The sequence below is a fragment of the Aquila chrysaetos genome, chromosome 11, assembly GCF_900496995.4.
Source record: "Aquila chrysaetos chrysaetos chromosome 11, bAquChr1.4, whole genome shotgun sequence".
NCBI lineage: Eukaryota > Metazoa > Chordata > Aves > Accipitriformes > Accipitridae > Aquila > Aquila chrysaetos.
Window position 1 is genome coordinate 38,158,607 of NC_044014.1, and position 72,089 is coordinate 38,230,695.

The window sequence follows — 72,089 nt, forward strand, 5'->3', positions numbered from 1 at the left end:
CTTGTACTTTCTTTTTTTAGGTACTTCTTTCCCCCATCTCATTTTACCATTAATCACAAATCCAAGAAATGATTGTAATTATCCAAAACAATTGATTTTTTAGATAGTCTTTTCCTGGGGACACAGCACAAAGCTACTAATCATTTGAGTAGAAAAACAAACCCCTGAAGCATCTGGGAAAGTTTTGAGAAACAGAAAGCACATGTTCATACATAAAAGCAAATGACCACATCCCCTTGGATAGTGAATCTTAATTGTGGGCACAAATGTTGTTTACTGGGCTGGCAAAGCGTGAGCCTGAGAAAATGAGCCCACCAGAAACCCAGAGCACTGTGAAGTACAGTGCAGACACTCCCGCTTTCTCTTCATGCTGTTTCTGAGCTTCATACTATCCAGGTTTTATTTATTATCAGTGATTTTGAATTTTCCCCTATGATAGAGGAGTGCAGCCAGTCCCCAAAGAGCAACCAAGCAGCTTTTCAGAAACTTCAGACAGACTGAAAACAAAAACAGAGGATCAACAACAGAGCTCAAAATGAAGCTATTCTCTAGCTTGATGACTGTAAAATTATATAAGCAATTTCTTTTTATAATGCAATGTAGTTACTAACAAATAACTAATTTACTAACTTGCAAAGCTCTAAGAAAACAGCATCAAACAGATGGCATTTTCATTACCAACCTTAACTTTGGATTTCCTGACCTTGAGTACCACAGCCTTCTGTTGCTATTCTGCATGGTCTTACGTCCTATAGATTAGATCTAAGTGAATCTTTTTCAGTGAAAAGTAGTCTGCCACAAATGTGGTTTTTATCATCACAAAACTATGTGAAAACCTGTGTTAAACTTGGTTCAAGACTTTGGCTGGGGGAAACAAAAACAGAGTGAAAGTAGCAGGTGACTTTACCCTCCTATTCAGTGGCTAGCATGCTTACGCGGGTTGTGGAAGACTTGAATGTCATGTCTTTTTCTGCCCAAAATGGCAGAAGAATGGCTTAGCTATGTGCCTAGAGGGTTTCCCAGCCAGGAAGATCAACAATTCTGTTGAGGCATAATTAAGCACTGCAAAATTAAACAGTTGCTACCACCGGGAGGGAAGCCCACACACCCCAGCAAGTAGGCTGCAGCATCCTTGCTGTCTGTATATGCAAGTAAGCCGTGCCACACGGACCGCTCCAGCAGCGTGGACTGAGGGACACACGTGGTGACAAGGAAGTTCATCTGAAAAGTAGGACTTTGATTCACTTCTCTGCCTGAAGTCCAGCCGTTACAAGACTTTCACCTTTAGAGGAACAGTCGGTCAATCATGAAGGAGATCAGTCCTCTGGCTGAAACTACTTTGTTTTCTATCAAGCAGATAAATATCCCTTAGAAAGAAGTTGGGCCCAGAGTCTAAAAATTTATTTCATAAACATCAGGTCTGTATTTTTTGCTAAACCCTATCTCTGTTCAAATAACATTAAAATAATAACACAAGAACTTCTTGTTCAATAAATTACAACATTGGAAGAGTAAGGAAAAACAGCCCCCACTGATGAATAGGGGAAGGTAAATACGCTGTGACTGCCTCCAAATTTTACGGTGTCCCCATAAACATGATGCACAACAGTAATAAAGTCAGACTAATATGATATGAAAAGGACAGTTACAACAATACAAAGTGGTCAATCATGTACCTGGTCTGACAATTTTATTACTGCAATGGGTCATTATTACAACGGGACATTTTAGCTCACATAAGATATTCAAGGGAGAAAGATGACTACAGGACAAGGTACGGTACTAACACAATAATTACATCCCACAGTTGTATTTCACCAAAAGGAAAAGACAATAACATGTCATAAGCCAGAGTGACATCCAAACCTTTCTTCTGAATCACAATAAGCCTTTTGTTATAATATTACAGGAAGCCTTTTGTTTCTCCTAATTCCCTGTCACAAAATTTGACTCTACCTAATGAATGTACCTATGCAGAAAATGATACCTTTATTTGCCTGGAACGGAAAGAGTTTTTCTGTGATCCTTTTCTTACAGATAATTGTTTGCATGTCTACACAGCTTAGACAACTCATTGCCCACTTTTTAAACTGTTTATTATTCCTCCCAATCTGTTATGCACTGTTACTCTTCACGACAGCACTTTCAAGGTGGAAAAAACCCAGAACTTCAGAAGTAGATAAAGAAGAAACCCAGAACCCACATGAAGATCGTCTGTATGACTAGACCTCCAAAATCTGGCCTTCTCAGAAGAGTCCACTCCTCCTTCCCTCCCTCTCCCATCATGTGATTTTGAGTTTTCTGAAGTTTTTCTGTGAGTCAACACATATTATGGAAAAAAATTTTATTCTGACTTGTCCTATTAATCTAATGCTCTGTGTTTTCCTGATTACTTCAATGGTCACTGAACCAAAAAGACTGAAGAGTCTTTTTCTCATGATTCCGCAGACCTTCTCAAGACATAATTTTATCCTAAACCAGGGGACCATATATTTATACATAGCTGCATACCACAAAAGGAAAGAAAAATTTTGCAGTCTACTGGCAGGCGTTCCACAGCCAACAGCACCTACTTGCCATACAGCCATGCTGAATTAGTATTGTATACTGCTATACACAAGGGATAAGAAAAGATGGGATGAAGGAAAGGGTAGAAAAGAGTAAGTGAGGAACACTGAAATTCATCCTTGAATCATTCAGTTGAAGTCAACAGAAAGATTTCAGAACGAATTTGATCCTCTGTAAGTGCTTATCACTCCTCCAGGCAAACAATAACTTTTTTTCTTGAGAAAAAGTAGACACCTGTTTTTCAGTGTGACAAACCAGAAACATGCTACTAGATTCTCAGATACTCTGCATCCTCTTCTGAAGTGGTCAGAGCTTCATCTCAGGCAACCAAAGGGAGCAAATATTCACTGCACAGTTCCTTCTAGAAGGTAATATCTCAAGGTGCATGAACACACATCCTCACGCAGTATTTCCCATACAAGGGTTTAATTGAATGATATCCTGCATAAGTTCTAAGAAGTTACTGATTTATTAAAAAAAAACTGGAAAAAACCACATTTTATTAGTATTTTTATAGCTTTGTCTTTAATAGAGAAAGATAAAGCAGTGTAAAGATAATGTGCCTGTGAAAAAATTACAATGGTTGGTTAAAAAAATGGATGGCTGTTTATATGGCATGAATGTGAAAATATATTGAGACTGTATCAGATGACGTTTATGATGTGCCTCTGAAAACAGTCTTTTTTTTGCCATGTTCCTGAAAGCCTTTTTGAGTGTACTTAGCTTTCACATGCATAACAGTTCAACTTACTTCACAAGCATCAGAGGCCACCCTCCTCCAAAAAAACCCTAAACCACCTATTATGGGCTTCAAGGCCACAGGGTAGATGTTCTCCGGACTGAACTCTCCTTACTGGGGAATCCTTCCATGGCTTGGAGTCACCTCATTGTGCCTTGCTACGGCAGCAGTTGCAGCTGCAGCTCATTCATCCTGGTCTCTTCTGGGTACATCAATAACCTCAAGCCAAGCAGAACCATGAGGGTTGGGGCTAGGCTGGCACACACGTGCCCACTTTCTAGAGACTTTGCGGCCTTTTTTTCACTGCGCGCTGATAGCCCGCATGCTATATGGATGCATGACTGGGACAATCCTATCAGCCTCTGCCTAACACTTCCCTTCCCAGGGCAGCACCTTGAGACAACCAGAACAGAGCATGGGTGTTCCTCGACATGGAGGTGAGTGGGGTGATTGGCAGAACCAGCAATGAGCGTGCAGCTGGGAGCGGGCAAACATGATGCACAGGCCCACTGACTAGGTGCGTGGGCATCCCCTCCTAGGCTGCATGGCTCAGGGTGGGAAGTCATAAGCCTTGAATCCAGTGCTTTTGCACCCAGACACTCCCCCCAGAACTGAACCTAACATAAGCCCACACAAATGAAAACAAAAACAAGTCGAAAGAATGACCAGCTACAAATGAAACGGGAGAAATGCTGTCTTTCAAGTAAAGCTCTAAAAAGGGACAGATTTAGCAATTTGCTAAAATGTGTGTGTTTTTATTCTCACAGAATGACAACTGCTCGACTCTTTTAGTCCAAGAGGCATCAATGACAAAATTCCTGATGACTTCAAGGGCTGAAGTATTCACCATATAAAGTGAAACTGCTTGGAGTCTGCACTCCAGAAGACTCTTCCTACAACTCCTCATTGTCCAGCTTAATTGCTTGGATGGGTAACAAACAGATATCAGTACGTTAGTTCTGCCCTACACAGTGACAAGAATCTTCTGCCCTGTTACTCTAAGAAGGACATGAAGGTAATGGCCACTCCCTTGGAGACATATGGGATTTCATAGCAACAGAACAGAAAACTAAGCAAAAAAGAAAAATATTCCTGTGCTAAGATACTGCTGGACATGAACCAAAAATCCTCCCTTGAACTAACCTTACATTGTTTCAATACCCAACTACATCATTCTTTACAGCATTAGGAGCTATTATACAATATAGCAATGCTTCTGATTTTTGAAGTCTGTAGATGATGTTTCAGACTATATAAACTATAAAAGGAATACACAGGGATAACAAGAGTGAATAAATTACATCCTGGTAGACGCAATGTCCACAAATTCTTGGTAGTGAGTCCTGTTTCCCCTAAGTAAAGCCAACAGCTGGATGCAAACTATAATCTCACAAATCTCTGTAATGAATATTTCAGAATCAGGCAACAAAGTGCCACAAACCTGTAAACTCAGAAATGGAGAGAGTCCTTAGCTTGAAACAATGTAAAATAAATTATATCTATTAAATGCTTCATTATGCCATGTCTAGTACCTTTAAGTATATTCTCCATCATAGACACAAGAATGTGCAGTAATAAAACTGATTCAAAAATAATTACAAAATCATCTGTTTTCATCCTTTTAAAAAATCCAGATAAATTGCAAGCAAATTTACCACCTTCAGCAGTTTTCCATATATTCCCCTTCAGTGGAAATCTTCTAATCACAACATGTAGATCAACTTACTTTTAAGTTCATTTACAAAAATGGCAGACAGGCTCTATAAAAGCATCAGTCAAAGCAACAACACATATCTTTTAATTAACGGGTATATCATAAAGCAAAAGGCTGTTATCACTTTGCAAGAGTCAAAACACATTCCTGCAGGGCTAAATTCAGCGTCAGAGTATACGAGAAAAATGCTTCCAAATGGTTTTATGTTTCTAAGACGGTTAGATGAGCCTTCACTTAAAATTCCTTCAGGAAAGCCTCCGTGCTATCCCAGAGCATACACTAAAAGACTATTTTATGTTTTCCAGTCTAATGGGCACAGCGTTGACTTCTTAATCATGTCTCTAGCATGTGCTGGCAGTGAAACATGAAAACATACCATAGTTAATTTTACTTTGTGCCTAAAGAAGGCAGATTTTTCTCACCATGAAAACAACCACTTCAGCACTACCCATGATTCTGCAACACTGGGCAGAAAAATGTCGGTGGGGTTTTTTTAGGTGAACCCTAGGTATATGCTGCTGGAAGAAAGAGAATTCAGAGTGACTCAGATCTTACCATAAAGCTGATGGAGGATCTCGTATTTATTTGGAGCTGCAGCAATCCATTATAAAAAGAATTACACACATTAGTTTCTCCAAGGAGCAGTATGTATTTGTTAACTAAGAAGCATCTGATATGAAACATCACTGCAAGGAAAAGGAGACAGACATAGTTGCCATCATCTTATCTTTTTTCCTACATTAAACAGATTAAATTAGTTATACCTAATTTGCAGTGCTTTATCTTGAGCAATCAACTCCACAAATAGATGAGGCCAGCAGGCCTTTTATTTGGGATTCTTTGTTCCATGCTGGGAAAGCACAACAGTCATAAACTCAACTTAAGCATCAATGGCTGCTTTATGCAGCACAAGTGATAAAAATCACTTGGAGCTTATCAGTCAATATGTACCTCAATTTATTAGAGGGTAATTTATTCTAGTTGCTAACATAAGTGACTGGAAATCAGAAATCTTTAGTTGGTTTCCTCCTGCATATCAGCTTCCCCAATTGAAATGCTTTTGTTCACATATTGTTGCAAAGTTTATTTACAATTTCATAACTGTTTGAGAAATCTTTGTGGGGAAACTGCAGTAAACTGGATATATTTGTTCAAGATGGTGAATTATCTTATATTGTGCAAAGATTTTTACTCTGTATTAACTTTGAAAATGACCTTTGTTTTATGCTGTAGTCACCACATTGAAATAAGACTGCCAGGTTGTGAACTCACCTTGAAAATGAGCTAGTGCTGAGAGATGGTTCTGCTCAAGCCAGCTGCCAAGATGCACTGGGCTACATCAGAGTGGGGTAGTTGTTGGTCAGCCAGCAAGCACTGGTGATGCCAAATGACTCCTGAAACCAACAGTTTTCTTTGTGTAAATTGAAAGGCACCTTACCAAAATGGATCTCTCAGCAGCAAACACTCTTGAGATACTCCAGGCTTCAGAGAGAGCATGATCTCCAAGGAGATGTAGCTTTAGAGACCCAAAACCTGAAAGAATGTAGTATCCCGCATGTGGGATCTTGTTATGGAAATGCACAAGAATGCCACTAATGGGAAAAATCAGTCCATCAGTTATTACTCCAAAAGGGCTCAAAAATACACTCGGTTCAAATTTAAATACACTGAAACAAACAGACAACTCTTCCAGTAAGAAGATGAAGCCATGATGCAGTAGAAGATGGTTTCTAAATTAATGAAAAATGAAGCACTGCTGGTGCCTCTTTTGCTATTTCCCAGAGAAACCATCATGTAAAATTTCTAACGGAAGACAGTTGAGGAATGAACTCATTTACACTCCATTTAAATATGTTGGGCTGGAAAGCTTTTGCAAAAATCTAACAAGGATGGCTAGCATATAGTATAAAAAAATACCTATTTTTCCACTGCTAGTTTATGAATTAACTTCATAATTTCATATAAATCCATTTTGTTTTGGCATTCTGAATATACATATTTTTAAAAAACATTAGCAAAGGCACATTTCTGCATATAGTCACTATCAAAGCTACATTGATTTATGAACTGTTACTCAAAAATTCAGAAACCTTAAAATATTGCCCCAAAAATACTTGGTTTTCAGTTTGTAATGGAAAGAGCAAACATGGAATTTCATCAGGGTTTATATTTACTTAGGAATATGCCACCTCAACTACTTGTGCAAATTAGGATATTTTTCTTACATTAAGCAGATTTGCCTTGACACAAATATCATCATAAATATATCGGAATGTATAAATCCAGTAGCTATAAAATATTTGAATATCATTCTAAAAATGAGTTTGCATTTGAAAGCTCAGAAAACTGCATCTTTTATTCCAATTCTTCAGAAAATCATAAATTGGAAATTAATCAGGAGCTATATTCACCAAAAATAGTTGAACAACATGCAAACAGTTATGCTGCTTGCTTCAACATTGCTGCCATATATTGCTGCAAAAATAGTAACTTTTAGCCTGTTGTACAGCCACTATAAATAGGAAAAATAAAATGTATTTTTGAATAACTATGACCTTTCATATCTTTTTCAGATCACAAACATCGAGACATTTTTAAAAACAAGATCAATAAAGCTGGATTGTAGAACATCTTCTCTCTCTTTCCTGGCTAAAATTATAAGTCTCAAATATGAAGTGAGCTCCGAATACACTGAGACAAATCAATATGGGTGCCACCAGAGCACAGATAACTTCTCTGAGAGGCAGCACAACTCATACCACAGAGACCCCCAACAGAGGAAGGCAGCTGGGCCCGTAGCAAAGGCAGAGGAATCCTGGGAGAAGGCTTTAGCCTCAGCAAGTTGGAAAAGATATGGATTCACTCTTTTCCATTTCACACTTTTTCCCAGCAGAGCTCTGGTGCAAATTAAATCTCTGGTTTGTGCGGCAGTGGGAGAAGATCGAAGTAATTTAGTAGAAGTAGTCCCAAAAAGCCTCCTTTCAGATATGAATCCCAGACAGATCAATTTCACTTGTTCCTTGCAAGTGCAAAATGCAAACTCCTGTCTAATCACTGTGAACATTAAAAATGCTGCAAAATAAACTACTTCATGAAATAAAAAGCTTTGAGCACAAATATGTACCCTTGGATTCACGAAAACGGCCTGGCCACCGGGAAAATTGCCAGGCATACCGATGGCAGACAGACACAGGATTACAAAAAATCTGTTAAAATCTCTCCTGGCAGCTTCACAGCATATCGGGTCTCTTTATCAGTAGCTGAACAATAGCTTCTCACACCTCGGCTTTTATTGTGGTCTTCTCAGACATGCCTTTCTCCTACATAAGCTTTCAGACAGTTTCTAGATAGAACAACTGAATGACTAAATCATAAAAAGGTTTTAAAACAGGGATAACTGCATAACTTCTGACTCAGTGTGTCTGACAAGATCTCAGCTATATATGAACACTTTTACCTACACGACTGATCTGGCACTGTTCAACCTGCAGAACTCAGCACAGAGACGCGGTGATTCTCCAGGCCTATTTTGGAAGTTACCTTCTTGGCAGGTCAATAACTTGAGTTGCAGCTTCCGTTATGGGGTGACATTATGATTCTCTGAGCAAAGACAGCGAAAGCCTCTTTTAAGTTTCTTGCACATGTCCAATCATGCTGTAATAGGACTTGGAGAAGCGGGAGCAACCAGGCCTTCCTCAATTTTTATGCCACACATCTCAAATGGTGGGAGAGAGATTTGGAATAGCTATTTTCCACCAAAAATTGGTCAGTCAGCATGGTGGATCACTCTAATAACATCTCCTCAACACTAACCTATATCCCATTACTGCCCAAGCTGCACCTCCTGCCTTTATTGATGGTTTTTAGGAGGTTAGCCAGAGGGGTAAGCACCCGAAGGCAGTCACTAGCAATCTGCCTTTTATCAAACAAGCTCAGACCATCTCCATAGACATGCTAGCACGGCTGCACCTTCACAGGGCGTAGGTTTTTGGAAGGCAAAACGAGGGCAGTGAGACACTATCAAGCACGTTATTCCCCTCTGCAGTGTCATTCTGCTTTCTAGGGGACTGCAAAGAACAATCGGGAGGGCAGAGCTTTTCACTAGTGGTGTATAAATAAATAATTTGGCAATGAATGACAAGGCATAACAAGCATGGGTAAGAGAAGAAACACATGTTTTGTGAATAGGAGACTCTCCAACGGCCAGTTATTATCATCAAGTCCAATGTAAACAGTCTTTGCTGCTTTTTCCTGGTGTTTTCACTTCCACATAATCCTCTGCTACATGGTCATTTGCGAAGGGGCTACAATTATCGGGGAAAAGTAACCTTTGCTTCCATGTAATGGGCTTCAGGGGAGCCTTAGGACTTTAATTTCCATATGCCTCCTGGAACAGCCCATTAATGCATTACTGAGGGGACTGTAGTTGCATATAACATGCAGTCATGTTCTCCACTGAGAGACATGAGTCTCAGTGTGAATTAGACATGGCCACAAGTATCGTTCATAAAGAAACAAGGAGCTGAAGAAAGAAGGATGGATGAATGTTGGTACTGTTCAGTAATGACTTTGTGCCCCATCTCCTGGTTCTGGCCACCTTTTTGTCTTCTTTCATCCCCTCTTCCTTCCCACTTACTGCTCTTGTGAGTAGAGAGACATTTTCAGGAGGGATTTGAATGAAGCGGAGTGGTTCACCAGAAGCTTGCAGAAAGGTGTCCATGCTCCAAAGGTAGTTCGTGGTGAGGCAGGAAAGAGGGATACAGGGAAAAGACTAAAGGAGGAATGGAGAACACCATCACTGGCACAAGGAACAGGAAATGACATGGACAAGTGGAACAAGCTGTGATCAAAATGAAGGGCAAGTATGAAATTTTGGTATCGGTGTTTTGGCTAGAACATAGCTTAACTGGGTTAATAACCTGGAAAAATAGAGATGGAATAGCTGGGACAGGAAATGTTTGGATCCCAGTTAAGAAATTTGACTGAAAAGAGAGAATGTAAATGTAGAAATTTTATTCAGTATGTTGTGACAATTTGGGGTGCACATTACCTCCTGCACTGGTAAATAAAAAAGCCCAATTTCACCACCTGTCGCTGTATGGCTTGTGTCCAAACAGCTGAACTCTTAATATCCCAGACAACACGGTCACATCCAGTCCGTTGGCTGGGACCACTCTGTGGGCTATGCTAACTCCAGAGACTAAAACTAAGGGAGGGCCCCTGCTAACATTTTAATAGTACAGACAATTGCAAGGCCTGGCACTGTCTAATTTCCCACACGACCCAGATGTGAGAAAAGAAGGAAACACTGGAGATGAAGACGATTTGATCTTTTGCCTTGATTGTGAAGATGGTGGCAGTAACATAAAACATCACGGACAAGGATACAATAGAAAGAGCTTGGGCAGAGAGATCATGAACTCTGATCTGGGAAAGGCAAACTTGAAAAAATAGTAAATACATATGAACACAAACATTCCAGAGTAAAGCCTTGCCTAATCATCCTTCAGCCTCCTTCCTTCACTAAATTTTGAATATCAGGGGCTAAGATTTAGCTGAGGTCATCTAGTCTGACATCATCAAAACCAGATGGTGTCTTGAAAACTCATGTAACTGTTAGAAATCTGTTTTCTTCAAAGCAAGAAAATGCCGCACAGGCTTTTATGAACAATAGACTAGTGATCTTGCCAGCTTTCCATCAAGTATTCTTCGTATTTCACTGTTTTAACGACATCAGAAAGTAACAGACACAAAAATGTGTGAATTCTGCAAATTTTGCATTTTTCTGCACTTTTTGCTGTTTCCCTCAAGATCCAGGCTTTGATATGAAAGAAAAAAAAAAATCCTTGTGTTTATATGTATTTACATGACAAAGACCCTTCACAGTAAAAAGCATTGCCCTTTTTTTAACTTAGTCACAGATACCTGCCTGGAGTGGAAAAAAAAAAAAAAAAAAGGGGATTTCCTCCCCTCTACTCACATCAATGATGCCTTAATTTCAAAGATTAGTAGAGACTTTGTAAAGGATATCATGGTAAAACTTAGATTAATCTGTTAGAGGGTCACCTTCATTATAGAACAAGATTTAATTTTTACCAGGGAAGAGAAAAATAAGGACCAATCAATATAGTTGCCTCCAAAAAAGTCTAGTCAAACTACTTAATTTGCAATCCAGGCATATATGCACATTAACAATGGTAATTAATAATACATTCCTGCATCTAGCATAAAATACCTTCAGTTCTTTATTTCCTAGGGACCAACTGGAAAAAAAACTGAATTGGTCTTAAGGAAAGCCTTTACAAACACTACACACAGGTTATAAACTCAGTTGTGCACAGATGGATTCATTTGGTCTCTACATCATTTTGGACAGTATTAACCACTGTTGATCATGTATTAAAAAGAAAAAGCTGATTATCATGACAAAAATCAAGGGGGGAAGGACGTGTTTTTCCCTTAAAAAGCTTGGTTGTAAGTAAGTGATTTTAAAAAACAAGCAGGAATGTGCAATTTGCTGACTATCCCTACGCTGACTGTGTTTATGCATGGGTTAAACCTCTGCCATGTTTTCAGCCTGCACTTTAAGAAGCATCCCTAATCCTGGGTATTGAAGGAATTAAGACGTTTGCCTCCATTTCTCCTCCCAAATGTCTTCAACTTTGCTTGCACAGTAATAAGCAAATACACACATTTGGAAAGGAACTGTCAGGTTTTGAAAAAGAGCACAAGTGAAACTGCAGCAAAAAAAAGGTGGTCTTTACTCATAGGGGGGTTAAGCCTGCTCCCGAACAGGAATCCAAGATCCTGTAATGCTAACAGCTCAGGAAGAGCTCCAACTAGCTACTTTCCATCTTTGAATTAAAAGGCAGATTTGCAAGATTCAGGCGAGCAGCAGGCAACTCTGAAGTCAATAGCTCAATTGAATAAAAGACCATCAGGCAATATGTATTGTTTCTGCTGAGGAATAGGTTTTTAAGAGCTGTTTGTACCAAATGCCCCTGAAGCTCACCCAGCATGCCATTTCAATCAACTTAGGAAACCCTTATTGCAAGAAGCACACCTATGCAACATGATTTTGTTCAGCTTGTGTGTTCACAAAGCAACTAGTTCTGCTTCTGAATATAGTTTGGATACGTTATGCTTCTTACACATTATTACAAAGCATGAATTCTATCCTTTTCAAGTGACAATACAGCCAGATTCCTCACTGTGGGTTACCTATGTGAACACGCCCTTGAGAACAAAAACATCCTCACCAAAACCAAATGTAAAAAACCCACAAAAATCAATTGCACGTGATACTACTATGTTGTTTATTTCTGTGTATGTTGCAATAACATTAGCTTCTATTAAGCTCTAATTGTTTATGATTTATCTATAGTCTCTTTTCTCACTCCAGAAGTGAGGCACTGAGACAGGGCTTTGTGTGCCCCTGCTGAATTTTCAAGCCTTTTTCCCCAACCTGACACACCACACTTCGAAAGGTTGGTCTGAGAGCTATTTAGATATTTGACTCCGAGATATCCACAGACAAGAAGGAAAGAGAATGGTATAAAGTCACTTTGCTCTATACCCATGTGTGACACAGTCTCACCATTTTACTACATTTTGCTACAGAATTAACTTTAGTAACAGGAAAAACAGTACGAAAAGAGAACAGGAGTGAGTCTTTCCTACTTTTAGAACTTAGAAATCTAGGAAAGGGGAGAAGGGAAGGAGGCGCAATCAATGCACATCCACACTGCTCAAGCACAAGATTTTGGCTGCAAGCCAGCACAATTTTTAAAGTTTCACTCAGCTTATGTTCACCCCTTTTGGGGAAACAGTCTGCAGCTCAGATCACTCAAGCTTCTTCCCACTCTCTTCCACCAGACTTTCTCCCTGGAGATTTTACCCCAGTACCTCTTATCCCAGAAAAAGGTCATGGATACAATACTGTTGGGCACTTGAAAGGTGAAAAGTAATATAGAAATAATGCTCCAACAAAATGTACCTATTTCCTTAGTACCTGCATTCTTTATCGACAACACTAAGGACATGAAATTTTCAGTGTATGGGTAACCTTTGCCTTTTTCAAATTTCCCTGCAAAATACTCACCTCCTGATAAAAACAAAACAAAACAGCTACTATGCTGCACCTGTCTCCATACACACTGGCCACAGATAGCTTTAAATAACTTGTGATTGATTACTGGATTAAATAACCAAAAAAAGCTAAGGCTGTGAGCACAGCCCTTAGTAACACTCAAGGCTGAGTGTTACAGCTTATCTCTGCTTAGAAGGAAATGCAGATGAAGATTAACAAAGGGTTCAGATAACAGCACAAGCAGTTCTGTAGGAAGTTCTGTAACATGAGCCTGTTTTCTGGATTGTAAGGGCATCTTCTGGAGGACACTTGATTGCTGTCCAAAGCCCTGTACTTTTATTTTTCACAAAATGATTGCTGTCCAAAGCTCTATACTTCTTATTTTTACAAAATGATGTAATTGGAATCATATACTTATACCACAGACACCATTTCACTTTTACAATACAACAAAGCAAAACTGATGTGTATTGATCTGGCCATACAACTCTAATAAAGTAGAACTCCTTATACAGTGTGATTTCTCTTCTGATTGTGTTACTCTACCTTATTACTTGTATGTCACAGATATAATATTTTACTCATTCAGTGACATTAACAGTAACTTTACTGGTATGGAGCACTGTGCTTATGTTGTTAATAAGGGACTGAGATGCAGCAGTTTTATATTGAAGATATTTTCACTTGTTTCACTGAAACTGCTAAATATCAGTTGACTTATATGTCCCTTATCTAAACAGGCTTCAGATTATTAGCTCAAGAAACCGATTTTTCCAAGAACTTAAAGTCATTTACCATTAAAATATGTTTTTATCCTTTTGAAAACTGAAAAAAGTCCCCAAATGTATGCGTGCAACCACCTTCTCAGCAATAGTTAAACAGGTTGCACAACCACTAGCTGTAACATGGATGCAAAACACCAGGAGCCAAAATGATACAAAACGGCCTATGTCGATACTATAGCTAGAGCCAAAAGTACCCCTCAGTGGACATTGTAAAGAGCAGCAAAGACACACGTAGCAGGATAGACAAACCTTCCAGACAGAGATGATGGGAATGGCAGTTCATCCTCAGCTTTCAGCAAGCTTTTTGCAGAGGCGTTCCATGGAAACTGCTTTGGGGGTTTGAGGAGGGGTGGGTACAGGGATGGGAAGAGAGTGGGATGGCTTCGAGAGCTCCAGGATGAGGCAGAGCGCCTCTGACTGTGCCAAGGGTTGAGCCGCCAGCCCTGCCACATGGCCTGGGATGGCAGAGAAGACAGAGGACACTGAGGAGAGGTTGGGAGGCTCAAGCCCATCTGCAGTCCCTGCAGCCAAGACCAGGATGCAGCTCTCATTTGCAGCAGGGACCGTCTGCTCCCACATCGGCACAGGGGAGAACAGGAACTGTGAGGCAATGGCTCATACAAGGAAAAGTAATCATTAGCAGCAGCACAAGTGGGAACATACCTGTGGTCATTTCACTTTTCACATAGGATTTATATTTTCCTGTAGATGCAGATGTCAAGCTCCAAAGCCTTTGAAGATACTACTTCTCCCTTCAAACAGCCACAAACTTCCTCTTGTTGAAAAAGAAACAACCTGGATGAACCACATGCAGAGTGTTTCCTCTCCTTCTAAGCTTGCCTATGTAGTGGATTGACTGTGGCCAGCTGCCAAACACCCACTCAGCCACTCTCTCACTCCCCCTTCTCAACAGGACGGAGAGAAAATAACAAGGAAAAGCTTGCAGGTGGAGATAAAGACAGGGAGATCACTTACCAATCACTGTCATGGGCAAAACTGACTCAACTTGGTGAAAATTAATTCAATTTAGTGCCGATTAAAATAGAGTTAGATGGTGAGAAACACCAACAAAAAATTAACACACACACACACCCCCCTTCTTCCCAGGCTCAGCTTCACTTCTTCATTCCTGACTCCTCTCCCTGTCTAGTAGCACAGGGGATAGGGAATGGGGGTCATGGTCAGTCCCTAACAGCCCCTCTCTGCCGTTCCTTTCCCCCCACAACTTTCCCTCCCCTGCACCACCATAGCCCTGGTGCCTGGACCGCCGCCTCCTTCTCCTGCTCTCCCCCACCTCAGTGCTGACAAGGCTGTTCTTCACACTTTTTTTCCTCACTCCTCACATTTCCAGCATTTTTCCCCTTTCTTACATCTGTTTCCTTGAGCCACCACCAGTGGGGCTGAGGGGCTGGCCTGTGCCCAGCTACAGGGCCACCGGAACCAGCCGTGCCCACCCTGCGGCAGCCCCAGCCTCTCCTCACAGAGACCCCCTCAGCCTCAGCTGCCTGTTCAGTCTGTTTAAGATTTCACCGCACGAGCATGACACACGCACGGGAAAAACATGCCCAAATCCCACATAAGCCTCCTCCGCTGTCCCCAGGATGGGAGGGAGCCCGTCAGGGCCTGACAAACGTTCCGCTATGGAAGTTGTTTGGCATCAGCAACTCTACTAGCAACGTCCTCACTTATCACCTCTCCTCTCTAGTCGTCAAATGTTAGTGAAAGACAGATGACTGCTGGAAATAAGGCAGAGCGAGATAACAATTTATACATGCAGCTGTTCATTAAAAGCCACACCTACAGCTGCATCTACAGCTTTAGATAATCAAAACAGAAGGTGGGCATACATCCCAAACTTTAATGGGGGCTTAGGGTCACCATGCATATCTTGGCTCCACTGCGATGACTGGATCGTGGGAAGGCACAGGTCTAACCTGTTTTCTGCATCTGTTCATTATTCTGTCAGGTGTTTCACCAGATGATACAATGAATCACCTTTAAACTCAAGATTTCCCTTTCCAATTGAACTCTAAAATTGCATTAGTCTGCATTTATGCTATCATTAACAATAAATCCGGGGTTTTCTTTCCTTCCCTGTTAGAAGCCAAAGCTGCTCATCTAAAAATAGCTACTGCCCTTTAGCCCAATAGGTTTTATGTGTATATTTTTCATATTATCATCTCATGCTTTTAGCCTCAGTAATGATATTCCAGTAATTAGATACAAATTGGCATGCAAATTGCTAGTAGCAGGTTCCCCTCAGTTATCGCATTTATAGCATGATAAAAATTTTACTTCCAGGAAAGTCAAAAGCAATGATGGAAAAACAGCTCGCAACGCACCAAGCGGTGACTGACACACAGTGTGATGCTCCGGCTGTGCAGTCCGGGATCACTGCTGTAAATTCAGGCTGTTCCATGCCCAGATGTCCAACAGCATTGTCAAAACACATCCTGGGGGGTTGCTTATTCTGACAAAACTCTTTCTGGTGGGTGTCTCTGCCCTATGCCTACGCTGCATCCTGTCTCCAAAGTACCAATGCAAAGACCAAACCTCTTTCTCACTTTACTGATGTGGGTTTTTTCTGGTTAATGAACCCTAACTTTTCTATAATCCTGCACAACAGCAAAGTTTCATATCTGCAGAGGTCTGCCCTACAACCCTATTGCAGCTTCCTCCTTGCCGGAGCTCGGGTTCACTTTGAGGACATGCCAGATATTCTTGTGCTGAACTGCATGCATGGGCTTGTCACAGGAGTTAGGAAGAGAAGAAAGAATATTTCGTCACACAAAGCACAAGCTTTTACAACTCGATTAATTCTCCAAGCTGCACAACATACTACGCAATCACCACGGAAAAAAACCACAATCGTCTACATTAGATAAGTGAACCAATAATACATTCTTAGTGATGACAGATATCCACGTTTTATTTTATTCCTTCAGTTCGATGTTGCTAAATATACATTTTAAATAGCGATGGCCCTTTCAGTTGTCCAGAAGGCGACAATATTCTCCAGGCTGCTACATGTCTGCTGACAATTGGGCCACAGTTCATTCCTGGGTCAATGTCCATTGCTAACAGGAATAATTTTATACCAGCGCATCTTTTATTTTAGTGAGAATGAAAGCTCCACATAGACAGGGCTTAAGGCAGTTTTTCTACTGTATATCTGTCCTCACTTGGAAATAGGGTGTTATTGCCGGGAAGCTGGGCTGGCAGTGAATTACCTGTCCCTTCTCCCAAGTGTTGACAAGGCTTATGTAAGCGGGAATAAGAAATTCAGGAGATGTGAGCATTAATAACCCAAAAGGCCTATCAAAGTTTCAGCACACAGGATGATACTGTTCTTTCCCGAATTTCCTTTGCTTTTCATTAAAGGACTGGTTTTCCTTTCAGGTCACATTTACAACTGGTTTGTGTGGCTACTGTAGCAGTTACCACAACCGACAGCCCAGCCCCAGGAAAACACTGCAGAGTTAAGCAAAAGGAACCTTGGAGAAAATACGGACTGTGGTGGAGATTTCCCAGTGACTTCTGCAAAGACAGCTCTCTGTTTGTAATCGGCACCTATTTTCTTCCTCTCACATGTACACACACACTACATGCCACTTGTGAGGTTTTATTTGTTAATTTTCTAAAATCCTTTAAGATCCTGATGTTTGATCAGCACCGTTTTGATTGTTGATATTCTTTGAAATAAAAAGTCTACCGGCGCGCTGTAAAAGAATGAAGTATTGCCACTCCGAATGAAAGAGCAGTGTGACTAATGGCAGTGTCAGGAATCTGATGCTCTCTGAAACTAGTGCTGTATATTAAAACAGCCCTTCTGTACTGATAACTTTCAGAAAGGACTATAATAGCATCCTTTCAACTAGAGCTTTCCATCTCTCCAGATATTTCATTGCACTCCTAACTTCAATATCACCTTCCTTTTAATAGCAAGGCTCTGCATTATAATATCCCCTGTGCTTTGGCAGGGCCTAAAAACACCAGTGCAGTTGGTAGCAGAGACAAAGTTTAAGATTTGTCAGAAATTTCTTCAGAAAACTCTAAGTATATATACACTTTAGATATAGAAATTTCTTTTGGTCTGAAAACTATTACACCAATTGCCAGCAGGGGGAACTTTCTTTGCCCTCGTCAAATTAAAAGTGTAAATAGCAGTTGATAGGTGAGAGGGGGTGGGGTGGTTTTTTTTTGGTTTTGGGGGTTTTTTTTTTAAATCAAAGTGTGTTTGAGCTCATTAACTTCATGAGTTTTCACAGGCTGATTAAAACGGGCCCAACTCTAACACAGGTGCCAGGCAGCTGGCATGTTTTTTCTAGGAATAAAAAAAGGAACAACAGAGCAGAGTACTGACATGTACCCCACATATTTTAAATAAGGTGTGACTGCATACCGGTGGCTTAAAATGCATGAGGATTCTCAAAGAAACTAGGAAACTGCTTTGCCCAACCACGCAGTATATTGCAAGAGGCAATACGCAGACAGCAAGTGTAGTACTGCTAGTCAGTGACTGTACCAGCCTGAACCACAGCTCTGATAACGCGTTACGTACACTTACCCAGCTCCTTATGGAGTGTCTCACGCTTTCTCCTATCAATGACCATGTTACATATATTCCATACCATACTATGCTGCTTTCACCATTAGCTACTTTATCTATAGACTAAGCACTTAAAAAAGTACCAGCCAAACTAGCACTACCACCAGAGTTCATGCTCTATATCATTAAATAGGCTTTATATTATGTCCAGTTCCTTCCATCCAATAGCACAGGTATCCTGCACACTCATTAGCCCTCAGACAAATTATGACCCCTCTGCTCCTCCCTCTGGCAACTCACTCGAATGCCCCATTACCTTGGCTGCACACTAACAATGATCAACTGCCATACTTTTCAGGCCCCTATTGGCATGACTACAGAAGACATCCCTGCAATTGCCAGTGAGCGCATTAACAAGCACTTTTCCATACAACACACCTAAATTTTGGAACCAGGAGTTCCCACAGGAGGCTGACTAGACCAGAAACATAAACAAGAACAAGATGGTTCCCATTTGGTTCTGAACAAAGGGCTTTTTTACCTCCCGGCCCAGCTTAGCAGAAGTACTTCTGGTTTTTTATCTTCCCCACCGCAGCACTTCACAGTGATTTGAACTTCTGTCTGCATGAAGCAGTGGAGCAAACATCTATCAGAGGAGGCTGAGCTATTCAGCCAGGGCAGCCATTCCATGGATGCTGTGCTGAAACAGATTAAGTTGCAATTACTATCTAGAAGCTGGCGACCCCAAACTGTGCCAGGCTCTGTTACAGATCAGTTTGGTGCTGGGAATAGTGGCCTTGGAGCTGTTTTAACTAACTGTGATAACCAATAGGAAAAGTGCCCCAACACTTGGCTACCTTAGTAAACATCACCTTCTTGCCACAAACCCCAGAAATGGATATGTACCCAGGCTGAGGAATGGTAAATGCTGGTCAGCAGAAACAATTGAAACAGGGATGGAAGAGAAAATAACACATCCAGAAACTCGATATCACAGTTTCCATATCTGGAGGAAATGCTGCTAGTAGGACTCATCACTCACAGTACATGGCATATTGCCTGGCATTCAAGGACTAAACATAAACCCGATAGATGTTGATGGGCTTCACCTGGTGTCGTGGTTTAACCCCAGCCAGCAACTAAGCACCATGCAGCTGCTCACTCACTTCCCCCACACCCAGTGGGATGGGGGAGAGAATCAGGAAAAGAAGTGAAACTCGTGGGTTGAGATAAGAATGGTTTAATAGAATAGAAAGGAAGAAACTAATAATGATACCAATAACAATAATAAAATGACAATACTAATAATAAAAGGATTGGAATATACAAAAACAAGTGATGCACAATGCAATTGCTCACCACTCACCAACAGATGCCCAGTTAGTTCCCGAGCAGCGATCCCTCCCCAGGCAAACTCCCCCCAGTTTATATATTAGACGTGACGTCACATGGTATGGAATATCCCTTTGGCCAGTTTGGGTCAGCTGTCCTGGCTGTGTCCCCTCCCAACTTTTTGTGTCCCTTCAACCTTCTTGCTATCTGGCATGAGAAGCTGAAAAATCCTTGACTTAGTCTAAACACTACTTAGCAACAACTGAGAACATCAGTGTGTTATCAACATTCTTCTCATACTGAATCCAAGACATAACACTATACCAGCTACTAGAAGGAAAATTAAGTCTATCCCAGCCTAAACCAGGACACCTGGGGTGAGAGTAATCCCACTCCAGTACTTAGAAGCAGCACATTTAGGGCTCACATCTGGCACCTGCACCCATGGCTGGTTTATACAACTGCTCGATGACCCCCATGGGGTCCCAGCACTGCATTGCCACCAGCCTACTGCCCAGGTGCATCCTATTTCCCAGTGAAATCCTGTTCTTCAAAATACTCACGACTTATCAGTCAAAATCCCATGTGCTATCCCTGCAAGCCAGCAGCCCACTACGCTGGCCAGTTGGTTGTATTGCATAGCTGGATCAATCCACACAGACAGGCTGCACAAGCTGTCCAAAGTCTGCCCTTTGGGCACATTGAAAGCAAGTGGGAAATAAGTTGGTAGACCTAGGAGTTATAGAGGGAATTGCAGGGAGGGCAGCAGAAAGTGATCTGGGCTTAAACCACATACCAAATCTCTGCTGCTTCTCTGTTCTCGTACATAAAATCCTTCCTTACTAACGCAGCTAAGCAAACTTGGGCGGATTTGCCTCCTCTCCCAGAGAGAGTGTCCAGAATGAGCTTAAAATAAAGGATAGCAATTGACATATAGATTTCTTCATAATAGCCTCCACCGAAAGGCGATTTGTTATTTTTCTTTGTTACACAAATCGGCCACTCAGCACATGCACAGCAACTTCACTCCTAAAGAACCAGCATGCTTCTACATCGAAGTAAAACCATGACAGCGAGCAAAGAAGTCACAGCTCGGCAAAAGTTGTTTTACCACGCGCAAATTGCATTCACAGAGATCAGTTAGCTCCAAGCAGCATCTCTCCCTGACTGCCATGGGAGGCGACTGGAGCACAGAATTAGAGCTATGCTGGGATGGTGCCTCCCTACCAAGGGGGCAATTAATACAGGTGTAGGACAGCTAAGGGGAATGTGGATTTTTTCTCTCTCACACAAGCAGCTCCGAGTTCACTGACTGGTCCTATCTGGAAAACCAAACTGGCTTCTCGCCTGTGAAACACTGATCATCTTCAATTCCCAGGGTAACCAGTGGGATCAATGGGTGCTCAGCCTCCTCAAGGGCTGCATAAGCAGAGCAAGGCTGAGCCCTTGCTGCTGCAAACATGCTGTTTGGAAACTTCTTCCTGCACACACACCCCAAAACCTCTTTTCTCCAAATTCTTTCTGGTATTTGCTAGCTTGCATATATAGCAAAGGCTGATGTTTATCTTCAAGATGCAAGTGTCCTGTGGTTAGCTCGCTGCATCACATCTTCATTAGTAGCATAAGGGGAAACAGCTCCAGCAGAGGGAATGTCTGTCATCATGAAAGAAAACATTCTCATTAAAAAAATAAAATAAATCTATTTTTCCCCAACTTTTTCTGGTGTTTTATTCCCTTTTGACAGTGCTGATGAGCCTGAGTATTTCCAATAACCAAGCAATTTGAGTAACTCTGTAACAAATTCAACAATAATTTGGCAGGCAGTAAATATGAGCAGCTCTGTTTCAAAGGGCCAGCCCAACTTTCAGCAGGTTCAGTGAAGCTTATGGGATCCATAAACACTTCTAAATACAAGCTAGAAGCAAGGAGACACCTTGTTCTTTTCTTTTTTCCACGTTCCATTTATTCTCTTATCTTTTAGTTGATTGATTTTTTTTTTTAGCTTCTCTCAGCTATCCTTACTTCGTCTTTTGCAATGTCCACCTCAAGCAAAGAATGAGGGGTTAGTGTTTAATATAATCTAATATAGCAGAAAGAGCCAAAACAAGCCAAAGGACAAATCCATATGTTAAAATTTTCTCCCCTCCATTTGCTCTCATAACTTCACCACCCAACTATAATAAAATAACACTAGATACTAAGAATTCCTACAGTGCTAGGCTTCAGCCAGCATTTAACCTGAGAGTCCTCTATTAATGTGAATGGAAATAAATGAGGTTTTGTCACATCCTGATCCACATTACAGCAGAAACAATCAGCCGTTGTCACAGAAGCTTTCCAAAAAAAAGACTCAAATGAACAGAAATTGGTAAGATAAAAAAGCTACTATATAAATCATATTCTTCTTCTTAATGTTATGCATTTTTATTTTCCAGGAATCAAAACAGCATACTTTGTGTGTATTCAGAAATCACAGTCGTATTCTGAAATGTTTAATTTACATGCAAATTAGATTCAGGGACCTACCAGTTGCAGATATTCCCTTTCAGTCATAAACTGGCCTTTAAGCTTAAGTAAAAGGATAATATTATGGCAACAAGATTATTACTGGTCCCGTAAAAGTCTAGCTTCGAAAAGCCATACAGATTTGATTCAGTGAACAGAAATCATAACGCTGAAGAAAAGAAAGAAACATTATAACAATGAAAAATCTGGATCTCCAGAGCAGCAAATGTGAAATTGCTTAATTTTAGAATAAACACAATGAAACAAAGATTTTTGGAATTACACTACTTTCTATTGTGCAAATTGTCTGGCTGACAAGGCCTGTATATCACCTTTATTCTTCCAGAGAAAATGCTGACAGTTTACACTATTTGGTCCACAATCTCTTATTTTAGCCCAATATATTTCAATAATGTACTACTTAAAATGGTTTCATAGTGGTGACAGATATGGAAGAAGTAGTTTAGCAACAGAAGGCATTACTATCCAAAGCCTGATGAAGTGAAAGGAAGAACTCCATAATGCGCTTAATCACAACAGCTCTGTCTGGTACAAGCCTTGAAATACAACTCTCACATTGGAGCCCTTTCCGTGGAAACAGAGGGCTTCAGACATCTTGCAAAACCAAGGCTTTTGATCTGGGAAAGACTAAAATCTTGTGACTAGCCCCTATTTCACAGAGAAGAAAATCACTTCATAGAACTCCCTTCTTGCAACTTTACTATATGTAGAAATAAAACATAGCATCATTACGTTGTCCATGGGTGTGAGTACAACAGCAACACAAACCTACAGAGAGCCCACGATGGCCTCACTGTAATGCAAGAATATAGTAAGAAATTGTTTGGGAAGTGCATCAAAATGCCATGACAATGTCATTAAGAGCCTTTGCACTGTAATGGGAAAACAATTTGAATGCTACTTGCATAGAGATTCTTATTACAAGATTTTCACATTGGATAATCAGTTTAGCAAAATTATTTCCATGTGTGGCTGCAGAATTTTCACACCCATGCAGTTACTAAGCACAGGCCTAATTTCTACCCTTCTGTGTGGTGTACAGCTTTCACTGAAGTGTGAGATGCTGCAAAGATGATCTCAATCAAGTGTGTGCAATTAGACCCTTGTTTCAGTGTCAACCAGAAACTGAATTGGCAACAGTCGTTTTATCACACAGCTGGAGAAAGAGGAAATCTTGCCCTTGTGGTGATGGATAAAGATACTGTAAATTAAACTGGCAGCCCAAGTGAGTTACATCTCCAGAGACAGGCCTGTCACACCACTCATTTAAGTAGGGCTTTGCAACAGGAAATTTAAAAAGTAGGTAAAACTCATCTGTTTGGTCTTCAGGCTGGGCAGTGACAAGTTAAATGCTCCATTACCAAACTAAAAATAGGTTAACGTGCTTTGCTCTCAAAGACACTGCTTCTCTGGGAGACAAGGCTCCTAAACACAGCCAGGTCCTGGCTCCCATCAACCACGTAACATATTTTGCTGGTGCCACGCATCGCACAGTTGGATGGTGAGCAGCTAAAAGCCCTGTTTGCTGGGAACGGCGTGGAAGCGTGGCTGGTCTCCATATGTAAGCACCCTCCAACGCCCATGGTTGCTGCTATGCTGTAACCTTCTCAATGCCTTTGTTGTTCCCTTGGCCTTAAAATATTTACGTGCAGTGAAAGATAAATTCACCTGCATAGAAAAGTCCTCATATATAGAGCAAAAAAGAGAAGGAAGGAATCTGACCAGTTAAACACGGAAAAGTCACTGTCCCAAAATCTCTGTGACAGCAATAAAGGGTGCTTAGCACCTGCCAGACAGATGGTACCTATCTTCTCCTGTCCTGTGTTCTCTAACTCATTTTCTCCCAACATCCTCAAGCATACCATAAGATTTAATATTATAAATGTCCTTAGCTAGTTTAAGTACTTCAACAATTTCACTTCTTAATTACGTTCCAGGCAAAAAAATCCATTTTTTGGTCTTTCCCTGGATAGAAATTCCATCTGTTATCTTGGCTATTCTACTGCCTTTTTTTTTTTTCTTATTACCAGCTTAACTTTTTTTTTTTTTAATTGGATGACCAAAACTTGACTCTATGCTCCAAACACAATCTACAAAGCACTTCATATAGTGTTAACACAATACCTCAGAGATAGCAGTTTTCCCTGCTTGACCCAAACCAGTATCTTAAACAACTTTTGCTGCTGCTGCTGCTGCTTATGCAGTAGACCGGGGATTTAAATGTGACATACGTAGTTTGATTTCCTTGACAAAGACAGGATTTTACTTTTAAGGTTTCTAAGCATCCCCATGCCTGCAAATATTACATATGGTAATTTAGAACATTAACTTAAATAGCAGGGGACTTATGTGAATGGCTGTGAATATTTTATGTTAGGGTTGGAGAAACATTTGCAGTATGTAGGCTTCCATGTAAAAACCTAGTTATGTTATTTATGTCAGGAACTGCAATGCCAGGGTAGAACTTTCATTCTGTTCCTTTCCGTATACACAGGAAGTTATGATCATATACTTTTTCCCCTTCCCTCAAATAATACACTACAATGGAATAACAAGCTTTCTCTCTCTAACCATGCCGACCCAGGTGGCATCTGGCAGTGTTATTAATTTGCACACACCAGGCAGACTCCATAGAGACCATGGACATTAAAAACCGCAACACAGAGCACAATCACACACTGTAGATCAAACAGACTACATCAAAACTGTACCGTGAGTCATATCTGATTCCCTTACATGCACTTTGCAGTTAGAGCCTATACCCAGGCCACGAAGCCGCTGGGCTGCAGGAACTCATCAAGCATGAGCTGGTGACACCCGGCTCTGGTTGCTGCTTTTCCAGCTCAGGACAAGAGCGGGGGAGCAGGGAAGAGCAAGAAGGTAGGAAGTGCTCGGGACAGCTCGGGGAGGATGCTCTGGAAAGGCTGTCCTCTGCATAGGACAGAAAGTGAATTTACCTCTTCTAAAATAATTCAGGGCCCTGCTTTAAAATCCATCTTGAGGGCAGCATGGTCACAGCATTTCATCTTATCTGAAAGATGAAGCTTTCCGATTGAAATTAACTATTCCCATTAGAAATGTTCATAATGCAGAAAGGAGAAATTACAGCATACATTTCAGCTGCCTCAAATGGTGGTAACACACAGCCTCAGTTATAGAGGGAGGCTGGTGCTTCCTGGGAGTATATAATCATTTTTTCTCTCAATTTCTCTTCATCCCTCAAGGAAATGGGGATTTTCTTCACTAAAATGTTCCCATACAGGTATCTTTGTACCACTATCAGTTCTTCTTGTCATCATTTCATTTCCTGAATAATTTCATAGCTCACTGCTCTGACCCTCTCCTAGTCTTCCCATTTTTTCCAATTTGAAGAGAACTACTGCATTGCCAGTGATTTATTAGGATTTTATCTATGGCTAATTATGACTGATTTCAATAACCTGTTTTTCAAGCTCTCACAAACTATTGATTAGCGCACACATTCTTTAAAACCCTTGCCTGAGATTCACACAGTACATTAACTCATTAATGATTCCTACAAAAGATGGATAATAATATGATAAATCATTCCAACTGCCGCAAAATTTGCACGTGCAGCTCTTAACCTTGTTCCGCCTGATCTCATACAGGGGACCACGTAAATACAGTTCACTGTGCTAATTAATCTATTGTGTTCTCTACAGAACAAGGTAATAAACAGCCTAATCAGGCAAAAAGGTCTTGAAAGGCTCATGTGCCCACTTTGATGTGGTGAACATTTCATAATGGCATTTATACTGACAATGCCTTCAAAGAAGGAATGGAAAAGGAATAATACCATCTGTACATGTGTTCTACACATATGCATATAAGTAGAGCATCAAAATGTCTTAAGCACTCAAGAAAACAATTCTTCCTACCTATTGCATTTTCTTGAATGGGATGTGATGATGGGAGAGACTGGACAGCTAGATTAAACTAGCTTCCTAAACTTTAAGGGGTTGAATTTGGTTGAAACAAACCTAATTCCCCATGTACAACTTTGATTACACGTGCTAGGCCTGTTGCTACATTACCAATGCTGTTGTAAAGTAAGTCTGACAGTAATAAACACTGGTTTTAAAATTAGCTCCTAGTATAAAAAATATTGTTTATTAAAATAAATATAAGGGTATTACTGCTATTTAAAAAAAAAAAAAAAAAAGTTGAATGGAAAATTTTCTATACTCCTTTTCTAGATTTAATGGGAATACCCCTGGATCTTGCAAATGCTTCAGCTTCTTCATAAGCTCTAAGCACAGCCTGAAGTTACAAATACGTGTTTGACACATGGATAAATCCGGGCCTACACATTTTACTTAGCTGGCCTTTTGCATTAGGTCCTGTTTCACAGTTAGTGAAGCAAAGCAACATGGTCACCAGAAAAATAGCTTTTGGTCTAACATGAAAGGAAATAGCTTTTTGCAGCTTATTATAGAGTACTCCTACAGAACCAAGTGGGGGGAAGTGAAGCACAGAATGAGACAGACCAGCCTTCTTACCCAGTTTTACTCCATGCAACCTAAAATTGCTTTTCCTCCAAGAATCCCTGAGCACATTGGGCAATTACAAACAAATTTGATAAGACATGGAGGTCTCAGAAGTTTTTAAGTTCCTACAAGTTTTTGAACACTGCTAGTGGGATAAAAGCATGCCTCTCAGTTTGCCTCAGTCTGCAGCCTTTTGGTAAGTGGAAAAGTAAGTCTCCACTTATGGAAAGGCTGCAGACCAAGTTCAGTAATTACATGCGGCTACTAAGTGGTATACATGTGTTGCCAGCCATCCAGCACACCCATCCCTCAAACCGAGCCACAACGCTACCCTCCTCTTCTGCGGAAGTCAACTGCAGACACAGGAGGGACCTCGCGATACAATGGGGACACTGGAGATACTCAAGCAAGAGAATTATAGTAGTAGGCAAGAGCTGCAAACCCTTACAAATTTAGGTTTCATTCCTTCCACTGTAAACATATGGACTTGCTTAACTCTTTTTAACTGCAAAAATGCTAATGCAAAGTTGGGACACCCAAGAAGATATGCATCTTTTTATTTTTATGTTGCTCTAAGTAAATGTTGATAGTATCATTCACATGGTAAACATAATTAGTAAGACTGGATCATTAAAAAACCCCAAAGTTTGAACTTGGAAAACCACTTGCTTGTAGTTAACAGAGGTGCAGCTCTACCTCTAGGGAGCTCAGACTACCTCCAAGTGAGCTTTCTCTGCTGAGGCTCTCTTTCAGGAATTACCTTTCAGGTATAGAGTTGTTACCTACCATTTACACAGACATGAGGCAGATAGAACATTATACAACAGCAGAAACCACTTTGGCTTAAGCTGGCAATGAAGGTTATTATCATCTAACAGCTGTTTAGTAGCCTGCATTAAATGAACTTGTAGCTCCAGCTCCAGGGGGACAGGAGGAAAAGCTCCCAAAAGCTTCGAAACACGAAACCACAGCTGCAGCTCTGACAATTCAGGTTTTTTGTGTGGTCATGCTTGAAATTCACTTTAAAGATAAAGTTTCCTTTCTGAGGATGGTTAAACCTGAATGAGCTCGGCCATCTGGTTTTGAGGGCAGATAGAGCTGAACCAACACAGCTGCCAGGGAAACGCGAGAGGCACCGGCAGCGCTGCCACATCCCAGATGCACTGCGTGCCTTTACATGATGCTTCAGCTTCGCAGCCAAGACACTGTCTCAGTGTCTGTGCTCATACCTGCGGCTCTGCCCCATCTGATATCTTCTTATGGATCTTCCAAACCAACAGCTACACCAATGGTTCAAGTACTACATGGAAATTAACCTTAGATCACAGCTCTGAATGCTCCCAGGCACGGGTAAAGCAAAAGTGCAAGTGCAAACATAGCGCCAAGTCTTTCCCCTTAGGAAGCACCACGTATAGGCATTCCCTGTCTCTGGGAAAGATCTGTTCCACTTCCCAGCTACAGGTAATATCCCATACTGGAGACCCTTGAGCTTCACCTTCCTCTTCCTCCTCACTATTTTTAATTTGTAAGAGTCAAGTTCACCTTTTCCAAGTGGATATGCTTTTTGCTACCAGCTGGTACAGGTTTTTACCAAGCAGTATACTCAGCTTGTGTATACCGGTTCTGAATACTTAGAAGATCACATCTTGGCTGTCATCTCATCTGCCTGAATTACCAGCCTCAAGATTTAATAGAGGAAGATAAAGGACAGCATATTTGCAACAGGGATCCTTCGGAACACAAGGCTGATGTTTTCCACCAGTTCATCCAAAATTCTGCTGCATTGGGGACTTCTTTATTTGAATCTAAAAAGTCTATCTGTATGAAACTGAATGAACTTCAAATAAGCACAAGGAAATAAAATACCATATGGCATATTCAGATTCATGGGGTTGCTATCCCGCTTAATAAATCTTCCTTTACTTACATTTTTGATAAAAGTATTGTATCCTACAGGGATTTTAATTTTATGTCTCAAAAGGAGGTTAATATATTAGATTTTACTGTATACAGATTAAATGAGGACTTTTGAAAATTCTCAAACTTATCTGCTCAGCTAAATAAATTTTCTGACTTTGCACTTGGGGTAATTGTAATAGAGTTTTTGATCCCTGGGTAGATGGATGTAATAGTCCTATAAATCCCAGATTTTCAACATTTTCAAAGACTATAAAATGTTTATGAGAGAATATGGTTTTAGAGACATCTGGTGGTTATATAATCCTAAGGAGAGAAATCAACAGTGAAAGTATTAAACATAAATTCTACTTTTTCAACATAAGTACCCTGTAAAGAGAAAAAGAGATTAGCTTATTCACTGTCTCTCTGCACACCGAGATAGATAATTTGCCACAAGAGGCGGCCTTGTTTATGGCAACTTGGCAGCTTTGCTCACATTAGAAGAAAAGAAGAAAAAGATTTTTCAAGATAAATTAATGTATGTTTCTTTCAATAGTATTAAAACTTATCACAGTTTAGTCAGAGTATGACAGGGGCAAGAGATTGGAGATACTGAATATTTTAAATCCTACTGCTAGACAAAAATCATTATCTCTGCCTGCATCTTGTTAGCTTGTCTTTTGTTCTAACTCCTGGTGTGCTTTTTTTTTGTTTAAAAGTTCACCAACTCTCCAATATACTTTTTACAGAAATGCTTGCCTACAGCTAGAACAGCTCAGAAACAAAATAGCATCCTTCACTTGTTAGGCTCAAAATACAAGTACAGGTACTCCAAGTAAAAGAATCATACTTTTTTAGATCCATTATTAACATACATTAATGATTATCAGAATGATTTATACAGATTTATAATTTAAGTCCTTATTAAAACTTCAAGTATTCGCTGCCACATTTAAACCTCCTCCATATTCCCACAGATCTTCTACTGGGATATGAAGCATAGAATTACTCAATTGGAGACATCAAATAAAATCCTGCTCTCACTTTCACTGATGTAAATCCAAAAGAAAAAATCTCCACTTCAGTAAAAAAGAAATCACTTCAGATTTAAGTAAAAAAACTAAATCGGCCTCACCTTCTGTGCCTAAGATGACAGAGCTGTGATTGTAAGAGAACAAAAAATTCCTTACAAGCCCACGCTATAATATGGATTCAAAGCATTTTAAATCAAAAGAAAGATTGAAAATTCCCAGCTTCCGCTATCTGGAGGAAGGATTGCTCCTTTTGGTGTTTAGGTGGGTAGGGAGGCCCCATGCTCCTGTCACTTTGGTGTTTCCAGCCCATTGGCAATTTTCCTGACTACGTTAAGAGCATCTGTTTTATCAGCACAAGTGTTGCACTCCTTCACTCTGAACTGCTTCCCTGCTCGTAGCAGTGTTGCCACCCTTTTTCGCACTCCCTTCCTCTCCTTGGTTAGTGTACATTACAGCAAATTTGGTTCTGTGGAACAAAATGTAAGAACTACAATTGGCCTCACAAAAATGTACTTGTTCTTGAAGGCAAAAGTTTTTCGGGCAGTTTTTTTGTTGAACAGGACACAACGTCCTCAGACATAACCAACTCCATAGCAAGACCTCGCAGGACCAAAGCAAAGAGCAATCATTTTGCTGGCAGAGCTCCCTTCACAAATAACAAGTTTTGTCAACTTTTCCTGGGAGCAACACAACAATTCTGCATCAGAAGGCACGCTCATAAACTTATATCCGATGCTAATATTCAACACTGCTCACAAACTATATTTGCATGCTTATTTTCAGCCAAGAAATGAATTGGCTTGGGAAGTTCAAAATAAATCTACTTTATTTTATTTTTAACTATCCAAGCATGAACCAGCAGAAATTCTGATGCTAAGGAGGGGTTTCTCATGCATATTTTTCCATCCTGATCATTCAAAAACAGTTTTCTCTTAAAAGTTTTAACTTTGAATATAATTTACATGCAATGAGCTGCATGCAATCTCTTTCATTATGTTTGAGATTATACATGTACATAATTCAGGATATTTAAAGTCATGGTTGCTGTAGAAACCTTAATTATATTTCTTGTTAAATCATTGAAGTTAACATCATTTATGAAATTACAGAATATTATGCAGGAGTAGGAACATGACAACGTAAAGCCACTTCACAGCTAAGCTCTATCCATGCACATATACATCAGGAAATGCAAAATTAAGGCATCTCCAAGGACTCTGAATAACGTAAGGAGCTCCAGTCCCACCTCAGACATAATTTGGCCAATTCTGTCTATTGCTTTATGGTCACAATTTGCTTTCACTGAAATGTCTTTTGGGGCCAGTTAATACAGGGGCCCACTTCAAGTTCCAGCAGAACTGGTTTTATTGGCTTTGCTCCAGTTAGGGCAGTACCTACAGCCTCCAGAATGGGATACAAATCACACAGAGGGAAAAGGTATGCTGACATTTCTTCATCTCTCACTTTGATCTCACGCAGGGCTTCCCCTTCCCCTCCCAAACACACCACCATCCTCTGGTAAGCCGATGGGCATCTCCTGGAGCTCCTGTCTCCCCCCACAAGAGCAGCCGCTGGCACGGACAGGGATGTTTGGCACAGCTTGTTTGGAAACAGAGCTTGTCACTCAGGCACGCACACCCATGCAGGATGCTGGAAACCCCCGCATGGGGTGACGGCGCTCGGAAGACAGCTGTGAGCAGAGAAATTGCTCTCTCACAGCCAGACTCTCTCATCATAGCTAATCATTGCATATCCCCACGCACCTGGGAGCAGGGACATGTGCTGCTCCTGACACACTGCTGGAAGACAAAAATCCCTGTTTGTGGATCCACCTTTGCTCACAGAAGCCCAGGACTATGCAACGGAGGACAAATTCCTTCAAAATTGATACTCTATCACCTCTTGAAAAATATGAGCTACTTTCTAAACGGGGAACACCTTTGGGCTGATATCTGGATCCTTTTAGTCACATGAAAACTATCTAAATTAATCATGTCTTATGTTCCAAACCATAACAGAATTAGTATTCAAGCACACAGAACCTAAAGCATTACTTAAATTATCATCATTTGTCAGACTAATCCTTCCCTCCCTTTCTAGTGATATTCCATATTTAATCAAAATGTGTAATATGAAACCTGCTGGGAAAATCTTAAAAATTTTAGAACTCCCATGTTAAAATGTGCTATTAGGTCATCAGTATCAAGACACGTGAGTCTCCTCTGCTGAAGGCCAAAAGTTATTTCAGCATCAGCATTGGGTTTATATACTTCATTATACTGTAGTTTTCCTTGTAATTTCTGGAGACTTGCAACTGTGTTTAAAAGGCATTTCTGCAGCAAATAATTGTTACCTGCATTGACTGAAAAACAAATGGAAGAAGCTACAGAAGACAGAAAAAATAGCCAGTGCATTGCTGCAGCTAGGATTCCTCCTTGAGACCCTGTGCAAATAAGCAAACTTCTTAAATACAGGCCTTTTAGAGTCCAACAACTTGGGAAGCAATGTACAGTCCTCCTTAAAAGAGAGGAGTGGGAAAAGAGGATGAAAAGCAGAATACTGTTTTTTCTTCCTTCCTACAGCTGAAGGAAAAGGAGTGAGAGGACTTGCATTTTATCAGACTCACCAGAACTAATACCAGCTCAAGAGGTCATATAGACCTCCCACAGCTGCGAGACTAATCATCTCTCTCTTCTTTCTGCTCTTGTAGCTCATCCTGTGAGACAGCCAGGCCCTTCTACTATTTCCCTCTCTTATTCCTCTGCTTGAAGACTTTACATACATAAACATGGTGGGGTTTGTGACCTGGCTTTACCCAAATAACTCTATCACCTCTGTAGCCATAAGGTGGTGTCCTTCAGTACTGAACACCAACCCTCTCCCTGCTCTTCTGCCACCCATCCCCCCATGTGAAGCCCGGTAACCGGTACTGAAAGTTTTTGAATATCCTTTTCTCCATTGAGTTGTTTGCTCCTTGCTCCAGAATCCAGGCCTTCAGAGGCAAGAAACAGGGTTTTTTGCCCTGTGTTTGACAGCAGCATGCATGCATTCTGCACCAAGAGCTCTTAAGTACCACACAACGCAAGCTACCAATGAGTAATCCTAAATGCCAGATACAATGACAATAAGAAACATGGCATGGTCCCCTCACCTCTATCTGGAGCAGAATTTCAAGCCTGTTTCTCACAGAGAACCATTATACCACCTCAACATGTATAAATTGCCTATCGCCCTGCTGTACTATTGCTATCCTATCTTCAAGGGACCAGGACTAGTGAAAAAATGATCAATAAGCCACAAATACATCAAAGTGCTTGTACCTAGTTATAACTAGTTAATTCTGTATCTGGTTTATGTGCTGAGAGAGAGAGGTTAGAGTCAATATGTGGATTAGCTTTTTGCTCTGTCTTTTAAGAGCTTTCAACTCTAAGCTCTTTGTAGCTCCTCAGCCCTTTGTGCAGAGATTTTCATGAGACCTGCAGCACCATGGAAGCCCTCTCCATCAGCTTTCTGGGGACGGGCTGAGTATTTGGTAGAGGCACCTACTGCTTTCCTGGGATTGCAGTTGGAGTCTAGACAGTGAGCTAGTAGGACTTGAGAAGACAAATACTGAATGGGATGAATTCGTAAATTCAGGAGCAGAAAGCCATGGAACAAAAGCCAAGGCAGGTTGTCCATGGATAACAAAGACAGATCCTATAAGTCAGGTGTATACTGTTCTTGTGTGAGGATTACAGCACTCGGCTTTGGTCTCCTTCCTAACAAACTACCTCTAAAATAAGTACACATGAACGGGAGGCTGCAATTCTCTTAGCTCAGAAACCTGCTTCCTGTCCTTGCTTCCTTCTCCCCCTGATTAAGAACAGAAAAATCACCATGAGTTGACATAAACATCTTCCCAAAAGGCAGGTCATTTCTTGCTGCTTGCCGATGAGATAAGGACTTCAGCCCATTCCTACTGTTCATTAGAAAATCTTTAAAGATTTACTAGAACACAAAGTTATTAAGGTTATCATGGTACTTGATAGTCTTAGGTGTTTGCACTAGATAAGACTCCACTGAGTCTTTCAGGCAGCGTCCCCAAAAATCTGATGTACCATCTACTTTCTGTCACTACTAATTATTTCTGATTGATTAACTTCCTTTACTGAATGACTATTACACTGATTAAATCAGAAGGATTAGCAGAAAGTCAAACTATATCTTTGAACATGAATCTATAACAATTATAAAACAAACTCAAAGGTAACACACTACTATAGAGAATTTAGGAGCAATTCGTCGTCAGCTGTCATTCGGATTTCTGCAGTCTGAGCTAGTTATTTCAAACTGGGAATCTATCTGGCAAAGATGTAGCTGCCGAGTTAATGAATAATTGTAGTGGTATTAACGTATCCACTTCAAAACTTTAAGACATGTAATATTCATCAAAATTTGAAATTTCATTGCAAATTCAAAACTAAAATCAGATTTATCAAGCATTCTACTAACATTCTCAAAAGTCTGTAAAATAGAGCCCAACAAGAAAAGAAAGTACTGAAATTTGGGCATCATACTAATGATACTACTAATAGTCTCATCAGATTTTATTCAGAACTTACACAGGTAAACTAACATGGTATGTACAAGTTTTCCTAAATAAAAAAAAAAAAGAGGATAATAAATAAGAAGCTGATCCAAAGGCCACTGCAGTCATTAGAGAAAGGCTGACTTCAGTTACTTTTTTATCTCAGTTTACATGTGAACTCCAAGACTTGGCTTTATATAAGTATGGAACTGATTTTTAAATTGGGAGAATAACAAACATGGGAGAATGAAGCTTGTCCCTGCAGATCTGCATGTGATAATTCATATTGTAGAGGTCCGTGTCTTTATTAAAGGTTGGAGTTTTTCATATGCTGTTCTGTGGCTTCCATCAATACTGCCAGCTGAATCTTCAAAGTTCAAAGCAAAGCACCAAAGATTTTCATGCTTATCTGTGACCTGGCAAAAAGGTACCTAGCTCCCTTTAATACAAAAAACTGCAATAGATTTCTAGCACTCCCGCTTCCTGACAGGGCTGGAATGAGAAGCTCTTTTGCTATTTAATTATGGCATCTTCCCCCCTCCCCCCCGTAATATGTGTAAAAAATAAAAGGGAGGAGATGGGAAATAGTACACTTTTTTTTTTTATTCTCCTTAAATTACAGTCCTGACATCTGAGGGAGGACTCCTGGCAGAATAGGTAGTAATTTCATCTTGTCACTACGTGCCAGTTCTGTATTCAACTAAGTTTTGTGCTTTCAGAAACCTCTCTTGTTGTCCCTTAGCAGGCAAGGCCCTCCGATGCCTGTTCCCTGAATGAGCCAGCACCAGGCAGACGGGAAGTGCATTTCAAAGCCTATTAGTTAAACATTACCCCTCTTTAATCACAGCTCTGCTGTGTCCTACTGTAGACTTGCTTATTAATGCTGCTTTGGTGACAGCAAAATTGCCCTAAAAGATTCAGCTAATGATAAAATTAATCTTTTAAATATTTTTCTCATTGTATATTTATCAGTTTTATATCTATTTGTATACAGGAGCCCTGATTTTACTTTCGTTGATGTTGCTCCTTCAGCTTCTTACATTCTTATGCGTTATAAAAAGAATATATGGGGGAAATGACAACAAATTAATTTTACAGAGGTAATGCATAGAGGGGAGGCCTACAAAGCTGTCCTTCCTCGTGTATCATTGCTGCTTATGGCACATGAATTTAGATGTTCATTACTGGATGATGTAACTCAAAAAAGTAAAGTATGTCATTTAGGTAATTTCTTTTTACCTTTTGCAAATTTTGTGAGTTTTCCTAATCTGTCATGCGATATTTTATAACCCAAAGAGAGAGAGAGGAAAGAATAATTTACCCATGTATTTCAGTAACAATTTTTTCATGGCTTGCCAATAGAGGAAGAGTCCCCAAACCAGATCATCCTCATGTTATCTCAATAAAAGGAACTACATCTCTTGGTCAATAGCTCTGCCAGACACAAGGTACAGGTTCCTGTGTTCATCATCTCGTAGACCTGTGCTTTAAATATCAGAGTTCCTTGTCTGGTTTAGATGGGTCTGCAGGGAACTGCCCTCTCAGCAACAGCACTCTTAAGATTTACTTAAAAGCATCAGGGAGAAGGAGGATAGTCTGCAAATCCCAACAAACCCTAACCGCAGCTGCAGGGAAAAGCAACATAAATCTCAGAGAGATTAAATCTGTTTCTGAACTGGTTCATCAGACAAAGAGCCTTTCCCCCTGCCTCGCAGTTTTTCACCACCATGCTGGAAACCCAGTCCATGATCACAGCCAGGAGAAGCCACATCAGGCTCTCCTCTAAAACGCTGCACTGGGTGATATGGCAGAGGCAAAACAGGAATGTCTGTCAAGTAATGATTATTCTTACCATTTCTCTTCCCACCACACATTTTCCATGCCCCTTTTCTCCCCACATTGGTCAAGTGACCATCTTCTGGTTTTGCTTACTGGTGCAGAACAATTTTGGGTACAGCACAGAAAACAGCCTTAGTTTGCCCATGAAGACCTTCACTCCATCCAGCTACAGCCATCAAATACTTAGGGTCCTCGTTTAAGGCATTCATCCAGTTCTTTCTGTAGTCTAAGAGAGACATAAACCTAAATGAATGTGGACAATTCACTCTATCTTACACAGCACTCTTACAGTGGGATAGACACCCTGGAGACATTTCTTCCTCCTCAAACAGTAACATTTCTGTACTTCCAACATGGTAATTAGGGCCATAAAAACCCTTAAGAGAGAACAAGGCATGTACTATAGCCTGGGTTGTGATAAGGAAACCAGGAAAGGAATGAAAATCAAATTCTTTTAACTTACATGTAACTACTCAAGGCGGTTTTTTTTTTAAAAACCACTACAAATGGCCCATTCCGATTATGCTTTTCCAGGTGCCCTCAGCATTTAGTCGCAGAAGTTTATCTGAACTATCATTTATCAGTGAATAATCTACCTTCCTCCTGCTTCACTTTCTCACTCCTGCGCATCACCTCTGAATGCAGCTTTCTGATCATAAAGAAGTCCAGGCTGGTGAGGTAGGAGTGGGTTTGGGATAAACCCTTTTGCTTCTGGACTCTTGGCAGCACATTGGTTGCACAAGACTTTGTAAAGCAAGTCTAGGTTGGGGTATGTGGACTTGGTAGGGAGTCAAATTCACCGAGTGCATACTAAGCGAAGCAAACCTTTCCCCAGCAATATCCCATCACTTGCACTACTCGCTAAGGCATTCCTGCTCTCAAACACACGTTGCACAGACTGTGGCCAGGTCTGTGCATTTCCTCCCATTTGCTCCCCAGCTGTGCACACTGGGTGTGTATCATGGTAGCACACACCCCACACACTCAAGGGGCTGGAATAAATGCAAAATACAGCCACCCAGGCTCACTTCCAGCTTTATCCTCCAAAATGCGGAATCAAGGAAATCACGCTGCACTTAGGCAGCTGTTTTATTCTCAGTTTGCAAACATTAAACTGTATTCAGTCATCTGGCAGAAAATGACAACTTTTTCCTACATTAATTATTTCAGTCCTGGTACTGATACAGAGCAAACCTGAAAGTTGTGATGCGCTATTATTACCTCTCGTTCTGGCAGCAGATTTCACATTACGATGTAGTTACTTTTAATTTCAGTTTTCAAAATTTCCCATCAGGACTTTAACAAGAAACATTAATGTGATAGAAGATCATATACTCTGCGTTAGGTTTCTTACCAATTCTAAAACGTGAAACTTAAAATAGAAAAGCTTTATGGCATGATAAATTCAATCCAAAAGCTCTCTTATTGAAAATGTATGTATATATTGGCCATACAAAAGAATTCTCCTGCTCTTGCCTACATTGAGTTTTTATAGCCCTCTTGTTCCCCTTTTAGCTAGTGATTTGTTTCAGAGGAAAACTGACCTTTAACCTGCCAGAAGACTGCAAATCTTGGTTCTCCTGTCAGTTCTTTGAGAAAGATGTTCTCGTCTTGACTTTATTTCATAAAGTTTATCTTCATCCCCCTTCCTTAGCTTTAAGATAGATTTTGAAGATGAAGGTGTAGATAAGGAAAAGTTGCAGTCATTGTGATCTCTAGATATTAAGATATCAAAAGTCATCTCATTCGCAATGAGAATGTTAGCATATCTTTTGTTTGTCAGAACCCCCCCTCAAAATGCTAATACCAGAGATATTAAAAAAAAAAAAAATACACAACAGACAGATCTCATACATGAAGACTTAATAACTATCAAGTTAAGAAAAGTACATATAAGAAAAAGATTTAATTTCCAGTGTTAAGCTCAAGTATTTTTTCTAGCAAAGATGCCTATGCAGTACCATTTACAACTAAGGGGATAAGTGCAAACCACTTTCTGATATTGCAATACACATACGTTTTTCCTCTAATCCACCCTTTGTAAGGCAGTCCAAGGCCTGGACATGATCAGAGACCACTATAGTTGCATTATCTATATCAGTGCACTACAGAAAATATGGGGCTGGACTAACACCCATGTGCCAGAAACAGTTAACCTGCAAAAGTCTCACTGCCTCCGTTCTCTCTTTTTCTGGGAGCACCTCTCTGTTTTGCAGCATGCTGCAAGCTGTGCCACCCCTGCATTCACTCTCTGCTTCCCCAGTGAATGGGATTTTGGATAATACCAAGGGCTTTGGCACTTCTCTAACCAAATCTTGGGTTGGTTCCCCATTCCCCCATCCAGTTACAATTAAATATTGCACCTTTTCCAAGTGTTATGTTCTGAAGTCTTTTGTAGAAATACCCGTGAAGCGGAGATAAGCTCATTGCTGAAAGCCTTGAATCTCATCTGTTTACTTTTTACTGCTTCTAGCTTTTCTCACAGTAATAATATCCCTCTTTCTGGCAACACATAGATTTGTGCTCTAGCACCCAACCAAAACCATTAGCTTTCAGACAGAAAATAGTCTATTCATCTGCTGCTGCACCATTGTCTCCTGCTCCTGTGAAAAATTCCTCCAAGCTAATGGGGCTCCCATCATCTCCTTTGTCTTTGGTTTTTTACTAACATTCATTATTATGTTGGCAGGATGGAGTTTTTTTAATCCATTTACCTTTAGAATTATCTTACAGGTTTTGAAAACTTTGGAGCTTCACCTAACATCCTACCTTATGGCCTTTCCTGGGTTGGTTTTTTTTATTTGCTGCCACCATCACAAACTCGAATCACTGCCCACTATCGGTTTCATTGCTGAGTAACTTCTTCTTGGTAAACTCTCACTGGTCTGGTGAGGGTTAATTTTTGATCTCACATAGTCCCTCTCTGAGCATCTCACAGCCTTTTATCAAATACTCAGTTCTTCTTACACTGCAAGACTGAGTTTTTAGTCTTACAGGAGTTGCAAAGGCTCCCAAGTTCCACCTTTCTTTTCATACTTATCACATAAAAGCATTTCCCTTGGGTTTTTCGTTTTTATTTAGAACCTAGGTCCCCTCCAATGTCTGTACTGTACTTTCATAATTATTGTCCCCTGAGTTAACAGTAAAAAAAAAAAAAAAAAAAAAAAAAAAAAAAAAAAAATCAGCAACTGTGAAATACAAGGCTACTTCCAACTATCTCCCTTCTTGCTGGCACACAGCACTTACAGACAGAAGATGAAGCACAGTTTCCAGAGAGATTCAGATATGGTGGGGCTTTTAACTGCTCTGTTTTACCAGTTTCCAGAATGTTTTATTTTTTCGCTCTGAAATGAAGATAATCAGATAGAGTTTTCTTTCATTCAGCAACTATTTCATCAGCACTGCGTAAGGACTGCCTCACACCAAACTTCCACCAAATCCTGCAAAAGCCCTTTACAAGTCCAGCTCCTCCAGTAAAAAGACATCCATTGGCATGACTGGTTTTGCTGACAATGCACATTCCCCTAGAAATACACTTTGATATCTTGGCTACCATTGAAATGTTTATATAAAGGCTTAAGCATAGTTGTGCATTTTACAATAGTTTTGGAATACTAGAGATAAAAGCAATAAGAGATTGTCATGATTATTTATACTTAGATGAAACTCACAGCAAGGGGCATTTGCCCTGCTTTAGCCATGCCAGTAGTTGTAGGGTTCAAACCAAAAGTGAAACATGTCACATGTTTAAAATTTATATGAAAAGTGGCCAGGAGAACTGCACGGCTTCCACCTCTAGCTACACCTGCTTCTGTCTGAGAGCAGGTTTGGTCCTGTGAGCTGAAAAAAAAAAATACTCTAATGCCTCACTAAAAAGCAAGTGTGGCAGTACCTCCGTAACAGCAAGACATGCACAAAGGCTGTGACGTGAATGAAACACATTGCAGACAACATAGCCATGTTGTGCTGGGGTTGACCCTTCTCTTGGTAGCCTTAATGAAAAGTTCAGGGTCTAGGTGCAAAGGCTGCAATACCCTCACATGGGAGCAACTCCTTCCTAATAATACTGTGGCTTTTTGTGTCTGCTGGGAACCGTGCAGTTTTAGAATGCAGCTTTGTGGGCACAGCTGCTCTGAAGATAAAAAAAAGACCCTTCAGCTGCTGGCACCTTTCTTACAAGTTCTTAGAATTGAAGTAAAAATACACTAAAAGAGAATGTAAATCAAAACGCTGAAGTACATACTGGAGAAGTTATATTGGGATGCTGACCTTTATGTGTTTAACATTTTGTGATTGTAACAGTCCTGAATAAGACCTCATGAACAGGACTAAAAACCGTATTACAAATAGTAGTATACGTTACTGAAAACGTATGGCTGATGATGCCTGTGCACAAAACCCAGGAAATTCTGAACTATGATTTCTGGAACAAACCTATTTCATCCCTCTTGTTCCCTCTTGTATTCTGAATTGCTGAATTACACGGTATTCACTTTTATGCTTTAATCTTTCTGCAATGTTACTAAGTTACAGTAATGTGGAACGATGTTTTATCTGCCTTCCAACAGATCCTGGTCTCAGATAGACAAACATAAATCTGGAGTAACTCAATTGTTCTTGTGTTTTCTCAAAAGTTACACTAATTTAGCTAACAATTGTCTCCAGACCATTGAATTAAATTGCTTTACCAGGCAATACTTTAATGTTAATATTCTTTAAATTAATATAAACGTGTCTTTCGGTTATATTTTACATAAGATCCATTTCAAATGCATTAATTCAATTACCTTGTTTTATAGATACTGAACACTCAAGTAGGCTTTTATCAGTGCCAGAAAGCCCGTAGCAAGTTCCTACTGGCAAAACTCATACAAGACTGAACTCTAAACGTGCACATATTTACATTTGTAAGCTGAGACTTCAACGATAGTAATTATATTTTCAAAATTCCACAGACTTGGACAAAATTATGTTCTATATATGAAATGGGTTTTTTAATGCACATTTGTTTCAGCCTGCAACCTGCACATACCATGCCAAATGTTGCTTGTTCCAAAATCAGCATCACTGAGCTCCCATTGGCTCCAACAGGAACAAAATTTGGCCTACGTTCCCTGCCAGTGGAAGACAGTTGAAAGAAATGCAGCGCTATGTACTTATTAGATATAACTTTGTTACCTGAAAAAACCCTTTCTTCAAACACACCAAAGTGCAGCAGTTCTCACTGAAAACTTAATCTGTGTTTGAAGTTCACCAACCAAGAGAGACACTTTTCAATCTCCAGTTACATATCCGGGACCAGGAAAAAAAAAATTAGAAATGCTGCTTCTTACTTCTTACTTCTTACTTTTTATGCAACTTAATCCCACCCTCCTACACACCGATAAGTAGGAAGAATAAACATTCATTTAGTTTAAATCCACCATACAGTGGGAGAACAAGTTCTTTGGATGACTAATGTGCTTAAAGTACATCTGCACTTAAATCGCGTGCACGAGAGGGGCAGGACTGTCGGCAGCATGCAAAATCAACCCCCTCCAGCATCACAAAGCGTAGATGCTTGGGGCAGGTTATGCTTTTATCCCTCAGCATAATCTTCTGCAGAGGGACCCCAACAGCGCATATGGAGGGGGAAGAGCTTGGTGGCAAAGTGAGATTTCTGTGTCTGCTCAATGTAAGGTATTCCTCCCCCCGTGCTCCATAGGTAGAGTTCAGAGACTATCGCAGTTCACAGGAGACGCCCCACTAATTTCACGGGATTTAAACCCTGGTCATATCACAACCCCCTGCACCAACAATTTAATCCCTCAGTTATCTCCTTTTATACATATTCAGGAATTGCAACAACAAATTAAGTAACTCTAGAGGTGCCAGAGACAAACCGAGAGACTGAAATACCGGAAGGCAGTGGTACATTTCCACCTTTCATTGGTGAGCACTGAGCCGTAAGTAAAAGCTCCGGCACCTCCCGAGAGAGCAGAGAGCATCCAGTCTTCAGCTCCAGCCAATAAATATTCAACCGTAGCATTTGTCCTGTGATTACAAATCAAATCTGTTTCCATCTGGCTGTCAAAGCTGAAGCAGCACTCAGCCAAAGTATCACAGACTATTTTTCCATGGCTACATTATCCTTTAAACATTACCCATGCTTTACTTATATATAAAAATAACAGTGCAGCCACTAAGGTAGGGGAATATGGAGTGTGATATAATTAAAAAAAGGACTGGCATTGTATCTTCAAATAAAGCAGTACAAAGATCTGTGTATATTTAGTGTCTTATAAAAGGTTTGCGGAAAAGGGCTGATTGTCTCAGAGCATTCATCCAGTGTCCTTGAACAGCAAATGTATTTACATATGAATTACCAGAAAAAACATTAATTGTTGTTTCCAAAGACGAAACTTTTTCCTTATGCCCATATTAAATATTTAATTTTCCCCTCTAAACTAACATCCTGTTACTGAGAAGAAGGAAGAAAGAAGAAACAATCCACAAACGCAAGATCAAATCGTTCATCCGTCCAGCCTGTGACCGAAGCTTTAGCATGGTCCCATGAGTTAATCCTCTGAATGGGAAAACGGGAAACGCACATCTGTACCTGCTCCCGGTGAACCTGCCAGTCTTGCAGAGCTACAAATACCTCTGGACTACAGCACCGAAGAAAGTGATTCTCTGCCCGCTCAGATTATCCCCCATCTTTCCCCAAGCTGTACGAAGAAATTTATCTGATGTAAACCAAATTGAGTGATGTTTTCTACCGGCCAAGGATCTCCTTCTGGGTTTTGTGCAATAACAAAGATGAAGTTCATTTTTCACGTAACTGCTGCAGAAATATTATTCCAAGGCCTAATATTGCCTTTTTGTTCAAGCAAACCTCATGCTGAAGTGAAGATTTTTATTTTATTGTTTGTATAAGAACAAAGAAAGTTCTTTTTTTATTTACTCTGTAAAGCAAAGAAATGAACAGTGAACATTAAAATACTACATGGGTTTAGATATTTGAAACCCCAAACAGCTCCGGTTTAATGGATGTGTATTTTTTGTCTGTATAATGAATGTTTCTAAATATACTCAAAGAAAAGGAAGACTATTTACCTTTTAATATTTAATATTTTGCAGCCATATATATGGAAACAATTTACCATGGGTATATTTCTAGTGAAAGAAAACAGCTCCATTACAAGGCTGAAATGTAGCTTTGATTGCAAAAGCTCTGAAACACCCATGTTTTGTATCCTGAATGTCAAATAAAAAACAGTCGACACCAGAATCTTGAAATGAACTGTATATAAACCAGCAAGTAATCAAATCCAAAATATGATTTAAAATCTTGCACAGTGGTTCATGCCCGGATCTATTTATATGCTGAAATACTTCAAAATTATATCAGCTGGAACTTCTGTCTCCATCCCAACGCCTCGCATTCATCGTTTTTAAAAATGATGTTATTTGAAGGCTGTTCATTTCAAAATGCCAACGATTGTGATTTTCACATCATCCCTTAAAATCCCATCACCCATTTCTTTGACGTAGCCAACACTTATGGCACTTAATGCCATTTTCTACACTCTAGGCTAACAGAGACATCAGCACAACCTGGCAGACAGGATGAAAGAATTGATGATGGGACCTACAGGAACCTCCCAGGAGACCTGTACTCTCTGCAGGCAGTGGCAAGATGCCAGGCATCCCCCAGCAACCAACATGCCTATTTAGACAATGGAATCATGTCTTCACTTCACAAATTTCTAAAGGAAGGAAACTCATATTTATACTATGTTTTATTAATTATATATTATATCATTATAGTCTCACTTAGATGATTTTTGGTAGAGAAATTCAACCATGTTCCATCTCATATTAAAAGCAATTATGTGATAGTTTCACATGTTTACACTGCTTTCTCCACAGCAAAAATTACTGTTGAATATGTAGCAAAGGCCAATATCACTGTACAGAAAATTAATACACTGTAAAGGGTTGATTCCCCATTTCTTTATTCTTTGTATCACCTGCAAAAGAATCTTCTCCCAAACCTCATAAAGAATAATCTTTATCTAATCCTTGGTTTTTCTTTTGGCTTAATTTTTGTCAGTTGCTTTCTTACAAACATAGTAAATAACACATGGTTTCCCACAGGGAATTAAATCCTAGAACTCTATGGCTCAAGTTAAGACCTTGTAGTTTATCATTTGAGCAATACATACAAGTCTTCAAATCCTATACAGAAAACAGTAATTACGTGCAGGTTTTTATGTGTGTCTTCTATATGTAAATGAGAAGGTATGAACCCATTACAAATTAAGCTTGTATAAATGGGCATATTTCAATTGTTGCCCGGCATTTAAGCCAGTGCCCTTGTAGGGGTCTAATCATCTAGAGAGAAAGATCTGCCACTAGCAAGGCACTTAAGGTCACAGATATTACTCTTCTGAAGAGCTGGCTTCATTTATCCTAACCCAGTAAGCAGGTAGTTTGACAGTCTGCACTGGAGCGGCTACTGAAATATAGCAACCAAATCTCTGCCCAAACCAAAATAGAAAAAAAAAACTCCTGGCATTTCTTTGCCTACCTAGGTAAGCTTTTTTTCTTACCTACATGGTTTGACTTTGGTACATGTGAATGATCAGTTGCACAACATTTACAGTGATGTTTAGGTGGTAAATTTGTTCCAAATTCTGCTTATGCTTCCTTCTTTTACACATAATTATGTTACTCTACACCTTCAGATGGCCCAGACTCCATAAAGCCACAGGGCCACAGTGTCCCAGGAGACTCCAACATTAGATCGGATCAACCAGGGCTTTGTCTGGTCAAGTCGTGAAAAGCTCTGAGGATGGAGAGTCCAGTGCTGGTCCATCCTCCTGGGTGGAAAAGTTTTTTCCAATCTCCAACCCCAACCTCACAAGACACAACCTGTGGCCCCTGCCACACTGTCTGGCATTGAAGATGAGTGTCTCCATCATCTTTTTAGGAAGACAATTAACTCTATCCCAGCCGAAAACAGGACACCTACTCTTCAAGTAGTTGCAGGGTGCTGTTAAATCACCCTTAGCCTCTTCTTCAGTACACTAAACAAGCCCAATCTCTTCAGCCTCTCCTCCTAGGTCTAGTGCACTAAGCCCCAACCTCTCCAGGTCCTTAAGTAACTTACACTTACTTTCTTGTGCATGATCACAGCGGTACTTTGACACACTGGTAAGACAGCAATAGTCGTAGTACCAGCTACCAGTTTATTGATAGTAAAAGGCTGATCTTCATTACCTCTAGCAGTGGTAAAAGCTCCTTTTTCTCTGTATCATTTTCCTCATAAAATATTGCAGTCTGTATCAATCAGGCACTGCCAGAAAGCAGAACTCACCCAGGGAGTATCACTGCTATTACACTGGAAAAGCACAGGTTTTCATCTGGCAAGGCTTCACACTGGAGATGCATTTTAGGGGCAGGATCATCTTTTAGCAGACTAAAGGGGAAGAGCGCATGTTGGGAAGACTAGTGAGCTGCCCACATCACAGGGTAGCATGTGTACTGGGAAGGATAAATGCTTCCCTACGAAGAACAAGGATCAGGACCACCCACCAATCTTGGTGGCCAACAGAGCACAAGAGGCAGTTGCTCAACCCTGCTCAACCATGGTGAGACGCAGCTCCTAATGCATTTCCCCTCCACATCCCGCAGGCACTGCCAAACTCTCTAGCCAGCCATGAGATGAGCGTACATACTCATCTACTGCCACACAAATCTCCCCACCTGCACATTACCTGAATGTTCCTCCTGAAGAAGGGACCTCATTCTGAGTCTCCTGCTTCCCTGGGCTCTGGGGCTATTTTCTCTATTTTGCAGTGCTTTCTTTTTTGTAACATTTTGCACACTTAAACATGCACTGCCAATTACGTTCAATTTATCTATTCCTGCATTACAAATTTCTAAATGGGCCCTGTTCATCCTTTCAGTTTTGTTAATAAATCATTTTGGTTGCATGCATATGCCTGCCAAAATAAGGAAGATTCATGAGACTGAGTTACAAGCATTTATTAATTAGAGGGATCAAGGTGTCACAAGCACAAAACATCTCTCCCAAACTGAGAGCTGGCAAATTGTCACTGTAGTGCACCACTATAGTAATGCAATAAAAATAGAAAAAAAGCAGCGTATGTAACACTCCTGCTCTACAAACCCACATTACAGCATTAACTTCTGCAATATTTGCCCTTGAGGTCCTGGGCAATGCTGCCAGGTTGGACAACACAAACCACACATTATTTCTTTTCTCCCCTTGAGCCAGTCCAGCTATGCTCAGCCCACTTTCAGACTCCTTATACTGGACCTTGAACACAGCACTATCTTGAAAATGGTCCACATGGAAAATATTCCCATGCAGAAATATTCCCCACAAACCTTGCAGGAAGCAGCACAGACACTCATCCCCGCTGGCATCGTACTGGCCATACTTCAGTACCATCTTATCTTCAGCCTGGCAAACGCAGATGCCAGCCCTGTTTTGCAGGTAGTAAGCATGTAATTGAACCACCTGCTTTCCAGGCCCTCTGCTGCAAGTGCACTATTTCATGATTTGTGGTGGGTGAAAGCAAACGCAAGTTTCCACAGTGACACTGGGCATTAATAACCCATAAATAAACTGTCATGTTGACAGCAGGAACAGCTTGTTGGGTGGATACATTTCTTCTCCCCTAGTAGGAAGAGACAGACTGGAAGGACGCACCAAGTGTTCACTACCTGCGCTAGCAGGCTGAATCTGTTTCCGAGCAGTCAGAGAACATTTTCCAAGACCTACCAAATTCACAAAGGACAACCCCTCTGTGAGCTGCTAGTATCCCTGGATTCACTGATAGCCACCGACACAGCTAAAACAGTCACTGGCTAAAACAGTCCTGCATGCATGAAAGCCAAGAAACACATCCCCCCCACAATGCAGACCTGCTCCCAAAAATGAAATATTTCCCAAGCTCTTTCCCACCCCCAGAGCCATCAGTCTTAGAAGTTTCTTTAAAGAAGCAGTGACAAGAAATATAATCTGATGTAAACTTTTAATTCTCATATTTTCAATACGGCTTCAACTCCTATTTATTTTTGTATTGTTTTATATTTATATCTGCTTAATTCACTTTACTTATCTAGCACAAAGAAGCCAGCTGGACATGGAAATGTATTTAATGAAGCAATTCTCTTGTATCTGCCTCTTGTTTTCCATCAGCCTTGCTGCCTCCAGAAAATGCCAGGTAGTAGGCATCATGGCCAGGGACTTCAAATAGTCAGTACAGCTGAATTTCCACTATTGTGCTTCCCTCTGCAACCTCTGGCAGTTCTTTTAAACCTTTCTGCCCTGCATGACAAACTACTGACATAGGTGTGAGGTGGGACACAACCACCTAAGTGGAGATGTGACAAAGTCATCAGCAGCTCAAAGGCAGCATTTTGTTTGCTCCATTTCAGCCTGCCACTGTGTCTTGTTTGGGCTGGCTCATTAAAAAGCCATAAAGGTTGCTCAGTCATGCTCAGACTACAGATTTCCATACTCACATTGTTTCTAAATATTTAAATAACCGTCTTGCAGTGACAGCTGCATGGTTTCTGAGACGCTTACCTCCACAATAATGGTTTACTATCAAGCAGCCAATTTCTGAATCTGAATTTTAGCTGCTGAACTGCCTACAGGACAGGGAATGTCCGACCATGTGTTTACACCTTGCACATTAATGGAAAGGAGGTTTGCATAGTCAAGACCTGTCCAGATAATAGAGAAGGGTTTTGTACATTTACAAGTCAAAAAAAGTTAAGATTTTATGAGCAATTTTGAATCTGACCTGTTGCTGCTACCCTCCCTTCACTTATCCATCAACAAACCCTCGCTCCGTGTACCTGTTCACAACCATTTTTCCTTATATCTGGTCTCCTATATGAACCGCAAATCTCTGCCTGCCCCTGCATCATATAATGAAAGGTATGAAAGAAAACAACTGGATCTGCATCAGTATTAGATTTATAAGCGGTTACTGCTAATCATCATGGAGCATAACAGCAACCAGCAAACCACAAACTCAACCTTGTCATGCACAAGTCCTAACCCACCACAATCAACATGAGCTGAGCTTATTTCAACAATTTCTATATAACGAGTCTTGGACAACTTGGCTCATTTTACCCAAAATGAGTATTGCACCCTTTTTTTGGTGCAAATGCTGTGAGGCAGCTGGAGAACACAAACCTGTGCAAGTCGCACCGCTGCAGCCAGACAGGGACATATAATGCAGCCTCTCCCCACTGCCTCTCCAGTGTCCCAACTCAACTGGAACCAGGAGCAACCGGAAGGATTGTCTTCTGCCACCATCAAGGCTAATTCTCCTACAGTGAGTAATCTGCATAGGCAAACACCTCTGGCATTTAATGTTTGGGGATGTAACAATGCAGCATGGCCTGTCTCACCACCGTCTTTTTTTTTTTTTTTTCAAGGATTGCCCCATAAAAAGCAAGAATTGCTGCTTTTTATGTCCTCTCACTTTTAAAGCTCCTAATTTCTCACCAACTATTTGGGTACTGTCTATATTGCAGAATCCCTGCTCTCTGGGCTTATAATTGAGATGCCCAACCCTTCTTCTAATAAGCAGTGATAAATAATCCCAATTAGGTACTTAATATGAGGGTATTTGCCCTTCACCTATAACTGCCCTTTTCCACTCATAAAGGGAGAGGGTTTAGTCTCACCTATATGTTTACCAATAATTTTCCCTCCTGTGTTAGCATTTCCAGTGCTATTTGACATTTCATTCTCAGGATTTTCTCTTCCAATTATTTTTTATTGGCTGTGATTTTGTGTCTTTTATTAGAGGTGCAGAGGGCCATCTGCCAGAAATTCAACCCCTGCTGCAGAAGCCTTGTGTCAACATCTCCATCTAGACAACAGGCTTGCAATTAAAAAATAAAATAAAATTTTAAAAAATACCAAAAAACTAACCTGTTCCTCTCCCCCCTTGCCCTGCTTTCCTGCCTGTTTTGGGTTTGTGAGTGGGTTTTCTTGGTCTGGGTTGGGGTGGTTGGTTGGTTGGTTGGTTGGTTTTTTTAAACAGACTGAGTGGTATCTCTGAGTTCAGGTAGGACTAAGCCTGAGTTATAAAAAAAAAAAAAAAAAAAAAAAAAAGAAAAAATGAGGTTCCACTAACATTTAAAAGCCTTTTTTCCACAGAAGCGTGATGCCATCAAACTCTACTCCAATGCAGATGTGGGAACTCCAAAAGGACTGGGCCTATTTCCATCAAGTTTTGAATACCTCTAGTTTTATTTTCATTCTCTCTTCCCTATAAGGAAATCCTGTCTTCAATTTTAATTAACCCAGACTTTAAAATAGGAGAATATTTTTCAAGTATTTTGCTCATCCACTGTTTAGTGGATAAATATTCCCAAGGAGACTTTGCAGAATTATTTTTTTTTACCCTTTTTCCTTTTTTTTTTTTTAGCAGCATAATTGCAGCAGAATTGTTTTCCTTTATCACTGCTGCTTTAAAAGCTAAACTATTTTATTGCTCATTTCTTTCAGAATCATTTCAATTACTGACAGCAAAGCTACTGCACTCTACCGAAGTGCCACTGTATTCCTCTCCAGCGGAGCACCAGCTGCAGTCATCTAATTTAGCTATTGCAGAGTAATTAGCCAGACCATCGAACTCCTGACCCGGCTGTTGAAGACACTCTGCCCTGGAGAGGTGAGCGGCTTCAGGACGGACCCCAAGACACAACAGAGCAGCAGCAATACTGAGATCACACACATGGGCATAACCTGGAGCAACTCGACTTTTCTCTCATTCTCATCAAACTTCTAAAGTTTCTTCTTAAAATATTGCAGCCATTAGCCCTCTGACATCAAAATAAACGTTCACATTACAACCTGTGTGTACGCTTATCTTTAAGGCCATCGGTTTTTTTATATTCCCCATTAGAGGTCACTTTTATCTAACACTTACAGCCTTTAATGGAGCCATGCATTTACCTTCTGCTGAGTGCTTTGTGTTGGTTAAGGTCATTACTTTTATTCAAACTGAGAACCACCAGATTTTCCCCATTATTTGCTCTCAAATACCCTTTATCCATTTCCACATTTTGCTCATTTGCTCACAGTCCTCTGACTTGCAATTTTAATGGTTACACAGTTGCTTCCTCTAATTGAGCAGTGACCTGTTAAGTTCCAAGACTATTTTTATTCTTCACTACCTTAGGTTAATTTGCAGCCTCTTTTGCAGCTAGTGAAACTGCATTTGCTGTATTATGCAGAGCAGCAGGCTCTTTTTCTCTTTCTGGGACTGTATACCAGCTCCTTTCTCTTCATCACCCTGTTCCTTTCCCCTTTCTAGCACTATCCCCTTTGGTGTTAGCACGGTGCTAAATCTTAGTTCTTTTGCCATTCGTGTGATTGCAGCCAGGCGCTGTCATTTCCCTACTAGGTGAATGCTTACTGTTCCTCATATACTTTAACACCTTGCTACTCAGTCAAAGCAACAGTTTTGCAGCTGCTGTTTTCGCTTCAACATATATTTCCTTCATCTTGCCAATTCTTGGGGTACTTTATGTAAAGAAAAGAGCTTTTGTCTTAGTTTTCTTTCCATACTAGTTTGCGTTGGCAAAAGTTCAGGGCTCTGCAAAAAGAAATTTCTAAAACAGCTTACCAAAGCAGCTCTTCAGATACTACTCTGTGTAGCCATATAGATGTCTAAATTTTCTGAAGTCACTCTATCAAACATTTGGGGGTTACTTTGGGCAGGATTATGATGGATGGACACCTTTAAGGTCACTGAAGGCTAAAAAGGAAGGAGGACAAGCATGTTCAGTCCTTCTCTGCTGATGAATGTCCCTGAATAACTCATGCTGTGTGCTGTTCAGCTCTGCACAACCTGTGCAGCTCCTGAACGATGAGACTGTGTTGCTGCTGGCCTGAACTCTTAAGTGATAACAAAGTCCAGACCCTCCACTGGCAAAAGACTAATCCCTGAAATCATTGCTTTCCCATTTTGTGTCACCAGCCCTAACACAGTCGCTCCACCCCTGCTTCTTGAGGCTCTCCAAACAGCTGGTGCTTTTTGCTTCCCTTTGCCTCTACAAAAGGGGCAGGCAGAGAGCTTGGCTGCCATAGACCTTATAATTGCCTTAAACTACTCTGTGCCAACTTGAAACTAGGCCAATGCTTGAGAATAGCTAAAGACTTGGGTTATTTGCAGGGCTGCCACAACCCTGAATCTGAATGCTACAGGGCAAAAAAGGGGTTCCACTCATCCGCAATTTCCAGGCCAGAGCTATTGCATTTCAAAGAGCAATTGGATACTTGGCTTCACTCTCATTTGGAACAAAAGCCGCATATTTCCTAGTTCCCTCCTAAATGAAATCACTATCACATCAGTAGCTTGCACCAGAGCCAGAAACCCCAGGAGCTAGGGTTCTGGCTTACAAGCCGCAAACGTGGAGAGCTGGGACACGTTGGGACTCAGAGGATGCCCAAGATCCAGGTGAGCCAGTGGGAAACCCAGTTCATTCAGCAACACAGCCGGCTCCTGGAGGAGCACCAGCACACCAAACATTTCATTTTCCATCAGCCTGGACGTTTTCCAGCAGCATTCATTGCCCCTCCTCTCCCTCCATCTGGGAAGACAGTTCCAAGATCAGGAAAGATGAGCTTCAGAAATGTTGCCTGCTTGCTTCCAACATTTTCATTGTATTATCACTAAACCCAAATGTCGTTTTCTTACTCAATTCTCCTCCAATTCTACCCTTAAATAGATTGCAATTTTTCTCAGTCATGTTCCTCCAGACTATCTTCCTAAATTAACATGTCATCTGTACAATTTTCAAATTAGTGCAATTTAACATTTCTTGATTCCATTCACATTATTCCTCAGGAATTTTCTGCTGCAAAATGTGACAGCAGTATCTGAGCTGTATATTAAAAGCGGATTAATGCTTTAGAGACAAATCCATTCCTCTTCGGTTCCTATGCAGTGCTGCTACAGGATTTGATCGATTGTATTAAAAAAAACATTTGGAAAATTTTCTTTCATAATTTTGTACTAAGCAAGTGAGAATGACTTCCAGGAAATATCAAGCTTGTTGTCTTTTTTCCATTTTCAATAGTTTTAGGCGTTACTAATGAGATACCTTGATAAAAAAGGCGATAAAAGTCAAATTCATACAAATAAAAATAAACAGGCAACTATTTAAAACACCTTTACATCTAGTGAAGAAAAACCAGTACTGTAATTACAAGAATAACAGGGAATTATACTGTGATTCAGCAACATATATGGAAGGTTATCCAGCTTGAAGCCAGTGGTCTTCACAAGACCACTTTACTGTGACTGAAATCAAGTATAAACCTATATACTGCTGAGTAAGGCTGTGCACGCATAGTTCGTACCACATTTATTACTTTCTATCACTCTCTAGAAAGGTGCAGTGGTTATCCAGATGTATTTCCAAAACTTCGGAAAATCCATAGTCCAACCAAGGCAATAATATCCCATTTTTTTCAGTCGTTCACTGTTGATTACAGGCTACTGTTCCTAACATCCTGCACTTGCTATAATATAAAGTTAAATTATAGCGTTACAAATGTTTTTTCAACCTTGAGATTTGTTCAAAATGTTTCCTCATTCCTCTGGAGAACACAAAGTAGCTGCTAGTAATGTTAACATCGATTTTAATTTCCTCTTTACCTATGTATATTTTATTAAAATTCAAAGATTGTCCTTTTATTTATACCTTTTACAAAGCATTTTTCTCTTAAGTGATGCTTAGCATCATAAGATCCCTGAAGGTTTAAGGATTTGTGTTTAGAAGGCATTTAACCCTAGAACTTTTAGTTTTGCAAGTAATTTCAAGCCACATTATGTCTAACTTCTATTCTTTTAAATACAGTAGAAGTTTTTTCTCATTTTTTCCACTCCTGTTTGCACTTCACACCATACAGTGAAATAGGCTACAAGCAAAGATACATGTAGGTAAATTTGAAGGTTTTCCCTCCACCTGAATCTTCCCCTTTAAATAACCATTTTCTTGACCTATTTATTATGAATCAGAAATTCTGAAGAAGTCTTTTCTTCCAAATATATTGTGCCTGCAACTGAGTATACTGTGGTAACATATTTGCTTGGTTTGTTTCTTTAACAAAGTATTGGTTGCTTTGCCACTTACATTAAGTTCTTTTTGAGACTGCCTGTGCTTTCAGTCTGGTTGCTTTACATCACCTACATTGACTTTCTCTGTACCCAAAATGATCACTGCTGAACAGCCATATGTCTTTGTCATTAGAAGTATCAAGCCAAAAATTTAGATCAAATATTATGTTAGTACAACAGTTTCCAAGAATCCAAAAGTTATAAAACAAACAACAGTAAGATCCAAGCTTACGCCTTTGCATATTGGCCTAAAACTTTTTATTAAAATATTTCTAAATCCTTAGATATACTCTTTCAAATTCACACACAATGAATCAACTCTGAATATCCCAAAAAATCTGTTGATTTTGTAGTTTTGAAATACACGAATCTAGAGTTTCATTCTCCTAATTGAATATTTAAAATCTTCCAGTTCCAGTATGTACTCTCGAAAAAACATTTAATATACCATCTCGAACTTAATTCAATTTTTTCATAAGCTGCTTTCCCTTCAACCTTTGACATCTATCGAAAATATTTTCATTGCACCTCATCACCATCCTTTTCATTCATACTACAAATTCCTGGAATAAATACTACAACACACAGCAATTGATTTTAGAGGGTCCTGGGTTTCCTCTGACTTTTCACATTATTTCTGTATGCTGAGATTATTAATGGTGGTTCAAGTATTCATTTACAAAATCTGCATTTCAGCTCCAATAGGGAACAGAGTGGTGCCATTCCTCTTTAAAAGTCATTGCACTGCAAACAAACTTCGTAAGTATTCAAGACTCCCTTCCCTAGAGCACTATGCTACTAATAGTAGTTATACTGCAGGAGCATGCAAAATGTCCAGGGAGCTTTCAAAACGTGTAGTACAAAAAGTCTTCCTTATTGAGAATAAGCTGGAAGTCAGAAAGATATGAGACAGGGGGGAGAAAACACAGTATTTATTTTGGAGGTTGAGCACTCAGCGTTTAAAATCTAGGCAGGAGGAAGAATCACTACCTCAAGCTGTTAAAAGAAATGGGACATAAAAGCAGATGAGCAATGGCATTATTTTAAAGAGCCCAGGGTGGTGTCTGATAGTGGCTATGAGCGGAGGCTTAGGGAAAGTATTTAAGAATAGGGCTGATGTAGGATGATACAGCCCCTGTTGCATACAAACTCCCAACTGCAGCAGGGAAAGTCCTTATTTTGATCCCTAAAAGAAGCTGTAAGCACACACAATGAACTTGTCATTAGTGTGCAGTTAATTAGCATTGCTATCATATTTGTATTGTCTTACCACTGAGCTATCTCATTATGGATCCCATTGTGCTCCCCCCATGCAAAAACTGAGCAAACAGAAAACTTTCTTCCCCAAAAGCTTACAAGCCAAGTAAAAATGAAGCTCAAATCAAGCAAAGGCAGGTGGGAAGCAATGGGCCAGTCTCAGCTGGGATCCTGTCAAGTCCTCCATAGGCATGTCAGAGATACAGAAGACTATGAATTTCTTCCCTAAAGAAAATAAGGTGGCTTGTTCCCAATAATGGTTGTCGCGGTTTAACCCCAGCCAGCAACTAAGCACCACGCAGCTGCTCACTCACCGCCCCCCCACCCAGTGGGATGAGGGAGAAAATCGGGAAAAGAAGTGAAACTCGTGGGTTGAGATAAGAACCGTTTAATAGAACAGAAAAGAAGAAACTAACAAAGATAATGATAACACTAAGAAAACGACAACACTAATAGGATTGGAATGTACAAATGATGCACAGTGCAATTGCTCAGCACCCGCCAATAAACGCCCAGTTAGTCGCCGAGTGGCGATCCTCCCGCCCCCACTCCCCCCAGTTTATATACTAGATGTGGCACCATATGGTATGGAATACCCCGTCGGCCACTTTGGGCCAGCTGCCCTGGCTGTGTCCAGTGCCAACTTCTTCTGTCCCTCCAGCTTTCTCACTGGCTGGGCATGAGAAGCTGAGAAATCCTTGACTTTAGACTAAACACTACTTAGCAACAATTGAAAATATCAGTGTGTTATCAACATTCTTCTCATACTGAACTCAAAACATAGCACTGTACTAACTACTAGGAAGATGATTAACTCTATCCCAGCTGAAACCAGGACAACGGTGAAGGTGGCACATTCAGCTAAAAAGACCTGGCAAACTAAAACATGGGAGAACAAACTTGCCATGGAGGAATCCACTGTGCCCACAAGATTTCCATCCAGGCTTTTCTGGGATGTGAGGACGTGCCACAGCACACCAGCAGTGGGGAAAGATAGCAAAGTGGGAAAGAAAGATCATTATTAGAAAAAAAAGAGGTTTTACTGACATTAGATCAGGAAGGAGGTAGGAACTTGTTGACAATGTTGGGCTCAGCATCAAAGAAAAGCCAAGGGAAGCCAGTCCTGAGTGGGAGCAGGTGATGGGCTAAGTGAAGGGACTTGGCAGTGGAAAAATCAGTAACAGGGCATGATGAAGGCCAAATCAAGCAAACATCCCTGCCCTCAAGTGAAGCAAGTGAAGCTGGACTGCAGGTCAACTGAAGAGGTGACAGCAAAGAGATGAGATGGGTCATCAGCACGGCAAGAGGAAATCACTAAGAGCATGGGAGTCTATGACGAGAAAGGACATGAGACTCTTGACAGGAGGAACATGCACACATCGTAACATGAAACAAACTGCATTGACCTTTCCGCCAAAATTCAGTGTTATCAGACCATTTCAAACTGTGTACATTTGGTAGTATCTAGTCATGGCCTTCCTGCCATGGACTTCAGTAGCTTCTGAATTAATTTTTGGACTAGCCAGTATAAAAGGTAGCAGCATTATAGTATATTTTTGTTTATGGTTTTCCCATTTCTTTCTCTTTCAAGCTGAATTAACTATAGTTTAAGCTGACACTTTCCTCCTAGAGGAGGTTTTAGACTTTCAAAATTGTATAAAATCAGTGAAAGCAGGAGGTCACAATGGCACAGGTTAGAGATCTCTGGAGAGCTCTGGGGCAGGTAAAAGGTGTGCATACTGGTTATAGCTTTGGCAAAGTAAATACCTTGAAGCTGTAATGAGGTTATGTCAGATGAAAAAAAGTCATTCAAAAGAATCTTTTCTACCACCTTAACTGCTGTAGTGAAAATTAAAATAATAAATCATTCTTTGACAGGAAGCAATTTTAAAAAGCAGTTTTAGATTTGGACTCCAACGACCATCATGAGTTTTTTTGCACACCTTTCACAACGCAATTTAGTAGAATGACACTTCATATAAACAACAGAAAAATTAAGGGGTGTGATGTGTGTTAGTTTCAATCCAGAAGAAGACATCAGCGTGGTTACTAAGATTTTAAAATAGATTAGCTTGTCTATTTCTGCTGAATTAACTACAAAATCAGAAGCACTTTCCATCATAAACATACCTCTGTGGACTAGCTGGAAAATGAAACCTACAGATAGTTTGAAATGTACCCAATTAAATACAGATAGCCTGATTAGTAACCAGGAAACCAAAGCACTACCCAATTTGCAGCTATTATAACTAAGTGCATTACAGATGCTCTTATTTACATATCAGTACAATACTAATAAACTTGGCTCGCAGCTTCCATACTGCATTATGGGACACCAAACAAAAGAAAATGCCAAACCTTGGCATGGTCATATGTTCCCTGGCAAATGATTCATACTGGGTTTTTTCCCTAACCTATTTCCAGACAGCAAGCCAATTTTTTAAAGACTTCAGAAAACAGCATCTATAGGCCCTTGTAAAAAGGTGGCTTTAGTTTCAGGAAAAACCTGCACTGACAGAAAGAAACCTCTTTCTCAAACTGTAGACAGCGATCTTATGAATCTAGGCAAGTTACTGCATTTCTGTGTATCATTGGTTTACAAGAGTTGTTCTGCAATATTTGCAGATAGGCATGTCCCTAGTCTGCAGCAAATGCAAAATATTCAGCTTCACTTATGCCAAGAATTTGTTTAGTTTACATTAAGCGATCATAGCATATGACAGTGGTAAACTGCTACAGTTCATCTCACCAGTGCTAAGTAGATGATGCACCTGACCAGATTTGTAGGATCCAGATACTATGGTATGGAAGAAAAGATTGTGAGAATCAAACCACCCAAACCAGCCGTGGTAGCCAGCCATGTTGGGCAAGAACATGTCTAGTCTCATTCAAGAGACAAGAGTATGTATGTCCAATTAGAATGTTTAGATGTTGGTTTCATCTAAAGTTTTAACATACACATTAACAGCAAACGTAAAGTCCAGTGCAGAGCCCAGACCCTGCTGAAGGATGTCCTGCAGCCAGTAAAGGGGGGAAAGAGGCCTTTAAATCTCACTGAAGCAGAAAGTTGTTTTGTGACCAGTCCTGCTGTAGTAAAGATGTGTTTTAATTTGTATGGAGGGGAAACCACTTCTATTCTGATAAGATGCAGCCTTTCTCTACTTAAAGGGCCAATAGAGATAAGAGATTAAACCTGTCAAGACCCTTGAGGACTCAAAAAGTTGAGACTGGTTATAAAATGGAGATATTCCACCAAGAGGAAAAGAAGCAAGCACAAAGACCAATGCCTTTATAGCCTCTGTGTCCAGGGAATAACACTTCGCTGAATCAGGGGGTGGAAAGTGTCTCCTCTGATACAGCTTTCCAATGGGAAAAGCAAGCATGTTAGATTTTTTTTTTTTTTTTTTAATCTCTTCACTTTCTGGATGTCATGAATAAGTGCACATATTTTCAGTCCATCAAAGCCTCAAACCCCGTGTAGCACAAATCTGTTAATTAGATAACAGCAACAAGGCCACCTCCAACCAAGCACTCAGCAAACCTGTAAGCCAGACCCTTGCAGAGCCCTTGGCTGCCAGGCAGCAGTGGCAGGGCTACTCACAGCCAGCAATGGAGCTGGTGCTCAACTCAGCTGTGGGGGCTGGAGGAAGAAGATGCTCCACAAGAGCAACACCAGTGTCTTCCAGAGAACACTGGAGCTGGATGGTGTGCCATAAGATTGCGGTACTGCTTGCGCCCCAAAGGTGAGTGCCGTGTCACACAGGATCAACATCTCAAGCCAACTGAAAAGAGCTTTTTGAACTGATCTTTATCTGAGAGCGGGGGGGGGGGGGGGGGTGGGGGATGCCTTTTTAAGTGACCCTTTTTTGCACAAAAATTCCCAGCAAGGAGGGAGAGAAATTGTAAGGAGGAGCACAGAGCCAAGCGAGGCAAGATTGTGAGGCTACAGGAGGAAAAGCTGGCCAAGGAGCAGAGTTTGCTGCAATTCCAAAAGCCACCGAGGCGATTGGACCCACATCTGGAAGCAGTGACTGACCTGCAAGGACACCATGGATAGGGGGAGACTTGGGTATTACTCTTTCATTTTATTCTGTCTTATCTAATCTTGTGTTTAAAAAAAGCTATTTATTCTAAAGAATAATCTAATGAAACGTGGCTTTTAAAGTTAAAGAGCCTTTTAAGTCTTCTCTGAATGGCTAAGAGTAAGGTGTACTGCCTCTCATCTTAAGTACATCTGCCTCAAAGGTTTGGCCAATAAGGGGCCTGTCACAAATCCTGAAGTACAATCTAATACAAAATTTTGGAGGGAAAAAAAACCCAAACCTTATTCATTGGGCTCCCATGATCTTACATTCCTTATCCTCAGCTACAACAGTTTCAGGACATTTCACTTAATAAGCAGTCTTAATACATTCCATTTAAAGTCTCTAACTCATTGGTTTTATTCCACCATGAGTAAGGAAACATTTACGTAAACCTTATAAAACTGTCGTCGACATCAGCTCTTCTTTTACCTCAAACATTTAAAAAGTTTATGGGTTGTAGTTTTCTGCATATTATAAGTAGAGTTAAAGATTTACTACTGTTATAGTTTGTGATATTGCCTAATAGCCCTTAGCCAGTTTGATACAGTAACTAATAGCCATAAAATCTGAGTTACATCACAGGAAAAAAAACTCTACACTCAACACATGGAGAGTCACAATTTTGAAAATAACACAGAAGAGAATAAAGAAGCAGCAGCAGGAGAGAAAACCTGCAAATCACTTTGTTATAACAGGGACAAAAGGAGCGATGACATTATTTCACACTCTCTTTACATACAGCGCCTTATAACACTATCAGAAAAAAAACCCCACCATTTTCTAGTGTTTTAAAAACTGGTTGCAGTTGTTTCAGTAATATGGTAAAATAACCAAAAGTAGAAAACACACACAAAATACACACTCTGGCACAAACACATAACCATGTATTCGGCGCATGCTGTTGCATACTTATTCATCCATTCGGACATGCAACTACACTCACACACGCTTGCAGCCTCAGATACGTGTGAATTGTGCAAAGGATTCAGGGACATACCATTATTCCGTGCCCTTCATTTCTTTGACGTTTATAGGCCACATTCATGCATAAGGTCTGGTTGTTTTGTTCCACTCTAGTGACGCAAAGCAATTGTAAACCTTGCTCAACTGCTCAGCTAAATTGGATTTACTGCACCTTTGAATCTCCAGAGCATGGGAAAGCATCTGGAGCCTACCAGTTAGCCTGGCCTTGTGCTTCCCATAAAAGCTGTATGTGCACCAAAGATGATCTGCTTACAGTGTATGTTGTGTTCCTGCCATCACTCTTCTCTCTCAGGCTGCCTTTATTAAAATGCCTTTGCATTCTCTGGGCAATATTTTACCCATCATACAATTGAAATCTTTTGTCTCCTTTTTGCTTCATCTAGAAATCTTTCTGTTTATGACAAATAATATTTGTGAACTGATAGACAAATCCATGGCTATGAGTACTCAGTGAAATACCCTGGTGTACTACCTGGTAGCTCTTTAAATTATTACAATTATATTAGGACTCTGAGCAGAACTACCTTGGGGGAACCTGTTTTTTCAGTGAGAATCAAATAGCAACTGCTAAAGCTGAATGGTACCTGTGAACTTCAGTTAATATATTTTGCTTGAAATTCACTGTTTGCAATAGTTTAGTCCAGCTGAAACCAGAAGAAGGAAAAAAGCTTCAGTATTTAGGAGGGGAATATCCCATGCCATTTTTCCCTTGTTCTCTTCTGTAAGCCAATTCCTTGTGCACATGCCCTTAGGCTGCAGAAGATCCACATTCTTGCTGAGCATTGCATAAATATAGCAGTAGAGTAGCATGCCCAGGTCCTGAAGTGTTAGCACAAGTCCTCAAAGGCACAATGCCAAGAGAGACACATGTATGAGAAATTCCCTTATGCCCCTGCAGTTCACATCGATACAAAAGTTGACAAGCCTGAAGCACGGGCCAGGATGATATGATCAATTTTGGAGTGCACCCCAGCAGTACTCAAAATTTTTGTGCAGCAGCATTAATACATTTTGCTGCCGTATTATTTCAAACCCATTTTTGATAGATTTGTCTCTTGAGGGCCTTTTAATAGACAGTTTTCATTCAATAAACATTTCTCCTACTCCCTGTGAAGATCAACTGTGTTCAGTAAGAGCACTACATAAAATACAACATGCCAGGAAGAGAGAGAAGTTGAAGCTTTGAATGAGGGCTACCACATTCTATCAGCCTTCTCTAGACACTAACATTTCATGTTTAAGGTGCGAAGCATTTTCAGTAACACCACTTCAGTGCTTTTTTACAAAATTAAACTACTATTACTCCTTATTTCAGTACTGAGCTGTAGCTGCCCAGCCCTCTTCAGTATTTAGCTCTTATATTTACACAGTCAAGAGTCTCCCCCACTAAAAAATTACACCACTTAAATGTCATCAGTCTCTACTACTTTATACTCAACATTAAAAATAAAGTTAAGAATTGGCACTGAGATACGATGTTTATCCACAGCAGCTTACAGGTGAGGATTGGAACAATAACTCAGGAGAGAAAAAGTCCTTATACTTTAATTGAGAGCTTCATTGCTAGACCAGAAGAGGATGTTCAATGACAGTGTAAACAACCTCATTGCTTATACATTCAGATGAAGAAATACAGCTGTGGAAAAGGACAAGGTGAGCCAAATGGCAGAGTGATCTTCCAACCTAAAGTAACGGTCCTTGAAAAGGCCGGCTTCTGAGAGCTTAAATAGCAAAGCACTCAACTCATTTTTATCTTGGTTTTTTTTTTTTTTTTTTAAACCATCCACATGTCTTCAAGCATAGCGCACATTATGAGAAGAAAGAAGGGTGTCAAGACTTCAGAGAATTATAGAGACTAGGCCTACATGATAAACGGAGAATGCTTGGAAAAAACTTGATCTGCATTAAAAATCATTACAGAAATATTTGGGAGTATTACATCTTGCCTCCCAAACCAATCAGACACCTGTGATAACCTAAGCAGTCTCTTGCCACGTAAAGAAATGAGCTGTGCTCACAGCCTTGTAATGATATTGGCACTACAACTAAGAATGTTCCCTCCAGGTAAGACACTCACTCTCTGCCTGTCTCCTTCTCATCTAGAGAAGCAGGTTACTACTAATAGCACTGAAAAATCATTCAAATCATTTTATTTAACTTCACGATGCAGTGTTTTAGCAGAGTGGCAATACGCAGCACTTCATTTAATACTGTTAGATTTTGAGCATTTGCATTGGCTTTTAACCATCTGACATATTGTGCTTCCAAATATTTATTGGCTTTGTTCAGCATCTTTCCCTTTCTAGCCACCAAAAAACTTCTGAATAGATCATCTTACCAGCTCTGCTGCCCCTGCGAGCCAGAGAATGCAGCTTCCTCCAGGTCAGGTCATGTGGCTCCCATTCAGCATTTTGAAATAATGAGCTATCCAATTAAAAAGGTACCTTTGAGTGATGAATAGACGGTATAAAAGAAGTCAGCACCTGTACAGAAGAAAAATTAGATTTGCTGCAATGAAAACCCTCACTTTTTACTACTTCTTTAGAAAAATTAAAACCAGTAAAAGCAAAGTAGAAAGAAGAGAGTCATGACTCTTCTGGATCTGCTTCAAATGTATAACAACATATCACATTTGGTTCAGGCTTGCTCTGGATCATTTATATAGCATCCTCAGCAACTCCCATCCCAGGCAGAATAAATATTTACACATAACACACACTGGCATATATAAGCTTCTAGATATATATCAGCCATAATGTTAACTTAAAAGCAAATTTTTATTTTATTACTTTATGCATCAAAATACAATATTTTCTGGGGAAATAAAAGGCTCTGTCTTTGCTTTGGCACTCTGCAGCTGCATTCAATAGGAACATTATAATTGACAGAGAATGCATTTAAATATCCAGGGACAGGCATTATTTTTGGAGACATCAAGTAGTTGGATTCATTGCAGATCAAGCTGAGCCAGCTACAGAGCATAAGACAAGACTCTCATCTATCCTCAACAGACTGAGGAATATCTTCAGGAATAGAAAGGACTTGTAATAGCATTCAGGCACAAGGAATGTGTTTAGAATCAAATGCTATCATACACCTTTCTAATGGGCTTTGTACCCTCCTATTATCACATACACTGAAGCATAAAGTGATCAAGCTAATTATTTTTCTTGCTTTACATGGTCCTATACTTTATACTGCTTTTTACAAGAATTGTTCAGAGATTATAATCAGTACTCTGTGTACAATCACACCTTCCCAAATGTTCCTGCAGTCTGTTCAATCAACTTAAGCTTTACTTCTGTTCTGCCCAACAGCCTCAACCGAATAATCAGCACTGATTTCTTAACATCCTTGATGTAGTTCAAACATATTGGTCCCATCACCTCTGAGGCTTTTCTCAGAAATAAATAACTCCAGTCTTGTACGTGTATTAATGTCTATGCACCTTCATACCATATGCTGTGTAAGCTTCCCTAAGCCAAAAATCAATGTATTGTATTTAAAATAAAAAGTAAAAATTAAAGTCAACATTTGGAGAGACTTTCCTCCTCTAGGTCCTGGGTACAATGTAAATGGTAGATACACTGCTACAATTACATTTCCAGTTCAAACCTACGTACGTATCATCCTTTGCCTGTTCCCTATATCTAATCAGTGGGTACTCACACACTTAAAATTCACAGCTCGTATTTCCAAAAGCTTCAGTATATCCAGAAAGAGTTCAGCTCAAACTATCACTTTTCTATTAATGGCTTAATGAGGACCTAACATCAGTATGGTCATCATTATGAATCTTACAAACATGAATTTTTACAAACACAAACCTTTGGAGATGCAAATTCTCACACAAGAAAATATCCTATTGAAATGTATACAAAATACCAGTATATACATTTGGAAATCTCAGCATATATAATAAATCTTGGTCAGATATTATGGTTAGGACATCCCATCAGATGAACAGAATCCTCTTGGTACCACAACATACTTTTACATAACTTGATTAAAATACCAAAGTTGCTGTATTTTCACAGGCAGCTGTAATTTAGATTAGTGCCTCAATTAAAATACAGAGTCTTTCACTTGCAAAAATTTGGTAGAATTTATTTGTTATAGGCCACAGCAGTGAGTGCCACAAGCCTTTGTCCTGTTAGCGCTCTGTGATAATTGGTGTGGACCCAAATAATTGCCAATTTGTTATCTTACAAGTGGATAAAGTTTATTAATCCAATACTACAGAATGCTCAAGAAAGGAAAGATGATGACACTAATTGGGATACCTGATCCTCAAATAACACAGCAAGGGAGCTGGGGGGTGGGGGGAGAGGGGTGGAGATCAGGACATAAGTTTGACAGAAAACTCTGAAAGGAGAAAAGAAACTGTTTTGGAAGTCCAGGGAGGATTTAAGAGGCTAAAATATAGTAATTTCATTCAACATCCAGTACTCTGTTCCTAATGACCTGTCCATATTGTCATGCAATGAGGGTACCACATGGGAAAGGAAAAAAAAAAAAAAAAAAAAAAAAATCAACTTTGAAGAGTTCAAAACTTTCCATGGAGGATGAGACGAAGCTTCTGCAGATTTCCACTGATGCTGGGCAATTCTGTGTTTGGTCTCTGGCCAGACTTGAGGACACATGGGCAGTTCCCATTGTACCTCACAGCTAACAGCCTTTTCCTCTCCAACTTACAAGCACCCTTTCTTTGCAGAACCAGTCTGAATCATGTCCTGCTTCAAACCTACCAGCAAAGGGCTGTTGTGATGGAAAGCAATCCAAGATTAGGTTGCTCACTCCTTACCTCATTCATTCCAAATTCAGGCAGGAGCACTGCTCTTCAAGGATTTATTTGTTCATGACCATGTCTGTATCAGACACGTGAATATCTAAAATGAGAACAGTTCAAAACAAATCCTGAGCTCAAACTGGCAGCAAAACCCTGCCCAGTGGTTTTCTGTATGCATTGGAAAATTGCTTTTCACAATAAGCACCACAAATTTTAAAAGATGGCCATCTCTGACACTTGACTTGCTCTCTTCGTATTGTTTTCTATCACAAAAGGAAGAGATTTTTGAAATTCTCACTTTATTCAAGAAGTTCCCCTGAAGTCACCAAGGTGCTTCCAATACATCACAGCTGCAGAATTGTATTATGTAGCTTTGAAAAAACGTGGAAAGCAGTAGGATATTTAAGAATTCAGCAGAAACAAAGATACATGTTTTTCAGCAGGCAAGTGAAGGGACATGCAAAAAGCAGAAGCGTAATGGTCAATCTAATACCATATGACAACTTCACAGTGATTTGTAACATTTTGAGTTCGGCCAAAGAGCTGAATACTCATTTTTGTTACGTATTTTAGGTGATGATAGTTTCCTAACTGAAATGGAGCACGTACTCCTTTATATTCCTCTAAATCCTTTCTTACCACCTGCCATTTCCACAGCACGTATACAATCCTTTTTTGATTACAAGTAATCAGCCCTGCTGATATCCATTGGCAGCTTCATTTTCTTTTCCCCCCAGCCTGCATTAAGGCCTAAGCAGTTTCTAGCATCACTCCACTCCTTCCACAAACCGCAACATCTTACCAAAAGCAATCAAGACTTTTTGGATGTTCCACTATCCAACCAGTGGCATAGAAACAACCCCATCCCAGGAATGCGGTAGGGCTTCAGGACAGAGCACATGAGGCTCCCATGCCAGTCGACACAAGCAACTGGAAAGTGAAGTGTAGAAAATGGGCAGTTTTGTCTTAATAAGAGAATGCCAACAGCTTATAACTACAGTAAGGAACTTGTCAGCTGGTAGGTACACATCTCTGCAGTTGGACAATCCCCATATTGGAGAACATCATTTACAAAGTGCTGCTGGGTTTCTTAATTGCCTTTTTTTAAAATAATAATTCTATTTGAGTTGTTGTAACCTTGTAATCTCATTGCTTCATGTGTGTGTTTTGTTTACACAAGTCACATGCACCAAGTTCCCAAGAATCTACAGCATTTGATATATTATTTGCACTCGGAGGTAAATTCAGCTCCATTACACCCATCTGACTTTTCTGAAGGGTTGAGTGGTGATAAAGATGAAAAATGTGGGAGCTAATATAGTCAGAATAACTTAAATTCTCCCCTTTTAAGCTCACTGCTGCACGGGCAGAAGCTTAGGAACACAGATTTAGTTACAGCTTAAAAAAAAAAAAAAAAAATAAAAGATTTTACAGGTTCATAAGAGTCTTGTGAAAACTAACATGCCATTTACATTTTCCAAACAACAAATGAACAGAATTACGGGATATCATCTCGTGCTGTGTTTGCAGCCTGCCTTGAGCTCTGCACTGCCAGAGATGCTGCAGCAGTAGCCTCACCTCAGATAACTTGTTTTATTAAGTTTAGGTGGCATCCACAACTGTTGCAGGCTTTACTGTGCACAAGTTGTCTTTCCAAAATGCTGTGCTAGCCTCGTTGTTCACTGAAATCTGATGCAAATTCTATGATTCCCAGACAGGTAGGCAAAAAAAAAAAAAAAAAAAAATCCCACAAGGTGAACTTGTACTATCTCTGTCAAAGCACACTGGAAAGATTTATGCCAGCTGTATGCATGCTCATTCTCCACCGACAGATGGATGAAGCTGGCCTGCCACTTCCACTTTAACCAGCTAAAGCTGTCATGGCAGATAACCAAAATGAAGGTAAATTGATTTTCCTCCTAGTTTTGCAGTCATATGGTGGCCCAGGTCATCCACTCCCAGAAGCTTCACTGGTTACAGGCTTCATAATCTGTATTTGTGTATTCACAGTAAAATAATTAGATGGGAAAGGAATGCTTTTCAGGCACAATCAGATCACCATTTCCATCCAAACATAGCAACAAAAAAAAACCAAAAACAAAACCAAAAAAACCCCCACATTCAGTTCAGTTTCATTCCCTGTGTCATGATGGGGACAAACCCCTCAAGAAGGAAGCTTCAATTGGCCATGTCCAGGACAAACACTTTTGCTTTCATTCAATTAACATGAAATGTCACTGATTTCAGTGATGAAGCATCTGATGTCCTTCCCATGTCTTCATTATTAAAAGGTCACATAAGCTTCTTGTTAGCATACATTACCTCTTTTACCTCAAACTTAAACCCCAGATTTTGAGGAACAAAACCACCTCTTTCCTGTTATTTCAACTTCCATTTTACCCTTTTATATAGCAAGTGATTTAGAGCAGCAAATCACTCTAATTGCATCTGCTACTGTTGCATTTTTCTGCTTCTTCGAAGCTGATATCAGCATTTTTTGATGGCACAGGGTATAACATTTTATTGACCAACAAAGAAACATCCTGAAATACATTTCCATCTCCCTCATATTGATTTAAGTCAAGCCTGGCAATCATTTAAAATCAAACATTTTACAGTCTGCCAGAACAACCTGAAACACACAAGAAAAAAAATTGTTTTGTGCACAAGTGGATGCATGAAAGGCTTGAAACACCCCAAAACAACAAGCAGGGCCCTTTTACTCCAAACTTAATAAACAGGGTCTCATGTCCAAAGCATCAAATCTCCACACCCTGTCAAAGCACACAGACAAGTAAAAGGCTAGAAAACATACCTTAGAGTAAAAGATTTGAGGAGATCAATCAATTTAATTTATCAAATGAAAGGTTAAGTGGTGGCTTGATCACAGCCTCTTGCTATCTACAAAAAAAAAAAAAAAAAAAAAAAAAGAAAAAGAAAAAGACAATCCTTTAAAATCCAGCATTCAAAAGTATACAAGATTCAGGATAGCTCAACAAACCAAATCTAGAAATAAAGGCCAGCTTTTAAATAGCTGGGCAATTGCCAACTAGAACAAGATGCCATGGGGTGAGGTGAATTCTCTGCAACTGGGGTCGTCTCCAAAAAAGAAGCACTCTTTTGTCAGTGGCTTTTAAACTTTTTTGATTTGTGGAGTCCTGAAAAATTTCAGAAGATGCAAGCCTCCCTACAGATAAGTAGAAGGCTGCTGACAATTGACAATATATTTGCTTTTTTGTTACCTTTCTTTGGTAACTAGATGTAATATTAGGACCTACAAATGGTGCACAGACCACTGGTCTTATTCAATAGCATTTAATTCAGAAAAGCTTAGGTGACATAAGCACCCACACTATCAGATCACAAATGGTCTCTTACTATCTTACAGTTCTGCATTAATAGGAGCTGCTAGAATAGCAAGATGACACAACCCATGTCTCCAGAGACAAACCAGCCTCCAGAGATAATAAATACTTCAAAGGTCTTTTGGAGAGACCAGCCGTTGCAGAGTTACAAAGATGATGATGCAGCAGGAGAAACCAGAGAGCAGAGAGTACAGACTCCCAACAGAAGGTCCCCAAATCTGGAAAAAAGTGGTAATACCTACTAAGATCAGGTACTTGCATATTTTCTCACTTATGTAAATGCTTTTCCCTGCTTGATTTGTACCTTGTATGATCTACTCCCACTCCTGCTTTTACTGAATGGTAAAGAATACACTAGGGAAAGATCATGCATTGAAATTTCTGTCATTCTTGTAAGTGAAGCCACAAAGAAAAATGTCTTGCATGTTAATCATTTCTGAAGCCTCGTAATTGTTTTCCAATGAAAGCTGATGATGGCATGATAGCTCTCTGAAGACATATATTCAGCAAAATGACTTTCCTATTGTCTTACACATAAACTATAAGCCTGATGAACAGCCCCATACTCTAGGAACTATTTTCCACACTACAGCTGAAAGCTTATAACATACAAAAAGTGAAGTTTATATCATACAAAGCTCTAAGCATCACATAAGCACGCACAAAGCTACATGTTAAAGGGCAAAGCCTGCTCCCTCCTTCAACATCTCCTGCCCAGAACTGTTCAGTCCATACTAATGGGGACAGGGTTTAGCTCATCTCCACAGGCATCACGTGCATCCAACCTGCAAAGGGCTGGTATTGACTACATGAAGATATTTGGCATTTATATGAAGGCATTTTACAGTAACAATTGTGTTCATGTAGAAACCATTTCTATGCTGAAGAGTTTCATCAAAAATGTGTTAATTTCTCCAACAGACATAACAGACTTTGGTTCTTACACACAAAATCAAAGCAAGTATCTAAAAGTTTACTTTAGTACAGGAAAGGTTGCACAGAGTAGTAACAATTAATATCATAATACATTGTTACTTTAATTGCTGAATGACATCGCTTTAGTTGCTTATGACATCAACTGTTGTAAGATAACTTTTGTGAAATAAAGATATGCCACCAAATAGCTTGAAAAATTCATTTTTAAGCTGTGCTGCAACTCTGTTCTTAAAAATAATACATGTGTAATTCTTCTTTAATGTTAACCAGCAGAATAAGGCGCATTAAGTATACGGCACACTAACAAGGTAGAGGGTACGAAACATATACATGGATTGGATAGTTTTTACCTCTAAAGTTTCAAGTGTGAGGGTTTTGTTCATTTAGAGGAGCAGCTCTTCTGTGAGATTTCTGCTCTTATTGCCTTGCTTCTGTTAAGACATAAGGATTCTCAGTGTGATAATAAACTATCAGGGCTTACTTGTTAGGTGCATGTCTAACCTCAGTAGTAGTAAAGACTGTCAAATATACTCTCTGATGCTTCCACCACAAAAGCATAAAATATTTCCTACAATAGCTTCACAGCGCTGTTTAAAAGCACAGGCCTGATTCAAGAACAAGTCTTAATTTTATCTTGCAGCCTGCACCTCTGAACTGAGGTCTGCAGAAGAGGCTGTAGCACTGATTGGAGGGTTCCCCTGGGAGGGGACAAGGTGCCAGGGACCTGAAAGGGGCCACGGGGTAGCAGACCACATGCAGAAGAAGGGACTGCAGGCTGGTAGCGCTCTTCCATGTTACTTGGGTAGAGCTCCCAAAGGAGATTTTTCTCCTGGCTAGCAGCTGGATCCGAGCGTAGCACAAGCAAGCTGCTCAGGGCCTGCCTACAACACCTACCTGGACATCAGGTTGTAGCAACAGCTACAAAATAAAGCTCCAGCAGAGACATCATCTGCAGGAGCAGCTGATGGCGACGGCCTCCTCATCTTTGCCTTGACTGCTAGGGTACTGTTTCTCAAACCACCCAAGGCTAAATGATTGCCAATACATGTGCATCAGCAAATTGTTATTAATGACTGTAGCGTGCAGGGGTGTTGATTCCATGGTGCCAGATGGTGCTTTGAAAATGGTGCTGACTCACAGAAGAAAAGGGAATAATGAGATACTAAGCTACTAATAATTTAGCTTGACTCTAAATCCCAGAGTGCCATTGTCTTCCAGAAAATATCCCATAACAACCATCAAGTAAAGAACCAGCCGGCATAGAGCTGAGCAGCAGAAAAATGCATCATGACTAATGTTTTGTGGTTTTATATCAAAGGGATATTTCTTGTAACAGATGTGGGGAGAAAGGAAGCAACATTCACCCTCCTTTTGGGAAAGCCCACAAACACAGGCAGATCTGGGCTGGGTTACTTGTGGCATTTTTGTGGTATTTCGCAGTATTTGTGGTAATGCAGGTCTCTTACTCTCACCACCGCAGCCACAGAGGCATCCACACAGATGCTCAAATTGTGTTTGATTTTAGCAGCCTCTGAACAAATCACCAGGTGCTGGTGTACCCAAACTATGGTTTTGTTGGGGTTTCTTAATCAGATTTCAATCCCATGGGCATTTTCACGGGTTTAACTTTCAAGGGCAACTTGGGATATGCTACTGTTTTGCAAACAGACTTTCACAGAACTAAAATACATTTTCCAAGCCAGTCCTCTTCTGCAGTGTCCATTTCATTCAAACACACTGAAAGTTTTACTGGGAAGGTTTTGGCTGGATGAACCTAGGTCATAACCTAATCATACTTGTAACTTTGTTGGGCATTCTTACAGATATCTACTTTAAATTTTAAACATTTAAATAATATATCCTGCACAAGCAGGTGCATTGGCAGGGTTAGGATTTTTCCAGTCTCTACAAGTCATCTGACTGGCTGCAGTGCCAACGATGATCTTGTTTTTCTGAAGTTAGAGGGAACCCAGTAACACATTCCTAGGACTAGCTGTGAAATTAAGTTCAGTTTCAGCAGCATGAGTAGCTTTTTTCCTTCCAGCAGCTTTCAAAACCCCAGGAATGACACTGTTTTCTATGTAAAACCGTGTCCAATTTAAATGACTGATTTATTACAATTAATGCAAATGGCTTAAAGCAGATTTAAAAGACTATTAAGTGTCTACGCTAAGTCAAATGTACTAATTATTTGAAGACAATCTAATTATTTTGACATGCAAATAAAAGTTTGTGAACATATAGACTCAGGAAATTTAAAATCATCTTCCAGATACAACCAAGTACTTAATGATATTCCAGAACAGCCTTTTCAGTTTGAGAAAAATTAAACTATTTAGAACTAAATAGATTTCTGTTTAAATCTCAATTTCACTTTCTGATGGACTATATTCTCAAAGAAATTGCTCACATTAACAATAAAGGAAGCATTTAGAGCAGAGAAGTACTCATAGGACAATTAGTAAATGTAATGATAGACTCAGTCTTGTAGAAAGCAGAGGGAATTTTGCCTAAGGATGCCCAGGTTAGACACAGGATATTTGATACAGCTGCCTCCTCTGCTGGTGTAAATCCAGAGAAGTCCCAAAGTCAGCTCACGGTCTACTTCTGTATTGCAGTTGCTCAAAAGGAAAGCAGAGGGCAGTGAGATGAGTCAAATTTGGCAAAAGTGGAGTTTTCTGATACCTCCACCACAATTCAATGCAGGGAAAGGAGTGGGAGAAAAGGCCTCAAAGTGGGCTACTACAGAAATAATGTTCAATGAGGAGGTAGTTCTCTTGACACAGAGAAAATATCAAAGAAATCATGAATGGCTGAGATGACTCCGGACCACTGTGAGGACGGATTTCAGTTAGTCACATTAAGAATGCAGTTAAGTGCCTTGAAAAGTAATGAGCTCCAATCTGTAAAGTCCTCCCAAAATGTCCCAAGTCTAGAAAACCATTACTCTGTTATGCAAGAGTAGTCTCTTTTGCAAGGGAAAGCATGCATCACTTCCGAGCAAATTTGAGAATTGTCCACACCGATGTCGTCCTACTTCTTCAGTCAATTGGCACCATCAATAAAATCTTGACAGCAAGGACTACACAGGAAGGTGGTCAAAGTGCCTTTACCCAGAAGTCTCCCTAGCAAGGAAAAAAAAATTCCGTCTAGTTTTAAGAGTGAGCATATACTGACATCAAGTGGTGAAATAAATCTCCCTTCCCTATTCCCTGTAGGTTTTCTCTCCATTTGAAACAGCAATTTGTGCCATCTCTCTTCATCTCTCTGAAGGTAATGGCCATTTACTGACTACTTTACCCGGCGCTCCTCTGCTGAAGGCTTCACAGTTTGCTCTAATCAGGGGAAAA